Below are 72,089 nucleotides of genomic sequence, written 5' to 3' on the forward strand. Positions count from 1 at the left end.
TTGGTTGCTAGCCCCTATTCCAGAGATTTCCTAGGCGATGAGTTGGGCTCTCTGAAAACGGCTGGTTTCTTTTTTACAATCAAGTTTTATCTGATTTTTACCCATGGTCAACACCTTTTGATTTTGCTGATTTGTATGGCTGGTGTTTTCAAAGCATTAATAGAAGTTCCTTTTCCTTTGTTGGGGGGGAGGCGGTTGGAAATCCCTACAGTACGTGTATGAGAACTACTATGGCCATATCATATCACACTATATAGGCTGTGCAAGGTTTATCGCTACAGTATGTGTACGAGAACTACTATGTCCATATCATATCACACTATATAAGCTGTGCAAGATTTATCCCAAAAAAGAACATGTCTAACACGTGTTTCGAGCCGTGCATTGTCTTAATTCTTCATACATCTTACCCATAAGACACGTTGGAACTAGTTGTTCCTTAAATTGACACATTCAAATAAAGATACTAGCCCTCCCTTGTATAGGCACTAGTTTTACCAATAGCCCCCACATCAACAATTTCCTTCCTTGAAGACATGAAAGCAGTTTGCATTTCTTACAAAAATAGCTGGTGCTCAATCTTTGAAATTAGTGCAGTGGCCCCATGACAGCCATCACAAAACTGGAAGTTCTTGACAACACAGATGGGTGCATTGATTAGGGCGCACAGCTTTTCACTATACCTAGATAGCCCATCTTTCTTTGCATCATTAGATACATCTCGGACGTGATTAAAAAACAAAACATACCCTTCCTCCCCCATTTTGAGGGACAGGTCCTCTAGGGTCGCATGTAAATCTTACCTTTGGGAATGTTGTATCCTCCGACTCAAATGTTTGCACAATTCCACCAATCTCAGTCGAAGTCTGCCCTGGATTTTTGCAAGCTTGTATTTTCACTCTCATTGCCTCAACCTTTTTCTCTTCCTCCTGCATGTCAGCTCCTGCATAGATGTTAGCCATCAAGATATAAGCTGCAGCATCCTTTTCATCCAACCGCACTGCTTGTTCAAAGGCTCGTCTTCCAAGCTCAACATTACCCCACTTGCAACAAGCAGCCAAAACAGTATGCCACACCACAAGATTAGGATGGAAAGGCATCTTCTCCACCATCGTTACCACCTCATCTAATTGGCCTGCACGACTAAGCAGATCCACCATGCACGTGTGGTGCTCAATTGTTGGAGTGATGCCATAAGTTTTGATCATGGCCTCAAAGTACTTGTGGCCCTTATCCACTAACCCCACGTGCGCGCATACAGTGAGAACACTAAGGAATGTGACCCCATCTGGTTTTATGCCTTCTCCTAGCATTCTCTCAAACATATGGAAAACAATTTTACTCTCTCCTATCTGGGCATATCCTGCAATTAGTGCAGTCCATGAGACTACATTTCGGACTGGCAGCCTGTCAAACAACTCCTGTGCTTTTGCAAGGAGGCCGCATTTAGCATACATGTCAACCAAGGTGCTGCCAACAATAGGATCTCTTTCCAATTCCTGTCTGGCAATCTCAACATGTATTTCTCGGCCCTTATCTACAGCTCCTATGCTTCCACAAGCTTTTAAACTGCAAGCAAACGTGAATGCATCTGGAGAGACGCCCTCAATTTGCATCTCTTCAAAAGAGTTCAGTGCGTTCTCACCAAGACCATGTTCAGCATATCCTGCAATTAGTATGTTCCATGAGACTACATCGCGAACTGACAGCTCGTCAAACAGTTCCCCTGCTTTTGCTAGCAAGCCACATTTGGCATACATGTCGACCAAGGCGTTGCCAACAATAGGATCTCTTTCCAATTCTCGTCTACCAATTTTAGCGTGTATTTCTCGGCCCTTGTCTATAGCTCCTATGCTTCCACAAGCTTTCAAGCTGCAAACAAATGTGACAGCATTCAGCGATACGCCCTCGAGCTGCATCTGTTCGAGACAGTTCAGAGCTTCGTCACTTAGCCCGCATTCAGCATATCCTGCTATTAGTATGTTCCATGACACTGCATCTCGAACCAGCAGCTTGTCAAACACTTCCTGTGCTTTTGCAAGCGAGCCACATTTGGCATACATGTCAACCAAGGTGTTGCCAACAAAGGGAGCTCTGTCCAATTCCTTTCTGGCAATCTCTGCATGCATTTCTAGACCCTTCTCTATGGCTCCCATGTTGCCACAAGCTTTTAAGCTGCAAATGAATGTGACAGCATTGGGAAAGACACCGTCAACTTGCATCTGCTCAAAACAGTTTAGCGATTCCTCACCAAGCCCATTTTCAGCATACCTCGCAATTAGTATGTTCCACGACACTACGTCTCGAGCCAGCAGCCTGTCAAATACTTCCCGCGCTTTTGCAAGCAAGCCACATTTGGCATACATGTCAACCAAGGTGTTGCCAACAAAAGGAGCTCTTTCCAATTCCTCCCTGGCAATATCTGCGTGTATTTCTCGGCCTCTTTTGAGATACTTCAGCCTAGCACAAGCCTTAAGTAGGGCCACAAACGTATATTTGCTAGGATGTACAGAATCCTCTTGCATTTTCCCGTACAGGTTAAGTGCATGGCGTGAGTTCCCACATTCAACATAACCCATGATGAGAGACGTCCAAGAAAACTCATTCCGATCAATCAACCTGTTAAAAACCTGTTCAGCATAGTACATACTGCCACATTCCACTAACATGGCGACCAGGTAGTTACCAAGAGACTTATGAGCTTCCAGTCCACTTTTGCACATGTAGCCATGCAAACGCTTGGCACAGGCTAGATCTTTCTTTCTTCTGCAATTCTGCAAAATGCATATAAAGCTTTCAACCGAAGTCAGTTGGGGCATCCGTTCCAAAGAAATGAGTGCCTCCTCTAGCCTCAGCATCTACTCTGTCGCAGTTCTTGTGCTTAGATGCATTTATTCGTACTCCATAGCTAAACTGTGCCTTGCAATTGCTGCCATGCTCTGCCAGCTCCTCCACCAAGCTAGGGTCTTCGGCGCGGGCCTGACCACAGGACCCTTTCTTTTCCTCGCACATGTCTCTACTTGAAAGTATCTATGGCGTCTCTTTGGTAATTTTACGCTTGAAATCTGGAGCCCTTTACGGTTTATGTATGAAACTGTCCCCACTGCCCAGCTGTCTCCACGGCTATCTTGTCCTCCTGCCTTCCTTCCACAGCCGACCTGTACGGAACGGACTGCACTGTCCCAAATTTTACAGCAACTCCGGTTCTCCATGCATTACGTATCTGACCCCATCTCAGCAGGATTTTAAGGATCGAATGCACCCTCAGCCTCCCGCCTTATTCGTTAGCCCGCATTATCCTTGCCGTTATCAATGCATTCTTTGGCATGCTTGTCATTCCTGGGCAATTGCCTGTACCCTTCGTTAAGCCATATCGGGCTTGAACCAATCCTCTCCTGTGTATCTTCTAAAGATGCCAAGTGGGTTTTGTCACGCATAGTTACAGACACGCGCACCATCGGTACCAGGCAAGATTGCCCACCCGCGGCCATATGCATTCAACGCACCATAATCTGTAATCACCCTGTATATACTTCATGTGAGTTTAAAACGCTTGAGTCATATATTGTTCATGTAACAAGTTTGACATCATGAGACACTATCATGATTCTAGTACGCCGCCACTTCTTCTAACTGATTTTTGTACACCACCACTTCTCTCTTTCACTCTCCCTATTGGACTCTCGACTGAGTATTGTGCGCGCTCTCTCCAATAACTCCCGAAAACAAATGCCCTGTTTTCTTTAAATCTTGAACTTCTAGCAAGCTCGAAGTCTTGAATCCACCATCGTTATTGACATACACATGGGGGAATTTCCTCAAGAGATCCATGCGTGCTAAGCAACGAGCTTGTGAATTGCCTCAATGGAGACCAATCATGCTTTCGTGAATGTAAACTTTATTATTCTAACAGAGAGTGTGTCCCTCCTTCACGTTCACTTTTGCTAGAGTGGGTAATTAAGAGATTAGTGGACACAGGAATGTCTCGGTCATCGATGGAGCTCCCACATAGCATGACTTTTTATTGTGTTACCCAAGAGTTTCGGGCTGAGCATAGTAGCATGCAGGCTCACTAACCTACTAGAATGTCAAAGACTATCGTCTTCACCAAAGCCTGAAAGAGCAAGAACTATACCAGGTGTCTCCAATTGTTTAGGGGTTTGCATTGGAGCATTGCAAGTTTGCCAACAATGCCTCCAACAATGAACAATACAGGATATAGTATGAATTGGGTAGAATCTGTCAAGAGTGTGTCTTGCAATGTTTCCCATTAGGGCAATCAAGGGAGGAATATTGGGAAATGGATGAAAACCCATAAACTATATGCCAATGTCTCCAAAGGTTAGCAGAGGGTATAGCTGATATAGTGCCAACAAGTTCCGGTAGGGTACACATAGCCATCATTCCATTTATAATAATCTTGACACTTTGGTTTCTTCTTCTATTCATGTACCACATGCCTTTGAACTCAGTGTCCATGAGTTTTACTTCGCTAGAGCTTGATTAGTGTAGGAGCATGTTGTTGAATGTAGGAGTATGTTGTTGGCTGCAAAAGAGAGATTGGATAAGGTAAGCTTAGAGGTGGACAAGGCCATTGGTGGAATTGAGAAGGCAAAGAAGAAGAAGCTCTACCAAGAGAATATACTCATAGAGGTGTGGAAAAAACCTATGAGCAGTGTGCAAGCTACTCATATGGAGTTGGTTGATCTAGATTGCTCAGCAGACATAGATCATCGTAGAAAGATCAAGGCATACATTTCATCATTCACAATAATTTTGAGGCTCCTTGGTGAAGCATCAAGCCTTTAGGAAACAATACCAACATTAGAGGTGAGCATGTTGCAGCCTTTGAAAACACCATATGTGTAATTTTCTTAAGTTCATAAGCAATCCTTTTATGTGTTGTCTTCACTTGCAAGGTGGAACTAGTGAAGAATCCTATTGAATTGGAGGAAATCCAATAATAACATGTTTTTGCAAAGAAGATCGTGCAACAAGTGTAGTGCAATCAACCGATAGGGCTTTTTTTTTTTTGGGGCAAAAAGAGACTTCTATTAAGTAAGAGAAAAAACCTACGAGAGCAAGCTCAAAGTGTAATACATCATGAAACCATGAGGATAAATAAACCCCCTCAAAATGAGGTGGAAAACCACCAAGGCTGAGGCTGAAAGTGCCACCTCAACCCTATAAGAGTCTCAAAGAAGAAAGGAGAATCCTTCCATTCCCTGAAAAAAGAAGCCCTCCTAGCCGAGGCTGCATGGGAGTCTCCTTGCATACTCGTCCATATGGCCATCAAGGTATGTATGATGTTTGTTCAGATACTAGCCAATGTGTGCGAGGGATGAAATTGAGTCCCCTCCAATGCCTCTATGCATATGGATCTCTAGATATGCCAGGTTGCTATGCTCGCCAGAATCTCCCAAGAGGTATCCACAGAGGCATGTATAGCTAGCTGCAAAAGGAAGGTGTGGTACCACATCCAAAGAACAGGACTCAACCTGATGATGTCGAATCGAAATGGCCCGAGAAGAGTCAAGTCTCTCATAGAAGACCTGAGGCCCCATAAGAGAAAACCAAGCCACTAAGCCCCATGTCATAAAGAATTGGGAGTGGACAAAGTGACTGAAAATCCTGGCTACCCCCATCCAAATCATCCTCGCCTATCTGCAATCCCATAAGCAATGCTGAATCATCTCCAAAGTAGAGAGGCAACGAGGGCAAGTAGGGTCGGCTCCGAATCCGAATATGGATCTCCAAAGGTTCATTGCAATCCCACCATGGATAGAAAGCCAAAAGAAAAGAGTCATCTTTCTATTCCTGTGGGATTTCCAGAGTCTCTTCCAAAAACACCTTTGCAAATCCGCAGTGATATCAAATGCCTCCCAATGAGGAACTCTGGAAGGTCTCCAACCTCTACTATTGAGTTGGAATTTCCTGGCATTACTGACCGTGTAGTGAAAGAAGGGGATGCTCTTCTCTCGATGCCTTGCATCAATCCACTCCCACTCTCCAGGGTCCCATTGCAAATACCTAATGGGAACTCCCCCGTAGAGCCAAAGTCTCCAAGAATCGGTGGAGAGAAGCTGGGGATATGGGTCAAGGAACCACTCTGAATCTGATCCCTGCACCAAAAGACCTACAACCCTGATAGGCTGAAAGGTAGACTCAAGCAAGATGTCCTCTGTGGACTTGAACAATTTGCCATCATGACACCAAAAACCAAGGCATCCTCATGTGCATCTCAAAAGGCCAAAACCTGAAGAGGAACACCCCCTCTCGTAAAAGCACTTGCCCAAGTGGAGGAAGTCAGTGGCATATCATCTGTGTCTACCCAATCTGCTGGAAGGGCTGCCTCAATTTGCAAGATCCTCCCTGTAGTCCCTCCGAGATGTCCTATCTAAGATTTTGTCTCCTCCGAAAGCCTACGAAAAGTTTTCCCCATGACCCCAATGATGAGGCAAGTCCCCTCTCCCATTTGGAGCACTGCATGTAGAGTGAAGCACCAAGTGGTCTGCCAAGATCATCCAATATATTGTCATTCCACATGACCGATTGCCTATCAATCTCTTCACAAGAGGAAGGGGGAATCCTCCGAAGAGTGCTCCTGAAGTTGGCCCATGCTTTCAGGATGGCAACCATGAGAGGGGACGAAGGAGACCTGAGGTGTGTTGTGGTGAAAATCCATCTAATATTGCCCATCCAATCTCCTCCTGAAGAAGGTATGCATGTCTGTATGTTGCTAATAAAAAATGTCTTCCACAGCTCCTGCCTTGGCATAAGTCCACGCACCACCATCTTGCAGAGTAAAGCTATGCACTGTAAATCTGGATCAATAATATTGAGACCCCCTTCCTGTGTAGGGAGGATGAGGGTCTCCCAATCCACCCTGGCTAAAGCATTTGTTGTGCCATCAAGCCCACTCCAAAGAAAATTTTTAATCGGTCTCTTGAGCTGAATGATGCAATCCCTAGAACAACACCAGCAAGAACAAACCAACCAAGCTGTGGCCAAGAGGACCAAGTTGACTGCCACGACTCTAGAGGGAAGATCTAGCTTGGTTGAGCTCCAAAAAAGGAGCTTCCTCCTGATGCTCTCTAATGTGGGAGCAAACTGCTGCATGGAAGAAATATCCAAGCCAACTTGGCAGCCCAAATATCTAATTGGCACATCCCTCTGAACCCAAGTGAAACCTATGTCAAGCCCCCAATCTAGAGTGTCCTCGTCCACTGATCTAAAAGCCATTGGATTTATGTCTTGAAAGAAGTGAGCGTCTATGGTGTGGCATCCAAGTAAACTGCCATGTCATTTGCCAACTCATTGTTAAGTAGCTCCTCTTCTCATCTGATGCGAAGTCTCAGCCCAAAGATGTGAGCTTGAGATCTAATATAGATATTCATAGCTTCAGCCACGAACAAAAAAAGAAAAGGAGTGAGGGGGCGTCCCTGATGGACTGATCTGGAAATCTAAAATCTCTCACCCCTTACCCCACCAATAAGCACGTGGCTATGGGCTGATCTGTACAAAGAGGAAACACCTCTGATCCAAGCATCTGTAAAGCCAAAATGTAGAAGGGTGCCCTCCAAAAAACCCCAATCTACTCTGTCATAAGCTTTCTCAAAATCCAAGAGTAGAATGGCTAGATTCTAGTCACTCTGCATGGCTCACTCTAAAGCTTCCCAAAAGGAGAAAATGTTATAAAAAATGCTTCTGCCATGCACAAATCCGGTCTGAGTGTCATGAATAAGAATCTGGGAGAAGGGGCTACAATTGGATTGCTTTGGCCAGACTCTTGTAACATGCCCCCAAAAGTGTGACAGGCCTCCATTGGGACACTAAATTTTTGCAACCTCCTTTCGGGATAAGGTGGATGAGACCCTCTGTAAGCGACCCAGGCATCTTGCTAGAGTCCCAAATGCCCTGCAGGGCTGATACAATGTAGACTCCAATCATATCCCAAAATGCAATGAAGAAAGAAGGGGTGAGGCCATCCGAACCTGGGCACTTGCCCTTGTGACGGGCTAAAAGTGCAGTCCTGAACTCTGTGCTGGTGAAAGGTGCATCAAGCAAAACATGCATATCCGATTTCACCAACATAGGGATGCTCTACCAAATAATCTGTCTAGCATCCTCTCTATCCTGTGTGTCAGGATCTGCAGTAAGAAGGGTGGCATAAAAATATGAAGCTATGCGCATGACATCACTTGGATCTGTCTGTAAAATCCCATGTGAGTCAATAAGCTGGGATACACTCTCTCTACTATGTATAGGGCAAAGAGTAGAGAAAAAGTGTTTATTGACTCTACCACCCATCTGAATCCAGAAGGACTCCTGTGCATGGAAGGCATACTCTGCTCTCTGATCAAGCAATGTCTGCTGATGAGCCCTTGTTGCAGCAAGGCGCTCCTGAATCCAAGCATCTAAAGGCCGTTTTTGCTCTTCCCTCTACAAAGCTGCCAACTGCTAGCAAACCCCAATCTCACGTCTGAGAATATCTCGTCTCCTGGTACTAGCAACTGAGTGGTAGAAGTCGCTAATACCAGAAAGGGCAGTAATTACATGTGATGGAGATGGTTGCCTACCCTAGACATGAGAAACCCATATCTACAGGGTTGCATCTGTAAGGTCCTCCTCTGTATACAAGGCATCTGGAATCCTGATACTAGCATACCGGCCTCTCATGTGAGGCTTTGAGATAGCCAGCACAAAAGGAAAGTGGTCTGAAGTGGAAACCCCAACAACAATGCATACCGATCCACCTTTGTCTATTGCCCAATCATCTACATAGAATCTGTCAATGCGTGCATGAATAGGCATTTGCTGCCTCCTATTCGACCAAGAGAACAGGAGGGACTGTGACTGAATAAGAAAGGCATCGTCCAACCAAGTATCTCTACCACAGTTAGTGAAAAAGGAAGGCATCCCAAGCTGCTCTCTCCAAAGACTGAAGTCCTCCTTCTCTACCCCATTTTTGTCTGACGGTAACTCAACCATGTTAAAGTCACCTCCAATCACCCATGAATCCACAATGGGGGCCCAGGAGAGCAAATCCTTCCACATAATGACACGTTCTCATCTAATGTTGGAGGCATACAAGTTAAGGAAACCAACCTTACGCCCTCCAATCAAGAGAATAATCCATTGAGCCCTAGAGGAGATAATGACTCCGTGTCCAACAACTAAGGGGAGAATCGACTGTGAAATTGAAATAGAAGTGCCTCCCCTAGTGCCCAAGGCAGGCGACCAAAACGTATGGCCAGAAAGCAACTTGCCTGACTTGGCACAATCCCTAGAATCCCGTTTGTGCTCCTGAATAAATAAGACATCAATGGAGCCCCCAACCAATAACACTTGGATGAAGCTGATGATCCCGGATTAGCTGTCTGCAGCGGCGATGTGGGATGCAACCTAGGCCCTGTATGTTCCAGCTAACAATCCTCATCGACGGGAGGATGTAGAATGGAACACCTTACACGACCTAGTGGCAGAAACAAACCCCTCAACAAGGGAAGACCTCCTGCTCGAGGAGCGAGGAATGGAACCAAGTGGTGGAAAATCAACAAGGGAAAGAACCCTACCACTTGACGCCCTGTCAATAGGAAACCCAATCACTGGCTTACCAAAAGTAGAGGGCACAAACTCCTCCTCTAGGAAATTTGAAGCATCTACCAAAGCTAAAAAGGAGCTCCTATGAATCAGGCTAGACACCGGAGTGCGAAGGATACCTTCTAAGGGAAGAGGATCAATAGTGTAAACCATCCCCTTCCCCCTATCCAAGGGAGGAAGTGAGGACTGCTCAAGACTACCTATGTCTGCACAGCCGCGGAGACCTCTCTGCCTCGGGGAGAGTGTCTAGCACTGCTGGGTCCAGGGGAGAAGCTGCAACTGGGGAGGAGGTCGAAGATGAAGCATCTCGGATTGTGTGAGGTGAGACTGGAGGGACAGCTTGAGCTGAAGCAGAGTCCACTAGTGCATCCTCGTGAACTGAAGGTGGAATCTGCACATGAACCGGAACCCAATGGTACGTGACGGGTGCCCCTGAAGGTCGTGAGGCACCAGAGGCAAAAGGCGGCAGTACCAAAGGAGCGCTTTGTCGATGAGGAGCACTCTGGCGAGTAGGAGCTATACCACCACCCTGAGGAGGACCACCCTGTCGAGGTTGAGGAGTAGGTGTTGGACTTGTACCACCCCCGTGTTGAGGCCGAGGAGTAGGTGATGGACCTGTACCACCACCTGTTGAGGCTATGGGGCGGTAGCTATACCAGAGGGCTTCTTGGTCCTTTTCTGCTTGCTGGGGCAATCCCTAGCAAAGTGTCCAATGGTCCTGCATATCCTGCACTAGTCCTGCCTACCTGCAATCTCTACTTTTTGGCAAAAAAAGGGACCATCTGGGTGCTGGAGCATAACATGGTCCATCATGAGGTTAGGGTCCTTACGGAGGACCCCTAACTCTAGGTACCCCATCAGCCTTGGTTGCCTCTGCTGCAGTCAGCGGCAACCCAGGGAGGGGTGGGATCTCAACAACCACGCCAAAATGTTCCCTAATAACAGAAAGAAGTCGATGGTAAACCTGGGGAAGTCTGAAAAATCTGATGAAGAGTGAAAAATTTTCCTTATTTGCCTCCACTAGGTTGAAACCAATATTGAAGGCATCAAAGAAAATCTTATTATGTCCCAGGTGCAAAAACTCAGCTTTGAGCATGGTGCTCACAGCGTCTAGAGTGTCAAAGACAACCTGGAAAAAACCTCGTCCCAGAAAACGAACATCTAAAAGTTGTGGAGTGAGGTCTGGGGGAAGAGCCGCAAGCATCCAACAAATCTCTAGCTTGGGATCTAGAAGGGTGAGACCCAAAGATGTGTGCAATCAACATGGTAGAGCATTCAATCTCTACATCCTTCTTGAGTTGTTGCAACTCGTTTTCAAAAAATTCAATAGTTTTCGCGATCGGTGGAGGTGGAATAGGATTGGTTGATGGAATAGCCATCCCCAATCGAGATGAGGAGGCCGATTCGAGCACTTTTGAGGCTCTGTTCGCTCCAAAAAATGTTGTAGGAGAAGGAAAGAGGGGGGAGACAGGAAGAAGGGTAGGGAGCAGGGGAGAGGAGAGGGCTGAGGCGGGGGGTAGGGAGTGGGGTAGAAGAGAAGGGGGTAGAGGAGAGTAGGGTAGGATAGGGAGGAAGAGGCGGGGGGGTAGGGAGCGGGTAAGAGGGGGGGCTGAGGCATAGGGAAGGGAGTGGGGTAAGGCGGAGTAAAAGGAGGGGTCGAGGCGGAGGGTAGAGGGCGGAGTAGGGAGGGGGTAGAAGGCGAGGTAGGGAGGGGGTAGAAGGCATTTTTAAAGTCCCATTCCTTGGAAATCTCTTTTGCATGTTCTTATGAATGTGTGTGTGTGTGTGTGAGAGAGAGAGAGAGAGAGAGAGAGAGAGAGAGAGAGAGAGAGAGAGAGAGAGAGAGAGAGAGAGAGAGAGAGGGGGGGGGGGGGGGGGAGGGAGGGAGGGAGGGAGGGAGGGAGGGAGGGAGGGAGAGAGAGAGAGAGAGAGAGAGAGAGAGAGAGAGAGAGAGAGAGTCATATCAACATATTCAATGATTACCAAGAGATGAATAATGTGGTCCCTTGTATAGGTATCTGATAATTTGTATTAATGTGCTATGTAAAAGGGAAGCTCAAGCAGAGACCCAAGATAGGTGCTTCAAATGCATTCCAACCTCATTCAGATCATTGAAGGCAGTTGCACAAAAGTTCTCCAACCAAGCTTGGAGTCATTTTGCATAGCAATTGCTCTACCATACTATAGCCCAATTGGGAGATTTGGCCTATGCTACCAAGGTATACAAGAGCATGCTTTGATCATCAACACGAATGGGGTGCTTGTACATATGTACCATAATGACAAGATGGACTTTTGGCCTCAATGCATACAACAATGCAAAAAGTATGAGAGTTTGCCAAAGGGACTAACAGTAGTGAAGGCACATATCTTGAGGCCCATGATGTAAGGTATTCTTGTGTTAGGTATTATACTGGTAAGATTATATATAGAGTTCACAGTGTCTCCACAGCTTGAGATGATGGTTCAAACTCTATGCTTTTCTTGACTTGGAATCTCGGGTTTTATCATGGCTAGAGGATTGAGCTTCTTTTAGATTTCATGGTGGAAAGTCAGTGTTCTTCAAACATCTCTACTATTTTTGGGAGAGAAATATCCTTGGTGTGACGAGTCAGAGTCCAGACATGGATGATAGCTTATACAAGAATGTAGAAGGGACATACTTTTATACAAGGGAATGTAGAAGGGACATACTCTATTGGATGATGGTGATACAAGTATGTTGGGAATGTAGAATGACGGGGAAGGGACATACATTAGAGTCCCCAATATTGCATCCTCCTTGAATAGTTGCAACATGAATTCCTCACTAGACATGTTGAACCATGGATATTGCAATGGTTGTTGTCACAAGATCCATTGAATTTTGATTTGGAGATCTATTTGGGCATGGAGACATTTAGAAACCGTGGAAGTTGTGAGGAAGCTTGGAAATCCATGATACTTAACACAATATTCAAAACTTTTGGACTTTCTGGCTTCGTTTGGACCTTCTCCACTCAATATCACTAAGTAAACTCCAAAATTGGGTCTTTTTGGAACACTACATGGGTGACCTCCACACAAATATGGCTTAATAAAGATAAAACTTCACCAAAGTTGTAAGTGGTGACTTCCATCAATAATGATGTAATAAGCTACAAATGTTGGTTCAATTATAACACTATGCAGCTCATCTCTACCTCCTCCTACAATTTTTGATGGTGAGAATATGATGTAGTAAGCTCCAAACTTTGGTTCAATTATAACACTATGCAGCTCATCTCTACCTCCTCCTATAATTTTTGATAGTGAGAATATGAGAACATATGGAAAGGGGCCAATGCATGATCGGGTGTAGACAATCGTGGAACCACTTTTGGGGTCTGCTATGCACTAGTAGGTGAGATTACAAAATTGGTGGGGGTAGGTCACGATGACATAGAATAGCACACATGCTTGTTGGCTTTTTTTCTCAACATGAAAGGGTCCTAGTTCAAAATTTTTACTAGCTTCCATCACTGTAGCCTCCTTTATTGCACCAACATTGCTAGCATCATCACATCTATTGCGATTGTTGACACTGCAATCTGCAACCACCATGTTGGTGTCTCCACATGTATTGTTCACTGCCATGCTAATGCCGTCTACAACATGTTGGTGCTTGCAAGTGGCACTACTCACGCATCTTTGAAGCCATGGACAAGATTCTTGGTGGACCATATTAATCACCATGCTTGATAGACCAATGCCATGGCCATCTCAACCCTATTATAACTGCCATGCTAGCTAATGACATGGCAATGCACACGACCACCACAATGGCTAAAATTTTCTATATGCAGTATGGCCCACATCAACCACATGGTCGGGCCCACCATTGCGACGGTTGTAACTAGCCAACTAAAAACTAGATCCATGCAAAACATTTTTTGAAACCCTTAAATTAAGTCCAATCCTAGAGACAATAAGGGCAATCCTAAAGCTTAATTAAGATTGTACCCATATAATATCGGGACTTTCCAAATAAGACCAGTATTCATAAACCAAAATTCATAACAAGACTGTATATATTAACAATCTTGTATTCATAAGACCTACTGCAACCACCATGCTAGCTATAATACGAAACATGTTGCACTGCACATGACCATCGTGATGGGGGTAAAATTATACTATATGTGCAGTGGTCCACGTCAACCACCACGATGGTTGAGCACACCACCACGATGGGTATAACCAGCCAACTATCCATGCAAAACATTTTTTAAAGCCCTTAGATAAAGGACAATCCTAAAAACATTAGGCGTAATCCCAAAATAACTATTGGGATTTTTCAAATAAGACCAAAATTCATAACAAGTTCCTAAATATATTAACAAGCTTGTATTCATAAGGCTTACAGCAACTACCATGTGGGTATGCCCACCACAATGGCTAAAATTATATTGTAGGTGTTGTGGCCTCAACCACCATGATGGTTGAGCCCACCAACCAAAAATTCTAAGTATGACCTTCAAGTCGATCCATTGCCCGATGTCACAAAAAACCCCGTAAGATTATTTTCATGTTCTAGTAAGCTTGTGAATGCAGTCCATGTATAATCCATTAAATATCTTCATCACTATGGGACTCAAATGCGGATCTCATGTTGACTGAGTCGGGCATATTGCTCGACCATCTAAGGTCTTGTAGCATATCGCCCACTCTACACTCATAAGAGAGAACTGTCATCGGACAGCTAGGAACAAGAATGGAATAAGCTAGAGGTGGGACGTAGCACTTGGTGGAGGTGGGACATAGCACGTAGTAGACCTAGAGTGTAGAGACGAGGGTGGAGCTAGAGGTGGGACATATCACTTGGTGGATCCAGAGGGTGGAGACGAGGGTGGAGTAGGAGGTACATCAGGAGGGTTGAGTAGGAAACGAGAGTTGAGTAGTGTGAAGTCGACAATGGTTGTGGAGATGAGGGCAGAGCAGTGTGAAGTCAATGACGCTACATGGCAGTTAGTGACCACTGAGCCACCTTGGTGAGCAGTTGGCTATTTTGATCAAATTGCAATCGACAAGCAACTGGCTACTTAAGAATTTTTTTCCAAAAGGGCACTTAGTTTTGAAGGGGGGGAGGGAAAACCCCGAATGCAGTGCTCACTGGCTGTTCTAATAGTGGGAATAGTTAGAAGTCACACATGTGCAAGTATTACTAATTCATAGTGCCAGCATAGTCGTCGATTTCCACCATCATTATTAATCTCTGTGGCCATCATTCAAGCTCGATGGTTGTAATTGAATGCAAATTTCCTCCACTGAGGTGGGTAGAATTAGAGACTCACCATCAAGTCCCTTTGCACCTTGCAATCCTTCTCTCTAAAATCCTTGCAATCCTTGCACCTCACAAAATTTCTAGAACCTTGCAAGCCTTGTGTTCCTCTACTGTGGTGGATCAAATTAGAGACACACTCTCCTTGCAAGCTCTCCTTATTACTCATTGCACTCCTACTTCCTCCTTGCAATCCTTTTACCTAGCAAGCCTTATCCCTGTAACTTTTGTTGCATGTACTAATCATGGAAGTCTGAGAGCAACATTCTAAGGTCCAATACCCTCCAACAAGCTCCTCTACAACATCTTGTGGTTCCATTGTTCTAGCTAGTCTTGCAATCATGACATCCAATGCATCCTTTGATCCATTGATCAATAGCTTTTTGAGACATTTGAGGAAAGTGAATGTGAAGGAGGGATGCATTATATGTGGGAGTCTTACAATCCAAATTGACAAAAAGATGGTTAAAGAGTGCTCAAAGTCCTAGAGGCAACTTGTAGGCTGGTTTCTTAGAGCATTCATGGAAGAAACAAGACCTAGAGGCAACTGCTAGGCTAGTTTCTTAAAGCCTTCATGGAAGAAACAAGACGTCATTAAGGAATTCCCCCTTGCATAGGCTGGTTGAACAGTGCTCAAAGTCCCTAGAGGCAACTTGTAGGCTAGTTTCTTAGAGCGTGGAAGAAACAAAAGCTCATTAAGTAATTCCCCCTTGTGTAGGTTAGCAACACGATGGTGGAGTCAAGGTTTCAACCTTGCCAGAAGAAGTTTGGAAAGAAATAAAGAAAATGAGGCATTTCTTTTCAAATACTCAAGGAACCACAAAGTATGGAAGGTTCAAGATGCAATAGAGAAATTTCATGGAGCTCAAGTATCCTATCAAAAGGTGATCACAAGAACCTTGTTATCCAACTTAAAGAATCATTTTTGAGTCCAAGCATCCACTATTGCCTCATGCCAATGAGATTGCAATGCATCTATTGGGCAAGGTCCTTCTAACTCACCTACACAAAGTTGATGAGGATATGAGGAAGGTATAGATGAGAGCCAATGGGGAACACTTGAATGCGGTATTTGAGCAACATCTTGGGAATTATGCTAAAGACAAGGCACAACTGGCACAATCTGTGATGACAGATGCAACACAAACAAGGGAATTGCAAGCATGACTACAAACCAAGGAAATTGAGGCAAAGGAAAATGAAGCCAACAAGTTTGCCATGGAGTAGAGGAAGAGAAGAAAAAGGAAAAGGAGCGCCCCAAGGGCCTAAAGTGACAACTAAAGGACCCTCTAATGGAGGAAAAGAATAGAGAGAGGGAGATGATGTCCATGGCAACAACCCTTGATAGTCAGAAGGCAAAAGAGGACGACCTTTTAAAACAACTTTGCAATATGATAAATGAATTGAACATTGAAAAAGATAGTGGCAGAATCGAGCAGGTGCAAAACAATGCTAAGGAAGACAATGTGGTGTTAGGGGAGCTACAAAAATCCTTAAAAGCTAGACAAAATGCCTAGGGGTCAGAATGGGTAGAGACCAGCTCTAGGTAAGATGAAACGACTGCATATTGGAGGGACATGTAGCATAACTTAGAGTACAAACTGTGTGCCACTTTGTAGAAGGTTGGTACCCCTATTGATAATGGTGAGAGGTAGGTCGGCCATATTGTTGAATTGGAGGGTAGAGCAACCCTCTTGTAGGGGTTGCCTACTTAGAGCTTCACAAATGAATCAAATAGGTGAAGACACAACTGCAAGAGTATGATGTAGCCCTTGCCTAGGCCTTGCCCAAAGCGAGCAGAGTGTGGAGTAGCTAAAGGACAATATCTGCACCCACATGCTGAGGGAGAAAAAAATCAAGAAATAGCTTCCCAATCAGGGGACACAAACAGTGATCCTCATAGTAACATTTGAAATTTATCCTCTACAGATGGGATAGGGTGAGAAGTGCACATTATGTGGTGGTGGACATATCATAGATCACTGCCACATTCGATGGCCTAAGTGTTTGCACCTTGTGTACTATTATTGCTTTGCACTATTCATGAAGGCAACATTGAGATATAATTTGTGTGACTATCAGTTGCCTAGCACGTGGATAGATTAGTTGTGTCTCCCTCATGAAACTATTAGGAAGGAGAGGGTGAAAGTTGTTTGAGCTATCTGTGGAGATTGCTTATAAATATCCACCCAACAAGGAGGCAAAGCTAGGGGAGCCAAGGTGTGGATACCCACCCAAAAATAAGGCAAAGTAGGGGGAGCCAAGTAGTAAATCTCCACCCACAAAGAAGGGAAAAAAGAAGCAACAAGAGTGAGGTTGAAAAGCTCAGTGCCACTAGCTCTTTTCTTGACATGGGACTTGAGAATTTTTCACTTGTGTTATTTTGTGTTCATTTGGCAACAAGGGTCATAAGTGTAGTTTAGAGCAATGAAGATGAGATCATTGTGTGTGTTTGCTTGTGATATCTCTAGCTCAAAAGATGGTACGATGAATTTAAAAGGATAAGGATAGCCAAAATATTCTCTAGAAAAGACTCAATCATACTTGCAAAATCAAGATAGAGAGAGAAATACGAAAACTAGAGAGAGAAATACCAAAAGCCTACACTTTTTGAGGTCCTTCCACTTTGTGGAGGGACTCAAAAGGTCCCTCCACTTTGTATAGAGACTCAAAATGACAAAACATGTATGCCTCAGGATCTATGGAGCACTCTAAGGTGGATGGAACCTATGTGGAAACATGATGAAGAGAGTGCTCATGACATGTACCTCAAGTCAATTAGGTTCCAAGATAGATTAGCTTGGACTCATAAAGAGAATCTTGAGATAGTGCAAAGTGCTTGATTGATATTACTTCAAATGAACCTCCCTTTTATAGGTGAGGGTACTTACATCCATTTGCTTGCTCACATGTGGGATATCTCCTCCATGCCATGTGGTAGCTTTTCCTTTACTCATACCTTTGCTCTACAAGTGCTCATGGCACCAGAACTCTCAACACCTCCCCTTGGTGCCATGATCCTTTGGCTACTACAAGGTGGTCACATGTGAGTTACATTCCATCACCTCCCCTTAGTGCATACATTGCTACTTAAGGTGGTAAAGTGTGGTTTTTACATGTCTTTACCTCCCCTGGGTGCTTTCATTGCTACTCTCAGGTGGTCAGGCTTGATGTACAAAATATAGGCAAGGTTGGCAAGGTTTTTGTTTCTCAATGCTTCATGTTGATGTCGTGTCTTCTTTGCTTGACATAGCTTGATGCATGATGCTTTGTTCTTCCATGTGCCTTCATGCTTTCTGTATGGATGCCATGCTTTTTGCTATGGTCAACTCATGCAGTTGAGCTTTTGGCATGCTTATGATGACGATGTGTGCATTCATGCTTTGATTTGTCATTTGTTGCAAAGGTCTTACCAATTGATTTCTTTCAATATTGGCAGTGTCTAATTGCATACAATGATTCTAATTGCATACGATGTGTGCATTCATGCTTTGATTTGTCATTTGTTGCAAAGGTCTTACCAATTGATTTCTTTCAATATTGGCAGTGTCTAATTGCATACAATGATTCTGACTTGACACTGTGTAGAGCTCGAAAAGACGATCACTTTTCCTTTTTGGAGCATGTGCAATTCTTCTTGTATTGCAAGTTATGGCTTGTCGAAGATTCTGTGAAGAAGAAAGCCTTTGATGATGTGGTAGAGGTTGTTCACATGCAGCTTGCAAGACTGTGCTTAGCAAGGGTGCTGAGTGCTTAGGTGGCACTTTAACTAACCCCATAACCTAAATCTAACCATGGTTTAGTGTGGGTTGAGTGGTCCAGACTTGGGTTTACTTAACCATTGACCAAGCTAAGTTAAATTTAACCATAGTTAATTCTTATCCTGCCACGTGGCATTTATTTGAGACCTTGGAGAAGGAAGAAGGAGGCTTGAAGCTTCTCTGTGACGAACTTGCGATGATGATGGCTTCGACGGAGAGAGAGTCGCTGCTGCTGCGAATTCGGGCTCGTGGAGGAGGAATCGGAGACTTGCGAGAGCTTGGAGCACGACCTGCACTGTTGGCTGTGTGTCTGCTTGAGGCGCTATCTGTGGCTATGAGCACTGGAGCTGCACTTGTTTGCTTTACTGCTACTACTGAGGAAGCTTGGGCTCGTCTGTTGGAGCGCTACTATTCGTCACGAGCTTTAGAGCTCTAGTAACTAGGTGCTATGAGAGCTATGAGGCTCCGCAGAGTCAGTGGAGTCACCCATGCAGGGGCCGTTGGTCATAGAGGAGCATGGGATTTGGGCGTATACAGATTGCGGCCATTGCAGAGCGGCTTCCTTGCTTGCAGTGAGGCAGTTGTTGATGTCATAGCATTGCTCTATCCGTGAAGGCTGGGTCACTGGGAGCTATGGAGGTCATAGCTGGTCGTTAGGAGATAGGAGCATCTCTCTAGAGCTATTGAATGGAAGCACTGTGAGCCTATTGATAAGGCTACGATGGCAGATAGGGTCGCGCTGTAGATAGGAGCTTGAGAAGGCGTTTGATCATTGGGAGTTGAAGCTACCGCGAGTAGAGGTGTGCCATTTGATAGTCAGGAAGCTCACTGTTTGTACTTACTTCCTGAGAACAAATCCATATCTCTCTTTCTTTCTTAGACTGAATATCTCTCTCTCAAAAAACACAGAACTACTTTGCACTCTTCATATTTCTCTCCTTGGAGAATTGAATCCCTCACAATGGATCTCTCTTACTTTCTCAATGACGGAATTCCCTCAATGCAACGGAAGGAATCAATGGACGGAAATTTTCTCTCTCTAGGGATGAAAATTTGTTCTCAATCTAAAACTAAAACTAACCTAGGAGAAAACATGTGCTCCTAAGACATGCCTACAACTAATCTAGGAATGGAAGCAATCCTAGTGAACTACTAATGAGCTAAACTAGGAGAGCTAAACCTATGCTCTGATACCATGACAAAACATGTATGCCTCAGGATCTATGGAGCACTCTAAGGTGGATGGAACCTATGTGGAAACATGATGAAGAGAGTGCTCATGACATGTACCTCAAGTCAATTAGGTTCCAAGATAGATTAGCTTGGACTCATAAAGAGAATCTTGAGATAGTACAAAGTGCTTGATTGATATTACTTCAAATGAACCTCCCTTTTATAGGTGAGGGTACTTACATCCATTTGCTTGCTCACATGTGGGATATCTCCTCCATGCCATGTGGCAGCTTTTCCTTTACTCATACCTTTGCTCTACAAGTGCTCATGGCACCACAACTCTCAACAAAATCCCCCCCCACTTTGTGGATGGACTCATAAGGTTCCCCCACTTTGTGTAGATACCCAAGAGGTTCCCCCACTTTGCCCAAGAAGTCCCCTACAAAAGAGATCCCACCCTGGAGGTACATATGTATTGTGTAGAGACCAACATGTATAAATATCCCTCAATGGAATGAAGCTCCCACTCTTTGGGGTTTAGTGTTCAAGTTCACTCTATTGTGTTCATGTGATTGATCTCCCTTGGGTCCATGCTTCCTCAACCCTATTGTGTGATAGCATGCTCAAGCCTTGCAATCTCCTATCCTCCCCCCTTCTTCTCCTCTTCCCCCCTCCTCCTCCTCCTGCTCCTCCCCTCCCCTCCACCTTCCTCCTTCTCCTCCTCCTCCCCTCTCCTGCTCCCTCCTCCTCCTCCTCCCTTTTCCCCTCTCCTGCTCCCTCCTCCTCCTCCTCCCTCCTCCCCTCTCCTGCTCCCTCCTCCTCCTCCTCCTCCCTTTTCCTCCTCCTCGTCCCTCCTCCACCTCCTCCTTCCTCCCTTGATCCTCCTTGTCAACCCTTTACTCCTTGAAATTGTGAAGGACACTAGCTCTCCACTCCTCCCCCTCCTCCTCCTCCTCCCCCCCCCTCCTTCTTCCTCCCTTGATCCTCCTTCTCAACCCTTTACCCCTTGAAGTCACGAAGGAGACTAGCTCTCCACTCCTCAATCCTAGACTCCTCCTAAACCCTGCAACCCTCTATGAACCGTAGAACTCCTAGTTAGCTCTCTCAACCTTATCCCCCTTCTAAACCCTTGAACTCCCATGGAGGGGAGAGCCTTCACCCATTGTTGTAATCCATCCCTCTTTTTCACCTATGAAAGTACAAGAGCTGCATTCCATACTTCGACCTACACCTCTCACTGGAATACGACTCGAGGACCTATGCTATACTTATGAACACCTATGCTACAATGAGCAATGACACGATTGTAGGTGTCCAACACCCATGGTACCTCGACTTGGGTGTGACAATGACAACATTTTGGTGCCACTATTGGGGAGGTTAGTACTTGAAGTGAAAGCATAGCATGTGTTTGCATGTGTGAAAAGAACCCCCTTCGAAACCATTCAAGACACATCCCTCAAGGCAAAGAAGTGCAAAAATGCTTCCAATTGGTGCAAAAGTATGAGATTTACATCCTAAACAAGGGTGACTTACATAAGCACATTAATACACTAATCACAAAAAATTAACCCTTAATAACCCCACATCCTATAAAAGCAACATCACCCCCCCTCATTACTTTCCCCTCACTTTTGCAAGACACTTCCACCTCTCCTCCATCTCCAAGTTCCGTCAAGCCCCCATATTTTCCATCTACCTCCATTTTCCATCCTTCAACTTCCATCCACCATCTCCACCACCACCACCACAACTGTTTCCTTCTAGCTCCTCCACTACCCTTCCACCTTCTCCCTCTCCTCTGTCGCCACTTTTTCCATCTCATCTCCATCTCCATCTCTATCTCCATCTCCATCTCCATCACCTTCATCTCCACCTCCCATCATCTCCCTCCCCATCAGGTCCACTTTTTTCATCCATTTCCCCCCTCCCATCACTTTTTTCCTTCCCTCCACCACCACTTTTTCCGTCAAGACTTCCACACACCCCATCTCCATCACCTTCACTTTCACCACTCAAGGTAATCCTCCTACCTCTCTCCACCCCACCATCTCCCTCCTCTCTCTAAACCCTCTTTCTCACTCCACCTCCACCATCCCCCCACCTCTCTCTACTCCATCATCCCTCTACCTCTCTATACACTCCCTTCCTCACTCCACCTCCACCATCCCTCTACGTCTCTCTACTCCACCATCCCCCTACCTCTCTCCACTGCACAATCCCTCTACCTCTCTCTACACTCCCTTCCTCACTCCACCTCCCTACCTCTCTCTGCTCCACCATCTCTCTACGTCTCTCTACTCCACCATCCCTCTCCCTCTCTCTACACCCTTTTCTCACTCCACCACCATTCCTATACCTCTCTCAACCCCCTTTCTCTCTCTACACTTCCACTGTCCCCTTACCTCTCTCCACCCCACCACCCCCTTCCTCTCTCTACATCCTATTCCATACTCCACCATTCCTCTTCCATTTTCCTCCTCTCCACCACCACCACCCCTACACCCCCTTCCTCACTCCACCTCCACCATCCCATTACCTCTCTCCACTCCACCATCCATTTACCTCTCTCTACACCCCCTTCCTCACTCCACCATCCTCCTGCCTCTCTCCCTGCCATCCTCCTACCTCTCTCCACTCCACCATCTCCCTACCTCTCTTCACTCTACACCCCTTCCTCACTCCACCACCCCCCTTCCTCTCTCCACCAAACCTCTTCCAAACCCCTTCCCCTCCGTTCTCTCTGCACCATCCCATACCTACTCACTCCCTCACTCCATTCTCTCCACACCCCTCTCACAGCATTCACCCACCCTCTCCCTTACCCCCACACTCCCTCCACACATTCTCTCTCTTCTCCCCCTCTCTCTCTAGCCTCCAAAACCCTTCCAAGCTTCCACCTCTCTATCGCAGGCCTCCTTGGATGCCATGCACAATTGCCTTGGGCATAGCGTGCATCTAGCATTGCTAGTGGCCTTAGGTATCACGGATGCCTAGCACCTTGCATATTGCATCGAGTGCCTTGGTGGGCAAGCATGCAAGCCATCGCATGCCTTGGGCACCATAGGCATTTAGCACCTCATGTGGGTGAGCTCATGTGCCTTGTGCACTGCAGGCACCTAGTGCATTGTGCATCGTCGACCACATGGGCATTGCGTTGCACCAAGCACCACACCACTGAGATGCATTGTCCATACACCATGCATCATTCTGCCTCAGTCACCACTGAGCATTGTGAACATCCACTGCCATCGCCCATAGGCTCCAAGCAGCGCTATCCATAGTGTGGGACACCACCATCACCATCATCCTCTCACCACGGGTCGCCCTTGGGCAACATGCACGGCCAACCACCTACCATTTGATCACCCATTGTCAGGCGTTGTGCTCGGCCCGGCTCAAAGCATGCCCGCTCTGCCATCCGTTGTCACCCCTCTACCTCCGACCTTGCGCCACCACCCTAACCATGTCCCACATACTGACCCTAATTCCTCACCAAATTAGCTAACCCTAACCTAAATGAATTTTAATCTTTGAGCTTGGTTAACCTAATTTAATTAACTATAGTTAGTCAACTAACCTTAGTTAGTTCACAATAACTACAATTATATTATCTAAACCACACTAATCCTAGGTTAGGTAGTGGTAGCCATAGTTAGGGAAAGCTAACCTGTGGTTTGCATGCAAATTAGTTAATCAAACAAAACTGTGATTAGTTAGTCCAACCAAGTCACTAATCCACATTAGTAACCTTAACTAAATAGGTTTAGATCTCTTATCATTCACACCTAGTCTTAAAGTCTAAAGACCTCAACTTAAAGGTCTAGGACCCTTCAAAAGGCATAACTTTCACCCTAACTTCAATTAACCATATTTCAGTCATTTAAAGCTCAAATTGGACCCTGTCAAAGCCCACTTTTCACAAAGTGAAAGAGCATGCTATGCAAATTTTTTTGAATACATTTGCTTCAATTTTGAACATCATTTCCAAGTCCAATCAATGCACCAATTTTTGGCTCATTTTGAACCAAAAACCATCACAACTTCAATAACATGAATCATAATTAATTGTAGTCTTTACCAATAGGTTTAGCCATTCAAAGGCAAACTTTTTCAACAATTTTGAAGATCATTGGGGAAATTTGTCAGAATATTACTCAAATGACTACACTTCATCATCAAATTAACATTATTCAACAGCATCATTAATTGAAGAATTTCAACATGAAGACCTAATGAGGTCATGACATTTTTCTCAATGCATAACATAAGCTCACTTCAAGTTCAATTCAACTTTTGGTGACACTAAGCAATAGTACAAGCAACTTGTGCGGATCAATTGACCACTCAATTGGCTCTTCAAGCATTGTGAATCCATTACTAACAAAATCAACAAGCTATTACCTCGGTTATCCTCTATCAAGTCAAGCCACAAAGGTCAATCAGTATTGAATTACAATCCGTGCACTTTATGACTCCCCAACAAGACATAGACTCAACAAGCATAAAAGACCACAATGGAACCCATATGGGATCAGCTTCCAGAGGACAAGCCCCAAAAAAATGACATGTATAGCGATAATACAATGGATCAATTAGAGTTAATCCCATAGGAATTTGACATGCAACATTATCCACTGGCATACATGCCTATGTTCTCAGGAAGAGGTGATCTTGAAGAATTCATTACTTTATTTGAGAAAAAATGGTTAGGAGGAACCTCAAGCCATGAAGAAGATTATTTAAATTTGTTCCCACAAGCTCTCATCAGATAACTATATGATTGGTACCTCAAATTGAATTTGGAAATTAAAAGCTCATGGCCCAAGCTACAACAATATTTTATGCTACGATTTGTAGTTGCAGTTGCAATTTTGGATCTCAATCAAGATGCACCATCCACAAATGTAGGCAATCATGAAAGATAAAATAACGGGATAAAGAAAGTGACATTGCCAAGGGTAGTTCAAAAGAATTGGGATACTATGACATTATTTATACAATCTAAAAAACACTATCATAGAGATAAATTTGTCACTAATAGAGCACTAGTTATTCAAAATTTTTGTGAAGGACTTGCATGAAGAAATTAAAGAGTAGTTAGATCACTATAATTGGAAAACTGTAACAGAGGTATATGATGCCGCAGTGATGATTGAAGAATAGATTGAGAAGGATTGAGAAATGATTGAAGCAATACTAGAAAGACAGGTTTCCAAATCCAATAATGACACAAGTGAAGTCACCTCTAACTCCACTAATGCACATAGTGCAATCTGTCACTAATAGAGCACCAATTATTCAAAAGTTTTGTCAAGGGCTTGCATGAAGAAATTAAAGAGTAGTTGGATCACTATAATTGGAAAAATGTAAGAGAGGTATATGATGCCGCAATGATGATTGAAGAATCGATTGAGAAATAATTGAAGCAATATTAGAAAGACAGGTTTCCAAATCCAATAATGACACAAGTGAAGTCACCTCTAACTCCACTAATGCACATAGTCCAAAGCCTATAGAATCATCAAATGCATTAGACAATAATGAACCAGCAATGGTTTCAAGAGAAACCCTTGTCACTATCATAAGCACAATGGAAAGCCAACCAACAAACAAAAAGAAAAAGAAGAAGAAAGGCGCTAAGAAAGGCAATGTGAATGTGCAATCAACTTGGGACCTAGAACCAACCCTCACAAAAGAAGATTGCACAAACAGGGAAGAAATCCAAAGAATTACACTAGAAGATTGTAACGCATGTCTCTTGAATGATGCAAACCCAAAGTTTGGCATTCAAGAACATCTTGATCACCAGCACTCTTCAAGTGCAACAATTTTGCATAAAAAATATGTACAAAGCATCCTTTGTGATAAATCTCAAATATGGGTGCCAACCATGGAAGAAGAATTACATGTTGGCCATGCACTAGAAAATTCCCCAAAGACAATTACAAATGTACAATAGCTAGATCCACTCTCTTATCAAAACCCTCAAAGACCTATAGTTGACACATTCAAGAGGGAAGTATAAGAGGGAATAGACCCACCACTAGATCTGCAACAGCTCAAGACTGCTTTCCAAGAGCATGTTCAACTAATGCATGACTTCCAGAATATTTGGCAACAATAGTTGACACAACTCAGACAACAACTACAATAAGAGTAGGATCAAAAGAAAAAAATTATTGCAGTCCCTTCAAAGCAAAACAATGAGATACATGACTTAAAAGAGGAGCTCAATAAACTCAAACAAGTGCTAGCAATTGACACCGGCCCATATCAAAGATCTACATAGTTTGACAAAATTCGAAAGGGAGAGTCAACGTTATTAAGACACCATGAAGACTCTATAGTTAGGATTTGTTCAACAATAAATATCAAAGAGGATTCCAAAGCAAATAATCAATCAAATGGATACCCAACAAAATGTCAACAACCAAAAAGGCATTGGTCCTTCAACAACAATGAGTATTTCTAAAATCATATGCAATCCAAGCAACCAAGGAAAAAGTCTATCTAGATATACAAAAAATATGTGCACCACTTTGTACCCAATAGACAAGAACACTTGGATAGAAGATTAAGGTTGGCATGGATTTCCAAAATATGTATCAAGAAAGTGGGAAATTCCTCTAAACCAACAACACTTGCAACTATTGATAGACCATGCAATGTGCTTAAAGAAGTATGGATACCTCAACGAGAGTGTACAGAGCCCACAAAGAGTGAGTCTATGTCCACAAAAATGGGACACACGCTAAGAATGGAGTCATCATTTACAAATGTTCCTCAACATGAACATCTCCAACCCATTCCATCCACAAATGGAATTCTTTTAACACATGAAAAGAATCAAGCCGAAGAGATAAGTAGAGCAGATACAGATCTATAATCATTACTAAAGATAGACAAATTAGTAGAGGCATCCATCACTGAAGGTTGGAACACAATCCATGTTGAGATATCGAGCTCCACTCGCGATCTCCACTCGCGATATGCCAGGGTGACTGTTGTGCATTTATGTCACCGACTTGTTAGCTGGAGATGCGGTTGGTACACCGCCCACGAATAATAGCTAGATGACAGCTATCCTTATCTACACTAGTTCGTGGCTTAGTTAGTATGCCACCTTACTTAGTTGAGTTTGGTTTTGAGACCCACATATAGGGTTCTTCTATTTCTTTGTACTTGAGTTCTTTTGGCTTTCACAACTAAGAAGAGGAAAACTGTTTTCAGCCTCCACCTTCGTGTGTATTCCCCCATTGTGATTGTGAGAAAGCCTCAAGTGAGACTCCTTCCCTCTCTCCCACAATCTTCACATGGTATCAGAGCCTTGTTCATGGTAAGGAGCTCAAGAAAGCAAGCCAAGTTCGTGGTGTCCTGGTAAGAGGACCAGTGTTGCTTTCCTATTTCGAGTTTGGGAGCAAATCTCTGCAGGTAGCACAACCAGAAGTGCAGGAGTGCACTGTTTCAGATTGAGACACCCTTCGCGGTGTGGCGAGAGCGCAGTATATGCTGCGGGATAAGGGCAAAGCCCTTAGTGACGTTATTTTTCTGATTCGAGGTCATTTCGAGGCCCGTTTTGGAAACGGAAGTTCTCTGCAGGCACTCAGAAAAAGGCCCTGTTTTTGCTGTGCGACCACTGTTCTGCAGGTCGGTGAAAAGTTGCCACAGAAATTGCATCGTATGCCTTTGTGCAGAGATATTGGGAGTTGTAGATTCATGCTTGTTGCCTGTTGATGCAAAATCGTCACTAGGAAGTGACTGTGTGGTGAAATACCACTTTCGTCAGTTTTGTAGTTCTGCCCGTGTGAGGCAAAAGCTGTGTTTTTTGCAGTGACAGAATATTTTGCAGTGTTCTGTAATGGCATCTGATTCTCTTTCAGAGATTGTCACTGAAAAGCTTGACAAGAACAACTTCCAGGCATGGAAGTTTAGAATGACGAATTTCTTGATGGGAAAAGGCTATTGGGAGTTCATTATAGGAAATGAAGAAGAACCTGTTCTTCCTAATGTTCTCAGTCAACAGGAAATGCAGGCATTCAAAGGATGGCATGAGAGAGCCAGGAAAGTTATGTACTGGCTGTCTATCAGTATTTCGGACTCCATGATTGTGCATATTCAGGATGCAAGTACGCCAAAGGAGGCATGGGATACTTTGGCAAAAATGTATAGCACAAATACGCAAGCCAAGAAAATGCAACTCAAACAGGAGTTGCACAATGTGCAGAGAGAAAATTTGAGCATAAATGACTACCACATGAAAGTGAAGAAAATTGCAGATGCACTTGCTTCCATTGGGTCGCCAGTGGATGATGATGATTTGGTTTCTGTGACCTTGAATGGTCTAGGAAAGGATTATGCACAGTTCCGGACATCCATTGCCGTCCGTGAAAAATTTCCTGATTTTGAGGAGCTGATTGCTCTTCTAATTTCTGAAGAGCAGAGAAATGGTGGTGCATCTTCTTCAGCAGGAACTTCAAAAGAAACTATCTTCTACTCAAATGCTGGCAGAGGTAGAGGCAGAGGTAGAGGAGGCCGATCTGCAGGCCGTGGTAGAAATCAGAATATGCTTCAAACGTAAGAAAACCAGTCCTATGCAGGAGGACGTGGTAACTCTAGAGGCAGGGGGAGCCAAAGAGGCCGTGGTGGATGGCAGAGAGGCCAAAATGCAAACAGCAATGTTGAATGCTACTATTGTGGCAAAATGGGTCATATGGCTAAGGACTGCTATAAAAAGCAGAATGACATTATGACTGGAAAATTGCAGCAAGGCAATTATGCATCTTCTAGTAGGCAGGGTGATGACAGAAATGAGCATCTATTTATGGTGCAGCATATGACCAATTCTGTGACAAGTGCAGAAGAACGAAATGATGTGTGGTATGTTGACTCAAGTGCGTCAAACCACATGACAGGTCATGCAGAATGGATGCAAGATGCAAGGAAAATGGAAAAACCAGGATTTGTGGAGACTGGTGATGATACTGCACATCCTATTGTGCAGATTGGCAAAATTCCTTTGTCTATGCAGGATGGGAAAAAGAAATACTTGTCTAATGTATTTCATGTCTCGAACATCACCAAGAACCTGGTTTCTGTTGGTCAGATGGTTGAGCAGGGCTTGCAGGTCAAATTTAATCCTCATGGATGCTTTGTTGAGGATATGAAAAATAATGGTCGCTTGATAGCAAAAGGAAAGAAGAAGGGTAGGATGTTTACGTTGGATGCGGACATGCCTGAATTGAGTGCAGCAATGTTTGCACATGGGATCGGTGTAGTTGCAGATATTAATATCTGGCACAAACGCATTGGTCATGTTAATATACAGCGACTTAAATCAATGCAAGCCCAAAATATTGTTGCAGGATTGCCTAAATTCAAGGTTGCAGAAATGCACAAGGTTTGTGAAGCCTGTCAATTTGGGAAACAGGTAAGGAAACCTTTTCCTAGGCATGTTCAAGAGAGTAAAAAGCCATTGGAATTAATCCACTCTGATGTGTGGACTACAAAAGCTGCATCTATTGGAGGTTGTCACTATTTTGTCACATTTATTGATGACTTCAGCAGAAAACTGTGGGTGTATTTTATGAAAAAGAAAAGTGAAGTGTTTGGGCACTTCAAAGCTTTCAAAGCTATGGTTGAAAAAGAAATAGGCCTGCAAATAAAATGCCTAAGGTCAGATGGAGGGGGAGAGTACCTCTCAAATGAGTTTGCAAGGTTCTTGCAGGAGCATGGTATAAAGCAGCAATATTCATGCAGCCATACCCCACAGTAAAATGGAATTGCAGAAAGAAAAAACAGGCATATTGGAGAGGTATCTCGGGCTATGCTAAATGAAAAAGATCTACCAGATTATTATTGGGTTGAAGCAGTTGCTACAGCAGTCTATATAATGAACAGGACTCCCACTGCAGCAATACATGGCATGACGCCAGAGGAGATGTATACTGGTAGGAAACCAGATATTTCTCATCTGAAGATTTTTGGTTGCATTGCCTATGTCCATGTGCCAGATGAGTTGAGGTCCAAGTTGGATCCAAAAGCTAAGAAGTGCGTCTTTATTGGTTATTCTCTACAGCAGAAAGGGTATAGATGCTATAACCCTTCTACACGTAAGTTCACAGTGAGCAGAGATGTTGTTTTTTATGAGATGAGCAGCTGGTATAAACCAGTAAATGCGATGATTGATGTAGATGCACAAAATGGTAATGCTGCACAGAATGCATAGCAGCAATCACAAAATATCAGTGGACCTGGAGTGTCCTCTACCAGTGGTTCACATACTTCACCATGGACAGGCAGATTGAGATCAGAAGAATCCCCTCAAAGCAATGTAGAGAGTGGTACGCAGGTATCATGAAAAGGAAAAGAGAAGGTAGATCAGCCCATGTTTGATGTGAATGCAGGTCACTCTTGTGTGGATGGTGAATCCAGTGGCTCAGAACAGAGCATTGATGATGAGTTGGGTATTCCTTCTGTTGTTACACCTGGAGTAAGGAAGACCAGGGATGTTTTGAGAGCACCTGGAAGTGAGCCTATTTTGCGCAGGTCTACCAGGGTCAGGTATCCTGTGGATAGGCTGAAATATGATGGATTTACAGCCATTCACTATGCCTATATGGTCAAAGTGATACAGGAACCAGAACCCATTTCTTTTGAGCAAGCCATGGGAAATGAAAAATGGGAGAAAGCCATGGATGAAGAAATGGATGCCTTGGATGCAAATGCTACATGGGAATAGGTGCCTTTGCCTAAAGACAAGAATGCAATTGGCTGTAAGTGGGTTTATAAGATCAAGCACAATGCAGATGGTTCTGTGAATAGATACAAGGCAAGATTAGTTGTCAAGGGGTATGCATAGACATATGGCATTGATTATGAAGAAACTTTCAGCCCGGTTGCAAGGATGGCAATCGTAAGAGCAGCCATTGCTATGGCTGCATCAAAGGGATGGTCTTTACATCAGATGGATGTAAAGAATGCCTTCTTGCATGGTGATTTGCAAGAAGAGGTCTTTATGGAGCAGCCAGCAGGTTATGTTCATGCTACTCATCCTGAGTTTGTTTACAGGTTGAAGAAAGCCTTGTATGGCTTGAAGCAAGCACCTAGAGCATGGTCTGACAAGATAGGACAGTATCTTGTCACTATTGGCTTTCAGATTTCCAAGGCAGATTTCTCACTCTATGTGAGAAAAACAGAGAAAGGGATTATGCTGCTGGTCATTTATGTTGATGATTTGATCATCACAGGTGATAGTGATGAAGATATTCTTCATGTGAAAATGCTATTGAGACAGAAGTTTGAGATGAAGGATTTGGGAGAGCTGCGTTATTTCTTGGGCATTGAGGTGATTAGATCACCAAGTGGGATACAGCTCTTGCAGAGGCAGTATGGACTGGACATGCTGTCCAAATATGGGATGACAGGCTGTAAGCCTATTTCAGTTCCTTTGGAGCAAAATGTGAAGCTGAGCGCAGATGCAGGTGAGCTTCTGGAGGACCCTACTATGTACAGACGCATAGTAGGAAGTTTGATTTACATGACTATTACCAGGCCAGATTTGAGCTATGCTGTTGGGTTAGTAAGTCAGTTTATGCAGGCTCCAAGGAAACCGCATTTGGATGTGGCTAGACACATACTGAGGTATGTGAAGTCCACATTGCAGTATGGACTACTTTATGAGGCTGGGGTTCAGATACAGTTGCATGGATACACTGATGCTGATTGGGTTGGTAGCATTTTAGATAGACGATCTACCAGTGGATATGTGTTCTCTTTTGGGAGTGCTGCAGTCACTTGGAGCAGCAAGAAACAGCCTACAGTTGCCTTGTCGAGCACAGAGGCTGAGTATAGAGGTGCAGCAATGGCTGCATGTGAGGTAGCTTGGTTGCATAAGCTACTCTATGATATGCATCAGTCTACAGATGGGCCGGTTGTCATTTATTGTGACAACATGAGTAGTATACATTTGGCAAAGAACCCGGTCTTTCATGCCAGAACAAAGCACATTGAGGTGCATTATCACTATGTGCGGGAGAAGGTTTTACTAGGTCTTATTGATCTAGTTTATGTCAGCACAGAGGATCAGGTAGCTGACATATTCACGAAAGCATTGGGCGCAGAGAAGCTGCGCAAGTTCAGAGACCTGCTTGGTGTGCAGGAATTGGGATTGAGCTCGAGGGGGAGTGTTGAGATATCGAGCTCCACTCGCGATATGCCAGGGTGACTGTTGTGCATTTATGTTACTGACTTGTTAGTTGGAGATGCGGTTGGTACACCACCCACGAATAATAGCTGGATGACAGCTATCCTTATCTACACTAGTTCGTGGCTCAGTTAGTATGCCACCTTAGTTAGTTGAGTTTGGTTTTGAGACCCACATATAGGGTTCTTCTATTTCTTTGTACTTGAGTTCTTTTGGCTTTCACAACTAAGAAGAGGAAAACTGTTTTCAGCCTCCACCTTCATGTGTATTCCCCCATTGTGATTGTGAGAAAGCCTCAAGTGAGACTCCTTCCCTCTCTCCCACAATCTTCACAATCCACCTCTCTCTTCAAGAACTAAAAGAGGCTACTTTCGCCATGGTTGAAGGCAAGAGACCAAGTGAAGATGGAGTTCCTGTCGAATTTTATAAATTCTTTTGGGATACTATTGGGCCATGTCTTCTCAAACTCTGGCAAGAATGCATTGAACTAGGAAGCATTCCAACCCACATGAATGGTGGTGTGATAAAACCTATTCCAAAGGAAGGACTGAAAATAGAGCTAAAAAATTGGAGACCACTCACCATGTTGAATTGTAGCTATAAGATTTTTGCTAAGGCCTTGGCCCTTAGACTCAAGCATAAGATGGACAAATGGATTCTCCCTAAACAAAAGGGGTTTATCAAGGTCAAGCACCTACTAGAGGCAATTATAAACCTATGGGAAGGATGCACACATGCTAAACAGATAGGTTAGGATGTTTTTTTTTTTTAAATGCAGGTTATATTATATTATTAGAAAAGTTATATACAACTGTGTGTTATCAACAAGAAAACTTTCTGTGATAGGCAGCAAGCAAACTGTCAAAACATAGAGGCGTGAATTCAAGTACATAGTCCTCAGAGAAACCCCAGAACATGATCCAGTCCATGAAGATAGCATCCTTGTAGGATAAACATCTATTCTAGTTCTTCTTTGAATTCGGCAAGAGCTGACAAGAGCTGCTAGAGAGGGGTTAGTAGCCACAGGAGTTGGTGGAGGAGCAGCAAGATTGCACATTCTTTCCCTGAACTCATCCGCAGTAAGTGCTTCTCGATGAACCTTGTATGAGACACTAGAAGGATTTGCATGCGAGGTTGGTAGCTTGAAGGGATGCACGAGAGGAGGCAAGATCCAATCCACTGACGTAGCAATGACATTTATTCCTATGGGTAGAGGTGATATAGGGGGAGCTAAGATGGGAGGAGGAGGAGTCGGCACAATAGGGGGGGCGGGGCTAGATCTGGGGCTATGGTTGGGGGGGTTGGGGCTGAGGTGCCACTGATCCGTAGGAACTCTTCTTTTTCAGCTTCCACCAACTCAACCAGCGCTTTGGCTTGATCCAAGAGCGTGAGTTCCTCATTTGTGAGCTTTTCTTCAATCTTGAAGCATTCTTGGGCTTGAGTGTGCAAAAGGCCGAGCTTCTTGACATTATCTCTTCATTCCTGTGAGCACCCATAATGATTCAAACACAATTTTAGTATCCATTAAGACATTATTAAACAATTTATTGCATCACTGAAGCCAAATTGACGAAAGCGTTGAGGCTCTGATGAGGTTCCAGTTTTGCAGAGCTTTATTAGGAGAATCTCCAAGCAAGATGATCGAGTAGCTAAAAGGGAAGGGGGCTATGTGTCAGTGTATCAAGTCCCACAGTTCCTTGGAATAGGGACAGTTGAGGAACAAGTGTGGGGTATCTTCTCTCACTCCGTTGCATCTTCTGCACTACCCATTCCCATGCCCAATCTTTTGGGCTCGAAGTGTGGTCCAAATACCTCGGTGTAGGATGAGCCAAAGAAGGCATGATTGCTTTTCAGAGATCTCTCGATCCCAAACTTTATAGAATCTGTGAGACCAAATGTTGTTATCATCTCTTTGATACCACGTTTTGTTTAGTCTGCTTATCAGCTCCTCCTCTCCATCATTGATGATAGGAACCGGGGGAAAGATTACGTTGGCCCGCTCATTTGAATTCTCTCGTCGTGGGAGATAGACGACCACCTAGCCAAGGGAGATTTTCTTTAGACCACAGAGCCTGCCGTTCCTTTATCAGGGGGAGGTTGAATCTATTTAATCTGTGTGATTCAAATAGGAAGTTATGGTTGTGCCACTTAGCTTGAGCTTGGTCCCACAAATCTCCCCATATATTTATCCCTCTCTTGCATAACCTGAGAGCTACTTTAAGTTGGTCATCTCATAGTGGGTGGGTGCTAAACAAGATGGAGAACCAAATTGAGTCTTGGCTGCGGATGGTACCTATTTTCCTTGTAAATCCCTTCCATTTCAAGAAAGGTCGCATACTTTCCCAGGCCCTCCACAGGGGACGAGCATTTTTCGAGCGAAATTTTCCGAGCGTCTGAGCAAAGGAAAAAAAAAGCTTCCAACTATGTAAAAATATGGCAAAAATAGATCAGAACAAAACCTAGTTTCACTTAGAAATATGCAAAGTATTATAGCAATGTCTATTTTATACACAAATATTTAGATGAATCTTTGGGAATGGTGAGTAACATAATGGGAGGATTTTTAAGAAACCCACGTGTAGAGTAGACTTCTTTATGAAAATTCCCTTATGATCCTTCTTACAACTTTTACTTAATAGGGGGTGACATTTAAAATCCTCTCTCAACCTAGCCTATGAAAGGGTTTATCCAAAGAAACCTCATTGAGGTAAGCCATCAAGGTAGTTTTGCCAGTGAAACCCCTTTGAAGTAGGTCTTCCAAGGTAGTTTCGCTGGCGAAACTACCATGGACAACACTTTTAAAAGTGGCATAACTTTCACATCCAATGTCCAAATATAGTCATTCAACCACTCAAATTGATCGAAAAACCCCATTAGAGGACATCTATGGGGTTATATTTTGAAAAATCTTTCATCTTTAGTATTAAATATTACATATATTATATGAGAGTGATATATAAGTCCGAGTTAATACTTATTTATAGTAATTTAAACTTCTTTAGAAACATATCCATAAATATCTAGTTATCTATGCTGTTAAAATGCTAGAAAGCTCTTGTCATATTGATATAAATGTGTTTAATAAGTAATTATATATGTATAATATTATTACATTGAGAGTGATTATGAGGGATGTTTCTTAACGGAATTATTTTTCAACACTTTTTGAAGGTAATGGCAAGGGTACAAAGGATGTCTATGAAGAAGAAAATTTGTGTTATGTAAAATTGAATGAGTGACAATTCTATATGTTTTTATGATAAAGGGATCTGATTCTAGTGAAAATAAAAGTGTAAAAACCATGTTTCCTAAAGAAATATAATTTTTTAAATCTCTTGAAAAACACGCTTGGATAAATCTGCTCATAGGTTTTTGCTCGTAAAATTGATGCATCCCCCTCGACATCACTTTCCAAAGCTCTGACCCTTTCGTAACACATCTTTCCTGCCCGAGAAGGAGGGATTCTAGTATAATCTCTTTCCAATGTCTGCACCAGTCAGGTTTGACTTTCCTTATGTTCTTTAAAAGCAGAGGCCCACACTAATTTCGGGTTTTGGTCCCTGCCATAGCTACCCTACCACGTCATCATCTCCCTAACCCTAATTCATTTCTAGTTGCCTCCTTCTTTGAGCTCCTCATACTTGATTAGGGTTTTTGCACACTCGGCTCAATTCCGCCTCTAGCTTCTTCTCCTTGCTGCCATTTGCATTCATTTTTGCCTATCCACAACCTCCACATCCAATCGCCTCTATTCAAGCTCTCTTGGAGCACTAGGTGGCCCATTTTCTTGCAGGTCAGCACCATGTGAAGGTGTTTGTCGTGCCAAAAATCATCCTTATGTTGCTGCTGCAACATATCTGACCACCTTTGTGCACTGTTTGTAGAAGTTCAAGGCCTTCTGAGGACATTTTTGACCAATTTTGAGGTTGCTCCTGCGGTTTCGAGCCATTATGAGTTTGTTGCTGCATAGTCGACCTGCCTCTATTCAAGTCTCTCAGAAGCAGCACGCGTCGAGATTTGAGCCATTTTATGTAATGAAGGCCAAGATCAGGCCAAGTTAGTGAGGGCTAGGCCTAATTTGGCTTAGGGGATTTTTAGGCCTAGAGGGGGGCAAAAAGGAGATATAGTAGAGGGAGACTATATAAGTCCACCTCCACACCTTTGTACAGACTTTTTGATGTGCCATCTAATCCTATCTACTCTCCCTTCCTCCTTCCTGCCTACGCTCACTCATTGAGCCATGAATCTTGTCGATGACTTTTCGACATCCACAACTCCTAGCCCCCCTTTCGCTTTTCGTAGAGTACAAAAGTTCCATCTGACCTTGGCGCTCTTGTTGTGCTCTAAGGAGCCTCCCCATAAGAAGGTTTGAAACAATCTGTTAAGTTGGTCAAATTGTTTTTTTGTAGGGAACCAGCAGGCTATAAAATAAAGAATGGAAGGGTAGATGTAGTGATTTAGCACGAATTTTCTCCTAGTGAGTGAAGGTTGTAGCCCTTGCCACCTGCTAATTTTACTCTTGATTTTGTCAATTACCCAATCCCATTTGTTTTTGTTTATACATCTGAAGCCCATTGGGATCTCGAGGAGGCAAAAGATCTCACCCTCCTTTAGGATCTTGCACCTCCATTAATATTGATAAGGCATATGATAGACTGAAGTGGGATTTCTTGATTCAGACTATTCAAGATCTGAATATTGGCCCAAAGTTCACCTCTTTTGTGAAGCTACTACTTACCCATGCATCAACAAAACTTTGCATAAATGGTAAGATGTCTCAACAATTCCATTTAAAATGCTCCATTAGACAAGGATGCCCTTTTGCACCTTTATTATATGCCATTGCAGCTGATCAAGTTGACCAAGGGCATTTAACAGGGATTGAACTACCTTCAGGAAAGTAGCTAGTCATGCAACAATTTGCAAATGACACTAATCTCATAGTCAGAAACGACCCCTAGTGTGTAGATATTGCCTAAAAAATGCGTGGACATCTTTTGCACTACTTTTGGGTCAAAGGTCAATTATGCGCAGATAGGTCATGCTATTTTCTCAGGGCAAGACCAAGATCAACTCAAGGCAAAAGGGTGTAAACACATTCCCCAAGGTCAAATATTCATACTATTGGGTATCCCCATGGGCTTCAAAGTTACTATGAAAGCCAGGTGGGATTGGTTTCTAAAATATGCCACTTGGACCTAGATTAGAGCACATGCACTCTGGCACATTTGGCTTTCCAGAAATGCCTACCAGTTTAACAATGAGGTTACTGATGCATAACTACTATTTTCTCATTGGTATTTTAGATATGCTATCTAACTGGTGCTAAATTAGTTCCTTCTTGATGAGACATTCATAACTATAATGAGGAGATGCCAACTCCACTCTAAAGTCTAGGAACATCATCATCTCTTTGTTCACTGTGAGGCCACTCATCAAGACCTTCTTCACCATGTGCTACCTTCCCTCCATCCTAGCAAAGAGGAACCAGTGGAGTGACAAGCTTTTCACTGGGATTTTGGACTACCCTTGTGGGTTTTATCTTCTGGTTTTTTCTGATACTATGGACAACCAACAAGCCCCTTATGAGGCAATTCTATAGCTGAGTAACTAGATCTTTATTTTATATATTTGCTGAGAAGTAATATAACAAACTTTTATTTTGCCAAAAAAAAAATCCTATCTAGAAAAGATCCAATCATACTTGCAAAATTAGGATCTAGAGAGAGAAATACTAAAACTAGAGAGACAAAGACTAAAAGACTACTCTTTTGAGGTCCCCACACACTATGGAGGGGCTCAAAAAGTCCCCCCACTTTGTGTAGAGACTCAGAAACTCCCCCCACTTGTGGAGGGGCTCATGAGGCTCCCCCACTTTGTGTAGAGATCCAAGAGTTATGCCCAAAAAGTCGAGGGACTCTTGTCCAAGAGGTCCCCTACAAAAGAGGTCCCACCCTGGGGGTACCTATGAATTGTGTAGAGACCAACATGTATAAATATCCCTCAATGGAATGAAGCTCCCACTCTTCAGGGTTCATTGTTCAAGTGCACTATTGTGTTCATGTGATTGATCTCTCTTGGGTCCATGTTCCCTCAACACGATCATGTGATAGCATGCTCAAAGCTTGCAATATCACGCCCTCCCCCCTTCTTCTCCTCTTCCTCCCTCCTCCTCCTCCTCCTCCTCCTCCCCTGTCCTCCACCCTCCTCCTTTTCCTCCTCCTACCCTCTCCTAATCCCTCCTCCTCCTCCACCACCACCCTCCTTCGCCTTCCTCTTCCTCCTCCTCCTCCTCCCTCCACCTCCTCCTTCCTCCCTTGATCTTCCTTCTCAACCCTTTACCCCTTGAAGTTGTGAAGGAGACTCGCTCTCAACTCCTCAACCCAAGTCTGATGAGAATTTACTAAATTCCCACTCAAATCAAATATGTGACTTCAAGAGGAGCATGAAAATACACTATAGTGACTCTACTAACACTAACATCACTAGGATCTTACATTCACCCCTATTGACACCTTCTTCTACTAACTTACACCTTAGATTTTTCTTTTTCTTTTTCTTCCTTTGAAAGATCACAAGTACTCAACCCTACTCCACCATCCTTGATCCACCCACCCAACATCTATCCATTGCAATCACTCATGCCATGCCATGCCATTTACAATGGAATCTAGTGCTACTAGATGACATATCCATCCTCTCTATAATTCCACAACAAAGGATCTAGTGAAGACCAATGAAGCACTGTGAATGGGAAAATTTCACACAAGTGCACACAAAGAATGATTGTCATCAACAACCCTCAAACAACCATGCCCTTGGCATGATCCAGGGGACTAGATCGAGAACAAGAAGGGGGAATGTTAACTACATTAGTTGGTGGCAATGTCATTTGATGGATAGTGGCAAATCTATAGAGGTAGGATTGTGCCTTGGAGCCAAATAGGCCCAATATGATTGTAAGGAATGAGGAAAGATAGTAGTATAAAGAGAATAGGGTTGGTCCTCCTTTCAAAAGGTGGCATGTATAAAAGGCCAAATGGTTGACCTTGGTCTTCAATTTTTGGTTGCATATATTGGAATACAAGCTCTCCTCCTCCTCTTTGGAGTTGTCTTGTGTTCCCTTATAGTGCCTTTCGTGAATGCCATGTTCTCTTCTCCTCTTCTGTTCTTCTTCTCCTCTTCCTCTCTCTTCTCTACTTCCATCTCTTCTCCACTTCCCTCTCCCCTCCCTCTTCTTCTCCTTATGGATTCATGATAGTTTGTTATATATTAACAAGCTTATATAGTGTTTTGTCCATACAAGAAAGGTCAACTCTACAAGAAATTCTTTGCTCAACTGGTGAATAAGATTAGAATTTTTTAAGTAAAACCTTCAAGTTGATTCATTACCCGATGCTAGAAAAACTCAAGAAAGATAAATTCCATGGTCTGATTAACTTGTGAATGTGGCCCATATGCACTCCTTAAAAATACTTCATCATCCTGTGACTCAAATGTAGATTTCACATAGATTGAATTAGGAAGATTTCCCGACCAACTTAGGTCTTGTAGCATATTGGACACTCTACAATCACCGAAGAGAATTGTGACCACTTTGGAGATAGCTAGGAACAAAATAAGCTGGAGAGGTGGGACGTAGCACTTGGTAGAATAGAGGGTGGAGATGAGGATGGGGTAGCAAAAGGGTTGAGTAGGAGACGAGGGTGGAGTATTGTAAAGTAAACAAGGGTTGTGGAGACGATAATAGAGTAGTGTAAAGGGGATGATGGTGGTGAAGATGATGAGGGTGGAGTAGTGTGAAGTGGATGAGCTACATGGCACTTAAATAGCCAATTCCCACTTCTAGTAGTGGGAATACTTAGTAGTCATGCATGTCTATTACTAACTGGTAGTGCCAACACAGTCACCAATTTCCACCATCATCATTATACATTTCCATGTCCAAATTAAACCTATTGAATGCCAACATGGTGGTGGATGATTTTCTCCAATGTGGAAATTGGTTGAGCATATAAGATTCTCAGTTGAAATCTCTGCATTGAACCATGTGATAGTGCTAGCACAGTGGGGCCAATTTCCACCATCATTATTTTAATTGTCCACCCTCCTCTATCCTCTAATTAAGTTGATTTTCTCCAATTAAGCCAATTTCCATGGCCATCATGCAAGCTCGATGTGGTTGTAACTGAATGTCACCATCATTTTTTTAAGTGTCCACCTCCTCTAATTAATCCAATTTCTCCAATTAAGCTGATTTCCATGGTCATCATGCAAGCTCGATGTGGTTGTAATTGAATGTCGCCATCATTTTTTTAAGTGTCCACCTCCTCTAATTAATCCAATTTCTCCAATTAAGCCGATTTCCATGGCCTATGCAAGCTTGATGTGATTGTAATTGAATGCCACTTTCCGCTGCCATGGTGGGTAGAATTAGAGATGCACCATCAAAACCATTTGCACCTCACAAGCCTTCTCCCTACAATCCTTGCACCTCACAAGCCTTCTAGAAGCTTGCAAGCCTTGCATCCCTCCATCACCGTGGATAGAATTAGAAATGTGCTCTCCTTGCAAGCCTTGCATCCTCTCCTTCTTACTCCTTGCACTCCCCTCCACCATGGTGGGTAGAATTAGAGATGTACCATCAAAACCATTTGCACCTCCCAAGCCTTCTCCCTACAATCCTTGCACCTCACAAGCCTTCTAGAAGCTTGCAAGCCTTGCATCCCTCCACCATCGTGGATAGAATTAGAAATGTGCTCTCCTTGCAAGCCTCGCATCCTCTCCTACTTACTCCTTGCACTCCTACTTCCTCCTTGCAAACCTTGAACCTCGCAAACCTTCTTCCTACAACTTTTGTTCCTTATATTAATCATGGAATTCTTAGTGGCACACTCTAACGTCTAGTACCCTCGACCCAACTCCTCCATGACATCTAGTGGTTCATTGCTCTAGCTAGTCTTGCAATCATGACATCCACTATGTCCAATGATCTCTTGATCAATAGCTTTTCGAGACATCTGAAGAAATAAAATGTGAAGGAGTAATACATTGTATGTGGGTGTGCTACAATCCACATTGACACAAAGATGGTTGAAGACGTGCTCAAAGTCCTGGAGTAGTTTGCAGGCTAGTTTCTTAGAGCATCCATGAAAGAAACATGCTTTCATTAAGGAATTCCCCCTTGCATAGGTTAGCAATGACGGTGGAGTCAAGGTTTCAACCTTGCTAGAAGAAGATTAGAAAAAACTAAAGAAAATGAGACATTGCTTTTTGGATACTCAAGGAACCATGAAGTACTCACAGGTTTAGGTAGCAGTTGAGCAATTTTGTGGAGCTTAAGTCTCCTATATTCAAAGGTGATCATCAGAACCCTGTTAACCAACTTAAAGAATCATTTTGAGTGCAAGTCTCCACTATCACCTCAGGCCAACAAAATTGCAATGCACCTACCATGCAATATCCTTCTGACTCACTTGTGCAAAGCTAATGAGTAGATGAGGAAGGTATAGAGGAGAGCCAATGAAACCTCTCAAGAAGGATGCTAGAGCCAAGACACAATTGGAACAATCTGAGGTAGAAGTAGCACACACAAGGGAATTGCAAGCATGGCTACAAATCGAGGCAAAGGTAAATGAACCAGAAAATTTGTCTATAGAGGAGAGGCAAAGAAGAGGTAGAGAATAAAAGAAGCAGAGGAGTGCATCAAGTTCTTGAAGAATAGATGAAGGACACTCTAATGGAGGTAGAGAATCTAGAGAGGAGGTGATGTACATGGAACAACCCTTGATAGTCATCACAAGGCAGAAAAGGGTGCTGATGTCCATGGCACCAACCCTTGACAGTCACAAGGTGGAAAAGGACAACCTTTTGAAATAGATTTGGAATATGGTAAAAGCATTGAGTGTTGTCACAATAGTGTTGTCACAGGTGGAAAAGGACAACCTTTTGAAATAGATTTGGAATATGGTAAAAGCATTGAGAGTAGTACATGCACCATCTATTGCCCATAATATAGGGGGAATGCTCCAAAGTCATTTTCTTGTGAAAATCATTTGTCACAATTACTTCAAAAAATCCTTGTGCTGTATAATGCACTAATGAAGCATCCTCCCAAAGTGCACGTCCATCAATTTCCCACATCTGTAGCAACTAGCATTCAGCCTTGGAAGAAAGTAATCACAAAATTCTTATCATATTCCCCTACTAGATCAATGATGTCAGCAACCTCTATAATGATGCCAACTGTGGGAATGGGCTCCTTCCAATCCCTATGAGTGCCTTCAAACCCTTCATACGTCACCTCATAAACAAGTTGTGCCTCATGAGAGACATTAAGAGGGTCATCCTGACCCTTAACCTACTTTCGCTTCTTATTATGAACTAGTATTTCTTATCGAAAGTGTTGTCATATTGATAGGCAACCATTTGAACACAAGAAGCTGACCTCTGAAGTTGATCGTAAGAACTCACACCCAAGGATAAGCTTGCAAAGAAGAAAGGGTTTTTCACACTCAAAAGGCCAGGCTTAAGGGACAGCAAATGAAGCACCCAAAATAAATCGAAAGTAGAGATATGCAAGGATTTTTATCATGCCAGACGGTCTAGTCTACAGTAAATCCTTCCCATGAGAACAAAGGGGGAGAACAAAAGGGTATAGTCAGCAAGAGAAGAGTGAAATCGCCAGAATATCCAGAAGTGCTTGGAGAAAATATGCAAAGGGAAGCGAATCTGAAGGCTTCCTGATAGGGTCACAAGGAGATCCTTGATAACTGAACAAGTCCACAAGAGATGTAAAATTCTCTCTCTAGGACAAGAGCAAGACAAACAAATTGTAAGTGCAATACGATGTCTAGTTAGTGTGGTCCCCACTAGTAAAGCCCCCACTAGACACCGCCACATGAAGACCTTTTGCTTTAGAGGAAGTCCATTCTTCCATATGTTACATAGGCATCTTGTCCACCATTCAACCACCAAAGCTCACTGGCATGATGCTACTCTCTCTCTCTCTCTCTCTCTCTCTCTCTCTCTCTCTCTCTCTCTCCCTCTCTCCCCCCCCCTCTCTCTCTCTCTCTCTCTCTAACACACGCACACACACACACACACTTTTATTGTTGCCCTCCTAATGTTTGTCACCCAGTTCCTCCATTAGTTTTCTTGTCTATACTTTCCATCCACCTCTTCTAAAGGCCCATAATATTAACATATTATTGATTAAGCTAAGGTCAGGCTAAGGTCAAAGGGATAGCTCCAAGTTTTCAGTTCAAGACATCCTTTACCTACTCATACCGTCTTTCCATTAGAGTACATGAGATGCTATGAAAATATACTAATAAAAGGGTTTTAAAAGGTTTAAATTTTTACCCTTATGAATAAGGAGGAAGGGGGACACCTCCCCTCATAACTAGAGGGAGTCCTCATTATTCATTTTCCTCTTCACCCCGCCCCTCCTCCCTTTTACGCTAGTTAACACATCTTTGAATTCTTTTCAATTGTTGTACTCTAAATGCTTGGAATGCTAGTGAGGGCTAGTTGAAGGATTGGTCCATTTGTTGGCACATGGTCCTTGAAAGTTTAGATTAAAAGTGACATTGTTTTAGATTATGGGAGTAGGGCTTTAAAATATTTGGAGACACTCAACTTGATTCAAGATTAGCTTGGGTTAGCTAAACCATTGACACTATCACTTTCCCAACACGGTTAAGTACAAGTACAATAGCAAAATGATGTGGCAAACTTTAACTATTTTGAGAAAAATTTAGCCCAAGAATTGAATGCTGCATTGGCTGAACCGGCACAATAGTGCCATAATCTCCGAAACTGCCAACGGCTCCACTCTCTCCCGGCTTCATTAGAGTCCTACAAAGTAGAATCCACAATCGGGTGCCTTTATCAAGTCTTATATTCTGCTTGAAGTTATAACGCAAATAGAAAAATGTGACACCTAGCCACCACGATATTCCATGGGACACCTCGACTGGTACACTTGCACTTTTAATTACTATTGGCCCTTAGAATTCCACTAAACTGATACATCCTCCACTCAACTATTGGCCCCCAAAATTGCACTCAACTAAGAATTGGTAACATCTTCCTCATCTCCATTCCTTGTTATCTAAATCATCATCTATACTCAAGCCACCACTAAATTGAATTAACTATAATATCGATTTATCCCAACACAATTACATGCAATATACAAGCATCAAGAACACCACCAACAAATATCCAACATCATTGGTACTAATTGGAATGACCCATAGCACCACACATGCAATTTGGATATTTATGCAATTGTAGTAACACCAGCAACATCAATATTTACAATATCAACCACCTAGCCTGGAAAAGCTCCCAAAATGCATCCTTCAAAGCCCCCTTGCACATCTAGTGTGGTTCTATGAATTTCTTTGCAGTACTCTTCCATTTTCAAGAAAGTGATAATGGATATGAATTTTTGTAACAATTATAATTGAGTTAATGGAGGGAATAAGGTTGTCAATTATTTGTATCCTAGATTGATCTTTTGTAAAACAAATAGCAATTCTTAACATATACAAAACACCAAAAGCAAAACATCAAAAATTGATAGAAAGTATTCAAAAAATGCTAGACACGATAACACCCATGATAAGAACATATATTGTGGGTGACTTCAACATAGACTACAACTCCAAAACACAATCAATAACAAAACTCCACGAGGTAATGTCAGCTTACAAAATGAAACAACTAATTTCAACCAATACAACACCGCAAGTATCAACTATCAACCACATTTGGACAAACCAAGAAAACATAAATATAACCTTTGGCACTAACTATGTTTATTGGTCTGACCATTCTTTACTATACACAACATTGCCCCTTTTAAAGGCAGGCCTGATGAAGTCCCTTCACTTGTTTCTCCGGTTTTGCTGCCCATTTGCTTTGCTGTGTGGGATAATTTTGTGCTACACAAGGGAGATGGAAGAGATCTTTACGGCACAAAGCTCTAATCTTTAAACCTCTACCAAAACAACCATGACCAAACTTTAGTTCTAACCTCCATCTGGCAAGTCCCTGATAGATGTCCAGCGAGAACGCAACACTTTTGCAACTTTTGCATACTCCCACTTCACAACACAGCTCCAATCTCTAAACTTCTACAATAACCAAGCATGCATAAGCAATCGCCACCAAATGATGCCTTGCAAGTAGTACCAACCTCCGTTTGCCAAGTTATTGGGTTAGGGGCTCCCGTGATAGATGTTTATAAACAGATTGCAAGGAGAACGCTACACTTTAGATGCTCGCTCTGTTTTTATTTTTTGACTCGTCATCTGTAGCAGAGAAAAGCATGCTTATGCATCAACGACAAGGCTTCAAAATGAGGAAGCATCTGTAAGCGGCGCCATTACATTTCGCATAAAGCATCATGCATGTAAACTATAAGATGGCACGTTTGACTTAATCATACTAGGTAGTGGGTGGTAGCAACATGAAATGGAATAATGACATCATTGCCATAAGTGAATTGGGTGCTAAGTCAAACTTGTGCTTGATGTTGATGATGGGAGAGAGGATTCTACAACAATGTGCAAATGTACTACATTGGTGAGCTAGATCTACGAGACCCTTCGAAAATGTCTCCATAAGAGTAGGTTTAGGATGACATGAAGCTGCAAGGCTGTGGTGGAAGAGCGGTTTTGCGTGAAAACCTTTGATCCTAGAATTGTCTTCCTAATCTACGTGTGTTACAATCTATTCCTAACCGTTGGAGACATTGCATGTCTTTTTAGCAATTTTCTTCTAAAGGAATCCATCAATATGAGGGTTTGTTGTATGTGGTACTTCATTTTATAAGAAAATTTTAAAACATCTAACTCAGAAAAAAAGGAAAAAACATAATTAGAAGTCACAAATATTGCAATCCATATAGCGCACTATAGTTTTAGTCATTTCAAACATGCATTCCTTTGCCTTTATATGATGTCAACCAAGATGTTGGGAACCCTCGTTGCAGATTTGCCTACTCGTGCCCCATGGGATGGCTTTCAAAACATATGTCCACAAGAGTTTTTCATTTTATGTGAAAAAAATTTTACTCTTCACATCGTATGCATTGTGTTGCATGTTTGGACCATTCATAATGAAGACGACAATGCAATCTAGCTCGAAGACAGCTGCAAAACGCTGAAAATAGACTTATTAGCATATTAAATTGCCTCAAGAAAGGATATGAATCCTGAACTTCACAAGGGTGAAGCGTTGTTAAAGATGGGGGGAAGAAGGTGGATGCAATAAGACTAAAATAAGAAGCATGGGACAAGCAAGAGCAAGCTTGGGCTGAGGTTGAAGAAATTGTGCATAAGTTTTGTGGTGGGGGATACAAAAAATTCTTGAAGCAAAGATATATATGCCAAGCTGGAAGATCTTTACCTCAAACTATGAGAAGCCGGTTATTGTGTGCGCCATACTTAACATACCCAAGGGAGGAACCATATGTGGTGTTAAAAATCCCCAGATTTGTGAGGACTGTCACTCAGCCATTGCAATCATATGAAAGATAGAGCAGCAAACAATTCTCGTCAAAGATGCCCTTTCATATCTTCAAGTAAAGTGTACTTGTAGGGACTATTGATGCTGCTAGTGCATCTAAAGAACTCAATGTCTCTCTTATTGAACCCTGCTAATGATGGTGAGGTGATCAGAGGAGGATGGTGTATTGAAGCCAAATTTCACTCTTACGTTGACTTGAGACTTGACTATTGGTTGTCATTGGTGACGCAATCACTACATGGTGAATGCTGCTTGCACAAAATCACGGCTGATTCTTGTAGTCCCAAAATTTCAGTTAGTGCGAGTGGTGGCAAGTGTGCAACATAGCATCGTTTGAGAGTTGCTTGCAATTTGTATCAGAGGGTGCTCATTTGGGACATTCCTCCCAATCTGTGTGAGCTGCCAAACCGAGTTAAATCAGTTGAGGTTAGTGCCTAGGACGTAAGGATACATACAAACTTAGATATTGACTTTTCAACCATATGTCCGTCTTACCTAAGGTCCATATGTACCGTTTTACCCCAACTCTAAAGATCCATCCTGCATATGCGCACCTGCATAGATGTTAGACATCAAGATATAAGCTGCAGCATCCTTTTCATCCAATCGCACTGCATGTTCAAAAGCTTGTTTGCCAAGCTCAATACAACCCCACTTCTGACAAGCACCCAACACAGTATGCCAAATCACAAGATTAGGTTGGAAAGGCATCTTCTCCACCATCGATACCACATTGTCTATTTGGCCTGCACGGCCAAGGAGATCAAACAGAGAGGTGTGGTGCTCAATAGTTGGACTAATGCCATAGATTCTGCTCATGGCTTCAAAGCATGTGTAGCCCTTATCCACCAGACCCTCGTGACTGCATGCAGTAAGAACACTAAGAAATGTGACCCCGTCTGGCTTTATGCCTTCTTCTTTCATTCTTTCAAGCATGTGGAAAACAAGGCCAGTCTCTCCTAGTTGGGCACATCCTGCAATTAATGCAGTCCATGACACTACATTTCGAACTGACAGCTTGTCAAACACTTCCCGTGCTTTAGCAAGTGACCCACATTTGGCATACATGTCGATCAGGGTGTTGCCAATGAAGGGATCTCTTTCCAATTCATCTTTGGCTATCTTGGCATGTATTTCTCGCCCCTTGCTTATGGCTCCTATGCTACCGCAAGCTTTCAAGCAGCAAACAAACGTAATAGTATCTGGAGAGATGCCCTCCTGTTGCATCCGTTCCAAACAGTGCAGTGCTTCCTCACGAGGACCATGCTCAGCATATTCTGCAATTAGTATGTTCCACGAGACTGCATCTCGATCTGGCAGCTTGTCAAACACTTCCCGTGCTTTTGCAAGAAAGCCACATTTGGCATACATGTAGATTAAGGTGTTGGTAACAAATGAATCTATTTCTAATTCCTGTCTAGCAATTTCAGCATGTATTTCTTGGCCCTTGTCTATGGCTCCTATGTTCCCACAAGCTTTCAAGCTGCAAACAAATGTAAAAGCATCTAGAGAAATGCCTTCCAGCTGCATCTGTTCAAAACAGCTCAGTGCTTCCAGGCCAAGACCATGTTCAGTATATCCTGCAATAAGCGTAGTCCACGAGACCACATCTCGAACTGACAGCTTGTCAAACAATTCACGTGCTTCTTCAAGCAAGCCACTTTTGGCATACATGTCAACTAAGGCATTGCCAACAAAAGGGTCTCTTTCCAAATCCTGTCTGACAACTTCATCATGTATTCCTTGGCCCTTGTCTATGGCTCCTATACTGCCACAGGCTTTCAAGCCACAAACAAATGTGAATACATCCGGAGAAACACCCTCCAGTTGCATCTGTTTGAAAGCTGCTAGTGCTTCTTCCCCAAGCCCGTGCTCAGCATATCCTGCAATTAGTGAGGTCCATATGACTACATTTCGAACTGGCAGGTTGTCAAACACTTCCTGAGCTTTTGCAAGTAAGCCCCATTTGGCATACATATCAACCAAGAAGCAGCCAACAGAAGGTGCCCTTTCCAATTTTTGTTTGACAATCTCAGCATGGATTTCTTGGCCCTTGTCTACAGCTCCTATGCTGCAACAAGCTTTCAAGCTGCAAACAAATGTGACAGCATTTGGGGATAGACCCTCCAGCTGCATCTGTTTGAAATACTGTAGTGCTTCCTTGCCAAGGCCATGTTCAGCATATCCTCCAATCAATATATTCCATGACACTACATCTCGGATTAGCAACTTGTCGAACACTTCCTGTGCTTTTGCAAGCAATCCACACTTGGCATACATGTACACCAAGGTGTTTCCAACAAAAGGAGCTCTGTCTAACTCCTGTCTGGCAATCTTTGTGTGTATTTCGTGTCCCTTATCTATGGCTCCTATGCTGCCACAAGCTCTCAAGCTACAAACAAAGGTGAACGCATCCGGAGAAACGCCCTCCAATTGCATATGCTCGAAACAATTCAGTGCTTCTTCACCAAGCCCATGTTCAACATATCCTGAAATCAGTACGTTCCAGGACACTGTATCTTGAATTAGCAGCTTGTCGAACACTTCTCGTGCTTTTGCAAGCGAGCCACATTTGGCATACATGTCAACCAAGGTGTTGCCAACAAAAGGAGCACTTTCCAATTCCTGTCTGGCAATCTCGGCATGTATGTCTCGCCCTTTATCCTCGTCTTTTAGCCTAACACAAGCCTTCAGCAGGGCCACAAACGTGTACTTGCTAGGGTATATAGAATGCTCTTGCATTTTCTGGTACAGATTGAGGGCACGCTGTGAATCCCCACTTTCGATGGTACCCTTTATGAGCGAAGTCCAAGAAAATTCATTCCGATCAACCAACCTGTTAAAAACCTGCTGAACATCACCCATGCTTCCACATTCCACCAACGTTGGGACAAGGTAGTTCCCTAAAGATCTATGAGCTTCCAGCCCACTTTTGCACATGTAGGCATGCAAGCGCTTGCCATACGCTACATTTTTATTTTCCCTGCACTTCTGCAAGATGCATGTGACGTTGTCTACTGAAGGCAGCTGGGGCATTCGTTCTAAAGAAATAACTGCCTCCTCTAAGCTCAGCATCTGCAGGCCTCTCTGGCAGTTCTTGTGCTTTTGATGCATTGGCTTGTTCTGCAGTCTTAAAGTTGATGCCATACCCTGCTGGCTCCTCCACCAAGCCAGGGTCTTGAGAATTTGACCCGCCCTGACAACTGCATACATTGGCCCCGTGCATTCCCTTGGTTGTGGACTGCGTGGTGTGTGGAACAAGAAAGGGAGCTCGCGTTTCTTTTCGTGAGAAGAGCCATATGTGTGTAGTCACTACCATGGCCAAGGTTATTGTGTGGGAGCAGGTGGAGCAATCCTCTTAAGTACTTCATGCGTACCTTACTTTGGATTTGTTCAAGTGTAACCCTCGTCTCACATCACCATGAACCAGTGGCTAAATCATTACATTTGGCTTTGCTAACAGGGCCTCACTGCGTCGCGGCCGCTGAGGTTGGCGAGGCTGCCGATTGAGCAAGTGATGAAGCTTTGATCTTTATCCCCGTGTGTCTGCTGTGGGATGTTGGTGGACACACACACATAAATAGATTCTCTTCCTAGGAGTACTCTCTCGATTGTGTACCTTTTCCACCAATGTATTGAGTGAATCTCTATAAGCTATTACCTAATTATATAGACAAGTTTTGACTCATCATAGGAAGAACATGTTGGATATGGGGAAAATGTTTAGCAAGCGGTCACATTTTAGGCGAGCGGTTACAATTAATCTGGAGCTTTTAGTAATTTAGGCAAGCAAAGTTAGGCAAGCGGGACCTACTCTATGGCAAGATTGGTATGAGATAAGGTATTGACTAGTCTTCTCCATGCCCTTTTTTGTGCAAGAATGTGTATTCTATCATTGAGTTAGTGAGGAATGAAAGAACAAGGACTCTCCCAAAGCTACACGTCGTTGGCTCCATTTTCAAGCACAAAGGTATGATATAATTAATATTAAAAAAAGGATATATAGTCCGCACGCATTGCTCCATAACAATAAAGGATATATAGTCCACACGCATTAAAATAGGATATATATTCCAATCACATTGCTCCATAACAATAAAGGTAAGCGGTCATAAGCTCCACTGATTAAAAGCATAATCAGTTCATAAGTTCCACAATCATACGCATAATTAGTCATAAGCTCCACAATAATAAATGCAATGATCATAAGCCCCACATACATTGCACCACAACAATAAATGTGAGCGATCAAAAGCCCCCTTCATAGTCTCAATCCCTCTTTTTGGCATTTGGGTGAGGGTGCTACAAGGTCTTCAAGGAAGCAAAAAACATGAGATGATCTCTTTAATGAGAGACAATCTATGAGCCAATCTATGGCTTTTGCCAGGCGAAAGCCATAGTCTGGCTCATGACCAAAAAAATGTAAAAAACCCCCTCAAATTAAAAAAAAATCCCAATAAAACAACCACTCTTTACTTATGAACTAACAGATTTTTTTCGAAAGTTGAATTAAAAACCTCCTCTGTTACTCTAAACCTGTTAAAATTTCTCCAAAAGTGGAATTAAAACACCCCTCCTTTTTTGAATGCATGTGGTACACTAAAATTTTGGTAGGTGAACCCCCCGAGTCCATTTCTCATGCTAGCTTGTCAAAAATTTACAAATTTAAAAAGTTTTCCTTAAAATACTTAACTTTCCATGAGCCAATCTGGGATTTTTGCCCGGCGCAAACCCCAAACTAGCTCGTGACCAAAACTTTTTTCCCCATAACTTGGTGTATATGACTCCAAATATGGTCATGTTTGTAGTCAAAATGATCGGAATGATATGAACAAGTCCATTTCTCATGTTATATTATCAAAAATCTCAATTGAATAATATGGAGAGGTAGGAGCTATGTTCCCTCAACCCCTAAGGAAGATTACTTACTCGCTATCACCAATAAATAACTGATGAAGAAACTCTTTTTTGGGAACAAAAGGACCATATTTGGAGTCATATGCATCAAGTTATGAGAAAGTTTTTTAGATTGGCTCATGGAAAGTTAAGTATTTTAAGTATACTTTTTAAATTTGTAAAATTTTAACAATCTAACATGAGAAATGGATTCATTTATCTCATTGAGATCATTGTGACTGCAAACATGGCCATATTTGGAATCATATCGACCAAGTTATGGGGGAGAAATTTTTTGTTCACGAGCTAGTTTGGGGCATTGCTTGGCAAAAGCCTCAAATTGGATCATGACTAAAATAATTTGTCTATATTTGCTTCAACTGCTTTGGAGGTAGTACATGTTAGGTATATGATAGCTAGAACCCCACTATACAATGAGAGAACATACTTGGAAGGTGATAGGGAGATTGTGAACAAGCAAAGAAGACCAACAAATGTAAGCGAACCTTAAGGAGGGTAGTAGCCATAGGCCTAAATATGATTATGTCAACCAACCTGGGCAAAGTATAAGATGTCCTCAAAGGATAAATACACCAGAGCAAAAAATTGGAGTAAACACCACCTTGCAAGGCCAACAAAATTATTTTTTGCTCACCAAGATTTGAAAAGGATGGCTGAGTGAAAGGTGGCAAATGTGTTTTGGGCAATTTGAAGAACAAATCAAGGAACTCAGGTTAAGTGTCTAGGATGGACAATCGGAAAAAGAAAGTGCATTGCAATTGTCTCCAAAATTGCCTTTTAATCTCTAAAATTTGCCTTGTATACTAGCACCATGTTTCTTTGCTAAAGGAAACATCCATATGATTCTGCAATACCACATGCACACACGCATGGAATATTAACTTCAACATCAGTCCTGTATAAGATTTCATCTTGAATGTATGGCTTGTGCGGGAAGGGATATCCCTTACGTAAGAAGGGGTTGACTCTCTTATAACAGTGGACTTTACGTTAGAGATAACTGGCTCTAGAAGTAGTGAACATGCATATGTAAATAGCAACATTAGCCAAGAAGATGTTGGTGTTTTGCCACCCCATGCATACTACAGATCAAAAGTGTCAAAGGTTACATCTTGGAAAGAAAATTTGGCTTGCAATGATCCTTGATGCTCATACCATATAGGAAAGGGTTGTAAGGTTGGTAGAACATGAAGTTTTAATGATAGAAAGCAAGCGTTGTAACTTAGCTGGCGGCTCGCAATATGAAGTGGCAATAAAAGAGACACCATGTTGCACATGTCTAGACTTCCAAAAAAGAGCAAGGGGCTAGAAAGCATACTTGGTATGCAAGCACGCATGATTTTTTTCATGTTAGTTTCATTAAGAAGCAAAACTTTTATATTGGTGTTGAAAGTTTGTATGGCATAATAAAAAGAAATGTTTGAAACATTCGCGATGAGGATTTGAAACTTTTATTTGGAAATTTTTTAAGTTTTGCTAGGATTTACATATTTTACTTCAAAATTCAAAAGAAAATATACAAAATTTTTCTATATGCTATCAATATTGTGAAAATAAAAAAATAGCTCGATAAACTTTTGCCAGGATGTTATATTAATATATATATATACCTTCGACAAAAACATCCATGTATGCAAGCATATTTATTTTGTGTCTCTTTGAGTCTTGGGCCTCGACACAAAAAGGCATAAGTTCACCCATCGGCATGTGTTGAAGAGCAAGAGGTGAGGCTTTTCCTCACAAGGGAAAGAAGACATTTCCAGTAGCCCATGACACATACATAATTTGTGACCCCACCCTAAAGTATATCTATAGGTGCAGTTCATAATTACCATGTAGACACACATATTTTGAAAAACTCAGGGTTGAGGCTTTGTCTAGACCTAATCATTTTGAGTAAGGGAAAGGATCACACAATTGCTTATCCTTAATGAAGTAGTTAATTTTGCTGTAACAAAAGATCTAGTGCATTGTGTATGGGTCAAGCACCTGCAGGATGATGACTCTATAATTGATTCATGTGCAAGAGGGAAAATGAGTGATGAGAAGGTTGAGGAGTCTGAGAGTAAAGATCCATACCTTGTGTGGAGGTCAACAGCCCTTGTCCTTGATAGATATCTTGGCTAAGAAGCTCTCTGGTGGGTTTTTGGATGTTAAGGATGAGGATGCATAAAAGCTTGTACATGATGAAGCATGTAGAAGGTTGAGGTAGATGTCTCAAAAGCCATGCCAGTATGAGTCGGGGAGGAAGATTCTATGGTGTGCAAGCTTGATTTGGAGTTTGTCAAACCTGAACTCATTTGGACTTGGAAAAGGGTGAGGTGTACTTTTTCTTTACTGGACGAGTGCCCTCTTTTGGAGAACTAGAAAAGTTTTTGTCCTTCAGGTGTGATATCCCTCCCTTGGGATACTGGGATAGATTCTAGGGACATGTTTTTTTATTGTCAAGTTTGCTTCTGAGGTTTTGTGTGATGAAGTTGTGGGTAGGACCTTCATGTTTGATGGTGCTATTGTATTGGTCATCCCATGGAGTCCCACGTTTAGTGTGGATGAATTTATATTTCATGAATGCCCCATTTGGGTTGATTCCTAACTTGCATGCGGTGTTTATTGGATCTATTGAGTAGATTGTTGCTACCCTGGGTCATGTGCTTTTGGTTCCTCCTCTATAAGTCATTGTCGGGCTTAGCAAAGCCTAGACGTTATGGGACCATAGCTTGGAAACTCTAGATTTTTTGAAGGTGGAACTTGTAGATGGTGTGGTCTTCCCCTTCAGGTCTGGTTTGGACCTTTCATGAATTCATGTTTAATATGTCAAAGCACACCACGTTTTGCTAAAATTTGTCATAGGCATGCTGCAAATACTTGGTTGGCTCTGGAAATAAGGACTTAGGTTGTCTCATAGGAATCTAAGGAGGATGACATCCAAGTCACTTTAGCACTTGGGAAAGGGATACAAGGTATGAGGTTCTGTGAGATGAATATGATAAGAAAGTTCACTTCGAGAACCCTCTTCCCAAGAAGAATGATGAAGATGCATGGAGAGTGGTCAATAAGAAAGGAAGGGTCAAGGAGATTGTGCATGATGTATCACAGATTTGGCCTCCTATGGAGGATGCCCCTCCTATGGGCTCTCAGGTGGTTCCTCAAACCTTGTCTAATTCTTCTATCTTTAACTTAGTTTCTATCCTCGGTGTGCCTTTGGCCTCTTTAGTGACTTGCAGACAAGTGTTGCATGTTGGATGTTGGACCTACGCAAGAAAGGGTTGCTTAGCAAGCTTCAAAAGATCGGGGGATGGCCTTGATGAAAAAATACTTGAGGCAAACTATGGAAGAGGCTTCTTGAGGAAAAGGTTTGAGACAAAGCTCCACTTTCCCAGACTGATTCAAATTGTCAAGTGCAAGTGGGCACACCAATGTCCAAAAGGATTACAAAGGTGGTGAGGCATGAATCAAATGGTAAGTAAAACTGTTTCTATTTCTTTCATGATGCATATCAAGCCTTGGAAACTTGATAATACCTTTTTTATTGGAGATCAGTGTAGCATCAAAATTGTCTCAGTCTTGTCTTTTTGGGGTTGTTGCCCCAGTTAAGCAGCATGCTTGTGCATCTGTAAATCAAGAAATCAAAGGTGGATGTTGCTATTCTTTGAGAGGTCAAGTGTGGGGAGTCTGATAATTTTGTGAGACACGGGGTATTTAGTTTTTTATAATGCCCTAGCTTGTGGAAAAGGGGGAGCTGCTATCATGGCCAGAAGTAGTTGGGATGCCAAGGAACTCTTCAAAGATGTGAAGGGAGGTTTGTTGTTGTGAAAATTGATGCTTGATGGTTTTGAATTTAATGTTGTTAGTACTTATGCCCCAAATGGTCCTGCAAATAGAAGCTCTTGATAGCTTGAATTGAGTGCTTGTTTATCTAAAGACTAATGGCTACTACCAGGGGATTGGAACTTTATAGAGTTTGTGGGTGATAGATCCCATCCTACAAAGCTTTCCCTGTCTCATGGTGTTGATGGATGGGAGGAGCTATGCTTTAGACATGGTTTGATGTATTAGATTGAATTAGACCAAGATGGATTGGATGGATTTTCCTAGACTAATATTGGAAAGGGATGAATTTAGAGCCAACCATTTGGACAAGTACTATTTTAGTGAGGGGTGGTGGATGTGGCCACCCTTCAAAGGTGAATATTAGCTATAGTCTACTATCTCTTATCCAACATCTTTCAATTCCTACCTCGGTGGTGGGTAGGTCTTTGGATATACCAATTAAATTCAAGAATACACTTCTTGAGTATGAAAAGTTTCAAAAGGTGATTCAGGATGCCTGGGTTTCCACAAGAGCTAAGTTTAATGATCCATTCCTTATAAGGGATGATTATATTAGGGAAGTTATTCAAACATCTACAAGGCTTGAGAGAAGAATGCCAAGAATTGTACTGAGGCTAAGTTGTAGGATGTAATGTTGATTATATCCATTATGAGGGATGTCTTGAGGTTGTCTCCTCAGGATCCGATTTTAGCAAGATTAGTTACAGAGCTGGGGAATGTCATTTAAAACATGGAGTTGGAAGAGGTTGAAAATATGAGAACTAGTTATTGGCCTACCCTCTGGGTAGCCTTAGCAATCATTCTCATTTTGTAAAGCAAAAATTCAGAATTTGTAGGATTAATTTCCTTCTAAAACAGGTGTGCATTGTGATGCTTTGATTGGCTACCGTCAAGTGGGAGTTAAGTGCACTAATGGCTTTGAGATGAATTTGGAAATGAACATTCAAGACTTAGGGCCCCTCATTTTTATTGTCATTCTGTCTCTTTCTCCATTCATTACGTCCTTTGTTTTACATTTTGGGCAGGCCTTATAAATGACAAAAGTCATTCATTTCTTTCACTTGTTTTTTCAAGTGGTGAAGTGGAGACATCAGAGGGAAATATGGATCATGTAAGTATGGTCAAGGGAAATAGAAACTAAATTCTAGCATATTGTAGACATTTTCAAAACCATCTTAGTGGTTTTGGTGGGACAGTAGCATATTCAGGATGAAGAGTGGCATAGGGCAGGCTTGTTGATGCTTTGGCTGGTCTGGATTCCAAAGCTCAAATGCATATAGAGGCATGCTAGTAAAACCCTTCACAGTCCAAGAACTTTGGGATGCACTCAAAGTGATGAAAAAAATTTGATCCCCAAGGCTTGATGGGCTAGCCTCTGAATTATTTTTGTCCTTTCGGGACCTTTTAAAGATGAATTTAATTAATATGTTGAATGCTTTGGTTGCCCGGGCTTCTTGTCTCAAGATGTTAATGTTGGCCTGTTGAAATTATTCTCAAAAAAGTAGAGCATTATTCAGGTAGGGGATTGGAAGTATGTCACCATGTTAAACACCTCTTGTAAGGTCATGGCTAAAGCAATGTCCCTCTGAATTAGGAATTTATGTTCTCAGATAGTTGACAAGGAATAGTGTGGCTTTGTCAAATCTTGAGATAGTAGTCCTTTGCATGAACGGTGGGGTAGTTGGTGTCTTTGACTTGAAACACTCCATTAGGCAAGGGTGCCCTATTGCCCTTCTTATTTGCCATCAAAGTACCTCTCATTAATATGCTTAAAAGAGTTGTCAAGGAGGGCTCGAGGAAAGTTTCAACATGGGTTATTGCTATGCTCTGGCAAGCGAATTTGCTCTCCGCTTTTTGTTGGCAATATTATGGTGCTTGCTTAGGAAAACATGCAAGGGATGGAAGCCATCATGTGTATTATGGACCGACTCCGTAAGGCTTGGGGGTCTTTATGTAGCTAGAAAAAATCATTTGCTTTGAGAACTAGCCTAGATCCATTGCCAGACTAGGCTAATTCCCTAACTATCTCCTACGGAGCTCTTGGGTTCATCAAGGTGAGATTGTCAAATACTTGGGAGCTCCCATTTTCTTGGGTATAACCGTTAGGTAGAGGTTTATTTGGTTAAGAGATAGGATTAAACAGAAGCTGAGGCACTGGCAAGGCCTCCTGTTGGGTTGGCAATGCTAGACCAATTGTGATATAGCATGTGATGTTCGCAACTACCACTCATGTTGCAACTGTGTAGAATTTTAGGAAGTCTCATTGGGAAGAGGTGGAGAGGTTTCTTGGCACTTTTCTCTAGGCCAAGGAAGGAGGGAAACATAGAATGCATTACATTCCTCGTGGTCCTTTGAAGCTGCCTAAATTGCAAGGAGGCCTGGGTATCCAAGATAGAGCGACCAAAGATATTTCCTTGATAGGGAAATGGCACCCAAAATTTTCTCTTTAGTGCTCCCATGGGTGGAGCTGACAAGATGGTTTATTCAATATGGGAGGGGAGTGGCTCTTGGACTAGTCTTCCATGGTATGAGAGACTCTTCTTGAATTTTCCTCTTAAAGTCTTACATTCAGATTTGGTGCTGGGATAATTGTTGCATGGAAAAGATGCATTGACTCTCTTGAGTGGAAGGGTCATGGTGGCTTACAGAATGATGCAAGCCTCAATGAAGGCAAATGGTGGGGTAAGGCTATTAATGCCATTGGATTGCCCTTTGCCAAATTGGATCTGCTGTGTGTGCCTGCAACCTATTTAGGAAAGGTTTATGCTCTTGGTTTCAGATGTGAGATCCATCCAAGGGGATTAGTTTCCTATGGATACGCTTTAGGTGCACTTCACAATGAACTTGGGAGAAGTAGCTCTCCTTCAATTGGTATTGGAAAGGACCCCTCAATCTTGGCTTACCAATTGTACAATCGATTTTTTGTGCTAGAGGCCTTGCCAGTGGTATTTAGCCACAGAACTTGCCTTATGAACATCTCTTCTAAGGCTATCTACAAGCGCCTTTTAATAGACCTTCTCATCACTCTAGATTGAGTAAGGTGTGGGGGTAGTAGATCTCCTAGATGGTGGAAGGGGTTGTTCAAAAACATTTGGAGGGCATATAAGGTGGTTTAGTGTAGTTTTTTGTTATGGAAACTTATGCATTTTTGGTTGCGATTGCATGCTAACTTGATGAAGAGGTTTTTAGAAGGTCCCTTGAATTACCTCAGCATCTGACATGGCAGTGTCCTACTATGAGGTCCCTTTGGTGTGGAATCTGTGATTAGAAAATTTAGTTGATGTCTGGGTTTTGATTGGGTGAGAAGTGGAAATCGGTCCTTCTTGGACATGATTTTGGTCTACACTCGACGCTTGTGTTATGCTGGCCATACATCAATATTGCCATGGTGAAAGCAGTATGGACAGCCGAAACCAACTGTGCTTTGCAAAGATGAGTCACGTTCATTCGTTTAAGCATTTGGTTGTACACATCCATAGCGATCGGTTTTTGGCCACATTGTTGGAGCCTGTCGTTGTTCTTTGCCGCTTTGTTGTGACCCATGTCTACGCTGAGGTCATATTTGTCACTAGATAGCAGGGGGCTGCCTTTGTCACGGTCATTAGAGGAGGGTGTGGTACTAGCACTCGATGTCGCTGCGGAAGTGGGCAGGATATGGAAGGCCGACCTGTTCGAATTAACAACTTGTTGGTGTTCCTAGTACAAGACTTTCCATGTTTGTGTTGCACCTTGCAGGTCATGCTCGTCCTCTTGGAAGGGCAGGTACAATAGGCATAGCTCCCTGTAATGGTTTTTCACGTCTTTTTGCTTGCTGTAATTATTGAAATGTATTATCCTATCTCTTTTTCTTTTTTGGTGTTTCCCTTAGCAATTGTGTACTTGCTCGCAAAGCCAGCCAAGCACACGTCATGTAGGAGTAGCGATCTTTTTGTGTACTTCATGATAATGCTATCAAAGAAGATGTCAGTGCTATCTAGATGTAGCAGTTCTAGTTGTGCATTGCGCTTGAGCAAAAGTGTCCTCTCTTTGATTGGGTTTGTGTTTATGTACATGAACTCCCTTGTAGTGATTGTTAAGGGCAGGGACAAGCACATGTAGATGGCTTGTTGGGCACTAATGTGCTAAGTGTTTAGAATTGCATTTCCAACTTTTCGTACATGCTCGTCTACTGGAACGTTTTGCCTAACGCTCTGCTCCAACGTCATTTTGACTACTGCATTTGTCTCCTTGTCGATCTTTGTCATGTAGGATGTGCAGTACGCTACTACACTGTGTAGGTTGAGGATGAATTGGATGTCTGTGTTTGCACCCCAAAGCTTCGTCAGCAATGGATTGAAGTTGTTTGTGTAGATGTCCTTTGGCTCTCTCTTCATGAAGATCTTTGCTTTAGAGAGGCTGCTCCTAAGTGCTAGTTCGTAGTCTGAGTCCGTTATTGGTATTGCTTGGAGGAAGGCATCCATTGTGGAAGGTTCAAATGTTTTGTCACGCAGTTGCTTTTTAATGCCTTGGAAGTTTGCACTGTACTAGTCCATGTCCATCTCCTTGGGCAAAGGCCTTAGTATTTTGGTGTTCCGCATGGGCGGCCTTGGGAACCCGAACCTGCAGTCTCTCTTTCTCTTTCTACATGTTTGCTGGTGGTAGTGTGTTTGTATTTCTGATTGTTCAATGTCTAGTTTGGTGCTATCTGTTGTAATGTGCTTGTCGATAAAGCTTGCGATGCATTCATCAGTACTGCATCTAGGGATCGGAGCATCATCTAACCAAACCAGGTCGTGATCGTGAGCATCATCTAACCAAACCAGGTCGTGATCGGAGCATCATCTAACCAAACCAGGTCGTGATCGTGCTGGCTGCCTGTATTGGCTGCCTGTATTCTAGAACTCTGTTACAAAGAAGAAATCAATCACGGGACCCAAAATGGTTTCATCTTGGTGGAGTAGATTCTTCAGTGCCCTGAAGCGATGGACATAGTATTGGGCTATTGTGACAGGTCGGCTCTGACAAGCTCCTGCAAGTTGATGTTGGGCTCATTCGTATTGCTCCCCATGTGGTTCCTGGATGCCAGGTCTTCGAGGCATCGAACCAGTGGCTCTTTCAAGCAACGCATGTACTCTGTGGGTGTTCGAAAAGAGGCAATGTCTGCCTTGACCGCTGCCTCCTCTCTCTTGGAGAGAATACATGATGCTTTCAGGAGGATAACTTTTCTCGAAGCATGCACTTGGGACCATAAACGAGGCATCCTATTCATAGCGCGCAAGTCTTCTTGCACTCCTCTTGAGTCTTTGGAACCCACCAAGGGTACCCAAATAGTAGCCCCCACATTCTTGAAGATATGCATGGGATCCAAGAGATGATTGATTTGCAATTGACCCCAATAAGGCAGCTCATGAAAGATGGATAGCCTCTTCATACCACGAGGAGGCTCCTCTCCATTTGCCCTCTAAGCCTGAATCTAGTCACTTGCCTTCAAATATCGTGGTGGTGGATCAAGCTGACCTCCATGTGCAAGACGGTTGAGCGGAAGGTATCGAGCATGACCTTCATAAACATTTTTCCTCATACGTTTGGAGTATCGTGCAACTGGTTTCAAACCCAGTCCACAAACAGGACAAGCATGGTACCCACTTGTAACAAGTCTTGCACGCATGCATGAATGTGTTAGTATAAGACATGCGCGCGAAAGAGAGTCATAAAAGCATAATCCTATATTATACATGTAACAACACAACCACGTACTTACGCACTCTCCATATCCTGGGTAGTCATGCATGGTCCACATCAAGATTTCCCTGACTAAAATGTCATTGGTATGTCTAGGACCTCTAGAAATATCAAAGACCCGCACTCCTCTCCATAAGATCTGTAACTCCTCTATCAAAGGTACCATGTACACGTCCAGATTTTTGGCCTTGTACTTCCCTGGCACAAGTGGTGCAAGCATGAGGTGTCCCTTCTTTATTGTTAGTCATGGTGGGATATTGTAATTCACCAAGACTATGGGCCATGTCGACCAAGATGTTGAGTGTAACCCGAAAGAATTCACGTCATCCATGGCGAGCCCAAGATGTAAGTTGTGTGGCTCCCTCGCAAAGTCCGGCCACTGATTGTCTATGTACTTCCAAGCTGCACAATCTACGGGAATCCTCAATGTGTCATCAGTGGACCGATGAGATGCATGCCAAGTCATCAACTCCGCTATGGATTTGCATCGGAACATGTGTTGTATTCTTGGAATGATGGGAAAGTGTCTCAGGACCTTTACTGGTATCTACTCACCCTACAAGTCATCTCTATATCATTGTTCCCCACACTCCGAACAACTAGCCAAATCTCTATGCTCACACAAAAGAGAATACAATCATTACGGCATGCATGGATGGTATCATAATCCATACCCACCGTTGTTAGCATCTTCTTCACTTCATCTCTTGACGCGGGCATGGAATTTTGTGCAGGCAACATCTTATGGAGCAACCTATCGCAATTCCAACCACAGATGATGGGGGGATGATGAAGGCGATTTCATGGATGAATTCTATTATTCACCTCCCAAGAAGAAATAAAGAATCAAAATCCTTAGTGTGGGAATGTCCTCTAAGTTGTTTTTCTTGTAACATGCTACATTGGCAAATGTGGTTACTTGCATAGCCAAGCATGGCATACATTCCCTCGTGGTATCCTGCTAGTTTTTGCTTGATTTTGCAAGCTACGGCAGGTACGGGGACCCATTTTTGGAGGTAAGTAGAGCTCATTTCCTAAAAACATTGGTGCAACAACTTTGAGCCCCAAAATGCAAGGGAAGAGAGCTCTAATTTTTGTCTCCAATATAGGACATTTTTATGCTATTTTGACACCTACAACTGCAGGTCTTTTCAAGGAACAAGGTGAGCGCAAGCAAATTTGCCCATTTAGGGTATCGTGGGAATCATTCCTAATGTAGACATAGATTATACATACATGCCTCATTGATGGTTAGTTAGGGCCTTATGCCATGGAGCGGAAAAAGAGGGGAGATATCTACTTTTATTATGTTGTGCAAATCACCACGAGAAATAGAGAGGAAATAGGACTGGGACTAGGGAACAAGGTGGATATCCAACTAAGGCCCTTCCTTTTAGAAGGTTATTATAGGTGTAGGTGTTAGAGTGCATTATGCATAAATGTATGCAATGCAACAGTCTCTCCATTATGCAAATGAGTAAGTTGTTGGTTCTTTGAATTCTAATTTGAAGCAAAAGTACTCCATCATAGTTTGTAGATTTGTTGATTGTGATGTTTCTTGAGATGTATTTATGCTACTACAACCTTGCTTTCAACAGGTGGCACAATCATTAAGTACCCATTTAGAGGAAATGTAAAGTAGCTCGGATAAATATTACAATAAAATTTTCCAATAACTTATAAAAGGAAAACTAAAGGTGTATGAAATGGAAAGAGAAAAATGCAAGTAAAGGTGAATGACTATAGTGAAAGGTAGATGAGTGAAAAGAGAGGGCAGAAAAGAGATGAAAGAGAAAAATGCAAGTAAAGGTGAATGAATATGGCGAAAGGTAGATGAGTGAAAAGAGAGGAGAGAAAAGAGATGAAACAGGGAACAGGCTATTAAATATGAGTGGGGATTTGGCCATCCTGGCAAGATTTCACATGCTTTTAATAAAGGTGGTGTCATAGAAGCTGAATGACAAAATAATTCACTACCTCTCATGTGAGGCCAAAAACTTAATCCACACAAAGCAACAAAGTCATTTAGGACCCTCACAAAAAGACAAAACTACCACCACTAATCCTAACACTAAACACTCATTATCATGCCATAAACATGGTCAACTTGACCAAATAAACTAACTGAACCTAATTAGCAAAAAAATTCTCCATCCCTCCATAGACCCTTAGCAGGGCCAATTAACACCCCATGCTTTAAACACTCGTGGTGCTCTTTCCCCTACCCTTAAGAACCATCCATGGGATATTTCTTTACTATTGACATGACATTTTTTTATAGCCCTCTCATTTCCCCTCGGATTATTATGTCATGCATCGAGGGAAAAACGTCCAAACTAGGCTCTTCCAAGGAAAAACATCCAAAATAGCCATCCTTACTTCACCCTTTTTCCTCCTACATAATGTCAAGGTCGGCAATTCGCATTAAAGAAAGCTCCAGTGTACGATTATGACCTCTTCTATGTATTAGTGCTCCCATAGGTCAACATCAGGCTAGAAGGAGCTCGAACGTCAATTTCACGCTGAAAGAACCTTGAAATGCCGAACAGTGCGAACATCACGGGTTAAATTGAAGCCTCTCGCAGAGCCTTGACGGATGCGAAATCGCACGTGGTAGAAAATTTTGGAAAAACAAATGGCTCGCGGCTGCCTAAGGCCCTGTTTTCACACAAGGGCAAATGCGCACACCTGGGTGAGCGCATCGTGGGGACTGAGTACCCGCGTGAGGTGTCCATGGGAGCATCCAGTTCAAAAATTGGGTCACTCAACTGCACTTACCGAGGGAGGAAATTCAGGAAAAACAAATTCAGAAAACAGGGCCTTAGGGGCTTATATAAGTAGTGAACTGTGCCCGGGGGAAGAAATTCTGCTCGCCATTTGTTTTTCCAGAATGTCCTCCTCTGAGCAGTCGGCCACTCGACATTTGTTTTTGCATCCGGGGGCAATTAGCAAAAGTACATAATCCGGTTACAAGCAAGGGAAGCTGGGTGAGAGTTAGTGAGTTCCCACGCGAGGTGTCCATGGGAGCATCAGTTCCAAAATTGGATCACGCAGCTACGTTCTGGCAGCCAGCCATGCAGCATTATTGGAGTATCATGATGGGTAAAGCTTGTTTGCATTGCAAGCAGCCAACAGTCACAGCTCACAATCATAAATCCCTCCCCTTCCTCTATAACGTTTCTCAGCGCGCCTTCATCAATTGCTGCAAACAACAGACGTGGCTTCTTGCGTCCATCGCCACAGCTTCCCCATCCTTTTCCACTGCCACAGCACTGAATAACAGTTTCACGTCTGCAACAAAAGCTGTTCCCTTCGCTTCCACTTCTCCAGCCATGGCTGCACTCGCCTCTTCTAGTCTCTCCATCCTCCTAGCCTTCCTTTGCTGCCTGCATTGCCTCCGTCTCTATGCCTCTGCCTTCGGACCTGTGCAGTCTGGCGTCCAGCGGCCGGATGGATTGTGTTCGACCTTCGTGTTGCCTCTCAAGGCCTACAATTGCGAAGAGTTCGTGGTAAGCTTATTAGTCGGACCACTCTGGTTGACACTCGTGGTACGCCTTGCTTGATTTGATTTGTGAAGATTTGCAAAGTTTGTTTGGAACCTCCATCGCCAGAATTTGCATGGCATGTTTGTGAGATGCCTTCTGCGAACAGAAAAGGTTGTGAAATTAGCCGCGCGAGCTCGTCTCATCTTGTATGAAATACTTTTCCTTGAAAACCATTCGCTCTCGTTAAGCCGCCTTCGAATATTTTCGAGCTCGACACGTCCAATGTCAAAGTGCTCCTTCGCATGCCTTCTGTTCAGATAGCCGTTCGACGAACACTTCCAACCGTCTTAACATCATACGATTGAACGCGATCATAGATTCGAAATTAGCTGGTGTGCAGGTTCAGACGGACGACCAATTCCTCCTCGGAGTCCAAAGGATATCGAAAGGTGAATACGCTCCAGCACTCAAAGGCCCAGTGTTCCTTCTGCACGGAATACTTCTGGTAAGTTTTGCAACCCGTAGGCATGTATCGCAAGCTTCGTCTGCGCAACCTTTCCGCCGTCCGTGCACAATGTACATCTCGCTGAATTTGTTCTGTCGTTATTAGGGTGGTGACGTCTGGGTTCTGAACCCTCCGGACGAGGCCTTCGCATTTATTCTTGCCGACGCAGGTTACGATGTCTGGATTGGTAACACCAGAACCACAACTTTTAGCTACGGTCACGTTTCTTACACGAAGAAAGACAAGGTGCGATCGACGGGTACTCGAAGTGAGCTCTCGGGTTTTTCTGCTCGCATGGAAATGTTCCTTCGCACTTGCAGCGTTTTGAATCAGGCCATTCCACATCCTGCTCGCAGGGCTTCTGGGAGTGGAGTGTAGACGAACTGGCAGAATATGACTTGCCAGCCATGCTGGGTGTGGTAAAGGAGCAGACGAGTGGGAAAATCCATTACATCGGATACTCCCAGGTCTTGAATAATTGCGATCTATCAAGATTGTTGGTCGTGTTGTTGTATTTTGTTGAATCTGTTCTCATGTGTTATGTTTAACCTTCGCTTGAATTGGCTCAGGGCGCACAACAAGCCTTTGTCGCGTTCTGTGAAGGTCAACTAGTGGATATGATGGACAAAGTAGTGATGCTCGCCCCTGTCGCCTACATCGACTACGTTAGTGCGCCAGTATCCCAACTTTCTGCTACATTTTATGTTGATAAGGTGCTGACCAATTCTCAAAGTGAATCCGTGATTTGAGTTGGAGGCTAGGGACTTTGGGCAGGCTACTCAACTTGACTTTTCTGACTCGATGTTGTTGTTTCGCAGCTGTATATGGCACGGCACATTTACGAGTTCAGCACACAATAGTGAGTTTATTTATGGCTTACTAAAGCTTCCTCCTCATGTTTTGCTTCCCTTACTAAAGCTTCCTCATGTTTTGCTTCCCTTTCATCGCTTTATTCGCGTTTGACGGATTTATCTGCAGCCGAGGGAAAGAGGTTGTCGACATTATTTGCAAACCTGCTGCAGAAAAATGCTATCGGGATTGGTTTACGCTCTTCACAGGTAACGGCTTCGCTGACATGTCGATATCTTTCCAGCACGTTTCATTTCGCCACTGCGAATTTCGAAAGTAAATACGATCTCCTAGCACAATATTCTGCAGGAGTCAATTGCTGCGTGAACTACACGCGACGACCTCTCATCGACAAATATGAAACGCAGCCCACTTCGACAAAAAACCTTGCACATCTTGCTCAGCGTAAGTGTAAAAATCCACCCGATTCCCGAACAGTCTTTCCCATTAATTCATGTAATGAATTTACGACCTCTTTTCACCGGATACTGCACTAAGTGCAGTTGTGTGCCTAGTACAGATACAAACTACGATACAGTATTGTAATCGTACTTCACAACTAGTAGCGATTACGTTTCTGCGGAAATCACGACTCATATAAACTTATAGCATAGCATTGGTGCATGTTCTGTCACCTCTGTGCGTGCAGAGTACAGACAAAAAACCTTCTCAAAATACGATTACGGCTTTTGGGGAAATATGATAAGATACCGATGGCCGTCCCCGCCTGTGTACGATTTGTCTAAAGTTCCCACGAACAATTTGTTCTTTATCCATGGTGGAGCGGACGCACTTGCAGACACGAAGGATGTTGCTCTCCTCATCTCTAAATTGCCGGGCAGATTTCCTGTCAACTTTATCCCGCAATATGCTCACATTGATTTCATTCTGGGAACGACTGCCAATGATCTCCTTTACAACCAGGTTATCCAGTTCCTTGAGTCATGAGGTTTTCTATGCACACTGTTCAAAGCTCTGCTCTTATGCCTGTCCGCCGAGAAAGCGTTACAAAGAGGAAAACTCGATTCTCATTGCTCAAGTTCTTAACTAACCCCTTCCAATTTGCAAGATTAGCACGGATAATCGAGCCTGCTTCATCTTGCTAATATAATGTAATGTGTAGTGATATATTTTTGCAGAAGTTGTACTCCCACAGCATGATTCGTGATTCTTCTCTCTGTAGAGAGTTTGTTGTGCACACGATTTGCGATCACGCATTTATCACCTGCTGATTCTCTGTGTAATCAGATCATACGATTTGTTATATATAGGCCCGCTGTGCGAATTGTAGCTGGGGTCAAATGATGCTCCCTTGTTTTAAATTCTCTGATCTCTTCGACACTCCTGCTGACACAGCCAGTGATGTAGTTTTCGACCACTAGAAACCGGTTAGGGGGATCATTCCCTACATGGACGTTAAAGGAAGGTGGAGGATTTAGACGGTAAAAGCTTATGAAGATCCATGGTTGCAGACGGTGCTTGCCATGCCTTATAATATAACATGGGAGATTGAACGATTCAGGGAAGGCACCAAAAATGGCAAGCGTCAGATATTTTATGAGTTAGAAATGAAATGGTAGATGGGACACCGAGGATGAATTTTATGCCACCCTCGAAACCTTAACGACTTTTACTTGCTTGGGGATTATCTTCTAGTAAAGGAAAACTAGTACCCCGGACGGCGTGGTTTGAATTAGTAGGTGTCAAGACCTAGAACAAGCTACTTCGCATTCGTTTGAGTTAGTACTAGAGATCCGTTGAAATTAGTTGTTCACATTCGTGCAATCGAAACAAGCTACTTCGCATTCATTTGAGTTAGTACTAGAGATTCATTGAAATTAGTCATTCACGTTCGTGCAAACGCGACAGAACAAGAACTTTTTAATGTTCCCGAAGTAAAAAAGGATGTAGTTGTGTCTATGCATCGTCCATAATAAGGTTCACATTTATGTAATTGAAAAGTTCAACCATAAAAGAAGACTCTTTTCATGTTCCCACCATAAAGAAGATCTACCTACTAAGATAGGTCACAAACCAAAATGACATAGATATAGATCATTCGCCACCAAAAAGATTAGTCTATTTTTTTATTTATTTTAAGAAATAATATTCATTCAATGACCCCGTGTTCGCTTGAAAGTCGCCGTATCCTACAATTTATGAATTTTTAAAAAATGACTAAAATTATGGATTTGAGACATGACATAGGGTTCATTAGGACCGCATCCTCCCTACAAAAGTCTGCGGTGGTGTTTTACTATTGATTTTGTGATGGCAAAAGATTTGTGTCTTTTGGGCATTAAAGCCCAACAAATACATGAGTAAAGATATCCTCACAAGAGCTCATAAAATGTCATTATTAGTAAGGATGTAGATGTTTGCAACCTTCAATCTTACATCAAACTTGGTTATCTTTTTTGCTTGATTCCAAATGTTCGCTCATATCGAGAATATGCATCAAATGAAAGTAATCGTCAATATAGAAATTTAATTGATTTAGAAGATATACTATATACATATATTTATATATAACCACACAATGTGTCATTGGAGAGACAGTGCGCTTCCTTTTGAGAGCTAAAAAAACTAGGAATGGGCTCTTCCCTTGTGGTTTGTCATCAATCCATTGGTTTCGGTTTTGAATAGTGTAATAGTTGATAAAAGAAGACCACCTTTTTTGAATGTTTGTCTAGCGGCAAGTGTGAATGACAAAGTAATGTGAGAGAAGTCCAATGATCCCCAGTTAGGGCTTGTATTTTGCAACACATTTAAAAAGTAGACAAATCAAATGACATTGTGAGAGGCACCTATTCAATAATAGTAGATAAATAGTGATTTAGAATGTGGGATAAATAGTCACCTTATGTTTTTTTTTATAAAGGGAAGCATGAGAAAGATACTCGCAATTTGAAAAATCTTAAAGGCATAGAACAATTTTAAGCATCCAAGTTGTAGTGTAAAGCAACTTTTAAGAAGAATATAAAGGTTTTTAGCCTTAGGAGAGGGGTGGGCGAGAGTGATATCTGTGTATGCGCTTACATTGTTCAACTATCGTAGCATGACCACCAGGGCCTTAAACATGGTTTGGAATTATTAACTTCACCAAATGCTTGGCATTAGAAGAAAGCTGCCTTGTGAATGACAAGCAAGCGACCGACAGTAGACTTCTTATGCTACTTTGTGAACACTTGAATTAAACAGAGGCATTACAAACTTCTATTACCAACAAGTGCATCTAGGAGGGTGGATTTTCCTGAGCTGGTGGTCGGTTCCAAAATAGCTTGAGCTTGTCGAGGCTCCACATATCCTGTCAATTTTTGAAGCACTTGCCGTTCAACCCCTACAATTAGAAATGGTATGGGTGACACCGCATTGGATTAAAGCTAGCATTGGGTGACCAACTCGACAGTGAGCAGCATATTTTGGACACTCGTGTGGCACAGCTCTAATAGCCTTAGAGCTTTAGAGGAGTCACAATAGATTGTAGATATTGGCATCCTCTACTCTACTTACTCCACGAAAATCTCTTTCTTCACTTGAAGCTCAATTGTCCTTCCCATTGCCCAATTGACCTAGCTTGAAGCAACCAAGATCATTGGACCGTAACGATGTTCCATGAAAGCAGCTTCTCATTGTAACCAATCTAGGTCAGTAGGGGTCTATGGCTCCAACAAATGTCCTTCTCTTGCATCCTTGTTGGCATATGGAAGAACTTAGTTGCTCGAGGCCTGCATCAAGCTAGGTTGTTAAATAAGGGCCCTACAAAGTTTCTTTTCAGGTCACTTCTATTTTTCTTGATCAATAGGTGCTTGCACTACCTTCACCTTTGATGAGATTGTGCTTGTTTGTGGTCATTGTGATTGAGGAGGTGCACTCAATCACTTCGTAGCCATTGATTACTACCGAAGAATTTGGAGTAGCTCTGAAGCTTGAGATTGTTGTTGCTGGCTGATGATTGCTTTGACCTTCACACTCAGCGACATCCACCATAGCAAGATTTGCAACAACAAATCGATCGTTGGATGATTGGCATCTTCGTTTGAATTTTCCACTACTTTAGTTGATCGACCATCTAGCATAGTAGCCACAATCTCTTGCTACATCTCAATTTGCAGCAACTAATCCATCGTTAGATTATGAATTTCTAGCACTTTGCGTGAATTTTGCACTCCTTGCATTGAGCAACCATTCGAAGCTTCTGCTAAATCTTAGTTGCTAGCAACATCATGGGGGGGTGGACCACTAAGATACCCTATGCAAAATATGAAGAGAGGAGAGGAGAAGAGTGGAGATGAGGAGAGACGGCACAACTAGAGAGCACACCACAAATGACTAATTGTACACTAGATTTAATTGAAAATGTAGAGTATATACAAACCCATTTAGGGTTAGGGTTAGGGCATCTAACCCTTTCCTTTATAGCACTCTATATGTGTTAGTGCTATGCACATGTAATCACATGATCTTGAGTGTGGTCTCTCAACACCTTCTCTCAAGATCAACATCATGAAGTAGGCCTTCCCTCAAGATGATGATTCTAGGGAATCAAAGAAGGACTAAGCATTACATTCCATCGCACCCCTTTAATGGGAATGTCCTTCCTCTACGTCAAACCAAGAGCTTGTCGGTGTTTCTCAAAAAGCTCTTTACCGATTGGTTTGGTCAAGATGTCCGCAACATTCTCTTTGCTATCACAATGTTGTAGTATGATGTCACCAAGTAACACTCTTTCTCTGATGAAGTGCTCTCTAACATCAATGTGCTTTGTCCTAAAGTGATATACTGGATTCTTGGCCAATGCTTGAGCCAATTGATTATCATAGTATATTGTTGTTGTCTTTGATTCATCAAAGTAATATGTTTCTGAGAACAATCTTTTGAGCCATATAGCCTCACATGCACCAGTAGTGAGTGCTCTATATTCTGATTCAGTTGAAGACAAAGAAACAGTTGGTTGTTTGTTTGACGACCATGATATAGCACCTTGACTAAGGAAAAATGCATATCCTTGTGTGGATCTCCCGGTTTCATGATCTCTGTCATAGTATCCATGCAACCTTGGATGACTCCCTCTATATTCTATCTCAAACTATCTTGTACCTCTGATGTATCTCAAGAATCTTTTGGTTGCATTCCAATGAGACTATTTTGGATTTGCCATAAAGTGTGCTAGTGAACTTACTACATAACAAATATATGACCGCGTGATAGTTAGATATATAAGAGATCCAATGAGCTTCCTGTAGTACCTGTCATTGACTATAGGCTTTTCTGAATCTTTTGTAAGCTTCAAACTATGTTCCATGGGAGTGGCTACAATCTTGCAATCTTCCATATGAAACCTCTTCAAGAGACTGTCAACATATTTCAGCTGACTTATAAAGGTGCTATCTGAATCTCTCCAGAACTCAATTCCAAGACAGTAGTGCATAAGTCCAAGATCTTTCATGTTGAACTCTGCAGATAAGTCTTGTTTCAATTTCTTGATGAAGCTATCCTTGCTTCCGATCACAATCAAATCATCTACATACAAAAGTGCAATAGTAATGTCTTCCCCTTAAATTACTTTGTAGTAGAGAGTATGATCTACATTGGATTTCATGTATCCTATGTGTATTTGAGGTTTTTCATTCTGATTCCTCATCAAAGGTTACATCTCTAGAGATAATGACCTTGCAGTTGATGGGATCATACAACTTGTATGCTTTGCTGTCTTCACTGTAGCCAACCATGATGCATTTATGTGAGTTCGTATCCAATTTCTTGTTGCTATGGTCGTCATGTACGTGGGCGTATGCTATGCAACCAAATATGGGAGATGCCCAATGCATGGCTTGTGTCTAGTGAATGCTTCATAAGGTGTCATGCCCTGAATCGGTTTGGTTGGAAGCTAATTAAGCAAGTAATTTGTAGTGGCTATTGCTTCTGCCCAATACTGATTTAGAAGATGCTTCTCACTAAGCATCATTGTCTGCTAAAGTATCATTCTTCCTTTTAGCTCTTGCATTCTACTGAGGAGTATCTGTACAAGTGAATTGTCTTTGAATGCCGTTACTTCAACAAAAGTTCATGAACGCTGAAGACATGTATTCACCTCCTCTATCTGATCTCATGACTTTGATCTTTCTTCCTCTCTGGTTTTCTACCATGGCTTTGAATTCTTGAAATCTGGAAAACACTTTAGATTTCTCTTTCAGAA

General features: G+C 42.7%; 2 protein-coding genes across 2 annotated transcripts; one reads left to right on the forward strand and one right to left on the reverse strand.

Moving 5' to 3' along the window:
* Positions 1-554: 554 nt before the first annotated feature.
* LOC147892499 (pentatricopeptide repeat-containing protein At4g13650-like) lies at positions 555-50,139 on the reverse strand. The gene is made up of 3 exons (XM_087387416.1): positions 47,103-50,139; positions 2,985-3,177; positions 555-2,858 (listed from the first exon to the last, which is right to left on the reverse strand). Exons 1-3 carry the CDS (start codon positions 49,793-49,795, stop codon positions 732-734), a joined length of 5,013 nt encoding a protein of 1,670 aa, XP_087243542.1. The 5' UTR covers positions 49,796-50,139; the 3' UTR covers positions 555-731.
* A 14,155-nt stretch (positions 50,140-64,294) lies between these two features.
* Positions 64,295-66,956, forward strand: LOC147892500 (triacylglycerol lipase 1-like). The gene is made up of 9 exons (XM_087387686.1): positions 64,295-64,560; positions 64,937-65,041; positions 65,147-65,287; positions 65,398-65,508; positions 65,611-65,754; positions 65,860-65,900; positions 66,020-66,099; positions 66,200-66,295; positions 66,540-66,956. Exons 1-9 carry the CDS (start codon positions 64,384-64,386, stop codon positions 66,836-66,838), a joined length of 1,194 nt encoding a protein of 397 aa, XP_087243812.1. The 5' UTR covers positions 64,295-64,383; the 3' UTR covers positions 66,839-66,956.
* The last annotated feature ends 5,133 nt before the right edge of the window (positions 66,957-72,089 follow it).

The sequence above is a fragment of the Dipteris shenzhenensis genome, chromosome 16, assembly GCF_047967505.1.
Source record: "Dipteris shenzhenensis isolate YYH24624 ecotype China chromosome 16, Dip_SZ_1.0, whole genome shotgun sequence".
Taxonomy (NCBI): Eukaryota; Viridiplantae; Streptophyta; class Polypodiopsida; order Gleicheniales; family Dipteridaceae; genus Dipteris; species Dipteris shenzhenensis.

What these genes read in the sequence shown, in the direction of transcription:
- LOC147892500 (XM_087387686.1), top strand. Translation starts at nt 64,384, where the DNA reads ATGGCTGCACTCGCCTCTTCTAGTCTCTCCATCCTCCTAGCCTTCCTT. An exon ending in CTACATTTTATGTTGATAAG is followed by an intron (nt 65,755 to 65,859) that starts GTGCTGACCAAT and finishes GTTGTTTCGCAG; the next exon opens with CTGTATATGGCACGGCACAT. An exon ending in TTGGTTTACGCTCTTCACAG is followed by an intron (nt 66,100 to 66,199) that starts GTAACGGCTTCG and finishes AATATTCTGCAG; the next exon opens with GAGTCAATTGCTGCGTGAAC.
- LOC147892499 (XM_087387416.1), bottom strand. Translation starts at nt 49,795, where the DNA reads ATGTATGCAGTTGTCAGGGCGGGTCAAATTCTCAAGACCCTGGCTTGG. An exon ending in GATGGATCTTTAGAGTTGGG is followed by an intron (nt 3,178 to 47,102) that starts GTAAAACGGTAC and finishes AATTTGGGACAG; the next exon opens with TGCAGTCCGTTCCGTACAGG. An exon ending in GGAAAAGAAAGGGTCCTGTG is followed by an intron (nt 2,859 to 2,984) that starts GTCAGGCCCGCG and finishes GCGACAGAGTAG; the next exon opens with ATGCTGAGGCTAGAGGAGGC.